A 72,089-nucleotide genomic window follows, 5' to 3' on the forward strand; every position below is an offset into this window, starting at 1 on the left:
CTTTTTGCGAGAAAATGAATAAACATATCTGCTTGGGAAAAGGACAAAATACAAATGACTAATTGCCAGTGCCTTGAGATATTAGAAATTAGCAAATATTACTATTTCACAGTCATTATTCTCGAACCGAGATGCTTCTGCTGAAGAATTATAATTGCACGGCACAATTTTTGGTGCGGCAGAACTAAATGCTCTCTATTCAGGGCGTTTGTATTTAGGCAGAAAAAAAATTCCTACACATAAGACGTGCGCCTGTCGAGAGCTTCTAAAAGACTTTAAATAATGAACCTCGTGGCAATCTATTAATGCGCACCTGTGCCTGAAATTCTTTCATGCGGTAAAATTTGTGACTTCGACGCTGGCGGAACAAAATTTGTCTTCTTTATGAATACTAGTTAACTAATAATTTAGTAGTCTTAATCAGAAATATCCTCCTTACAATAAATCAGACATTACAGTATCGAAGATAAATGTATTTTAGATATATTTTGTACATTGGTTCTAGGTATTGTTTTCCAAAAATGAAAGTACCAGAGTATCGGCATCGAAAATACACCTTTAAGGCACTGTGTATTTTAACAATACCCGATACTAAAAAAAGTGTGGGAGATTTAGAGGCTGCTACGAGACAGAGTTTGGGCCGACGGCGCTCGCTCAGGTGGTCCAATCTCAACACGAGTACTCGGATATGGAAATAATAAGGAACTACGCTGCCCTCTTAGCGAACTCCCTTCTGTAAAAGGGTGTGCTTTAAAGGACAGCTTACTCCTTTTTATACTGCTTTCTGCTTAGAGTGTAGCACGCTGAAAACGAGGAATGCAGCACGATTAGAAATCCACGATGCCAGTGCCGTTTCCGCCATTAGTCTAAAATTCTTCCTACCTTGATTGTTTAGCAGACGGACGTCGTATACCTTGCGCTTTTGGACACTCGGTGACAGAATGAATAAGGAGACATGCTCGCCGTCATTGTACGAACGACATTCATTCGCCCCCTGCTTGACATTGCGTTAGCTGCCGACAAAAAATATACGACTGTCGCCGATTTGCTCAGGCGCTTGAGAACACTTGTTCTTTACTTTGTCAGCCAGGCAGACGCCATGAGTTCTAGAACTCACAATCGAGTCAGTGTGGTCATTAGAGCCGACAGTGTCAAATTCAATCAGCTGAAGCATTCCTTTCCTTCGCAGAAGCAAGCGCTACCAAAAAACCATAGTTGTCAAGAGGCAATCGTGAAAATTGAGCTTCTTCACTATATCGACAGAATCCTTCAGTAGTCTTGGCTGTATGTTCCCCTCGTCTGCCTTGATAAAAGATACCTTCATAAAATTCACCTCGGCGTCTGTTCCTGCAGAGAGTCTTTTTTTTTCATTTGTTTCGCTTTACCATGGCCGCATCGCGGGGATCTTTCGGACCGGCAGTTTGAGCGAATTCTTTTACATAATAGCGTTGACTAAATGTAACATCTAAATAACAGATCAGGAATATATTTTTTGCGAAATAAAAAGTTTCAGACACTTTTTTTTCCTTCTATCTTGAAACGTCTCTTAAATACAGCGCTGAGGGGGAAAAACCTTTCGGTTTTCCCAAAGCATAAAAAAGAGTCTGATATTTCTTCGCATGTAGTACGTCAAGTGTTCAATGACAGGATCGCATGAAGAACTTTAGCGTAAAAAAAATGTTTTGCTGAGTTGCTCATGGAAGTGATCGTTTCAACGTAAGTGTGGATGCCGTCCAATGCTATAAGTATTAAAGAAACTAGCCGCGCCGAGAGTGGAGCTTGAAGAAATTTGCACTGCGGGATTTATTCAAACTCTTTCAAAAAAAAACAGTGCGCTACACTGAATCTACCAAAGATTCCAGGAATAACTCAGATTTTTTTCTTTTTAACTCAGCAATTCTACTACAAGTTTTATTAATACTGGCCATTTTTAGTTCTGTAAGGAAGTTATTGACGATACAGCATTTAATATCTCTTTTCTAATATGTGGTGAACAAACAGTGCTGAAGAAAGACAAAGTAATTTACAATCGAGTAACATGAGCTCCTAGTCAAGCTATGTGCTCTGTTCATTTACTCGAGCTTTAATGTGAGCCTGCGAAGAATAATAATAGTGATCTGGAAATTCTTATCAGTTAGTTCAAAGTGTGGGATAAAAATATCATTTAATTCTGCGAGTAAATTTGCATTTTCTCACGGTTAATTGAAAAAAAAATGTTAAGACAACTATTGTTTTTTACGCGTGCAAGGTTTTCAACCATAAATTGTAAATTGTGGTGTTTAACTTTCCAAAGCAACGCAAGACCTAGGAGGAACACCGTATTGAAAGGCTCCGAAGTAATGCAGAGCACCTGAGTTTCTTCAAAGTGCACTGGCATTACGCTGACATAGCCCATTGCTCGCTTCACGGCCTTAGAAAATCAGGCGCCGCGGGCGACTGCATCATTAAACATGGATAGACAACTGCCACATGCATGCAACATTGCATCGCTTAAAAGTAGAAAATGGTGACTTTCTAGAGCATAAAGCTGTGCTGCTCAAAATGAGGCTAGGACGGTGTTGTTAGTAGCTAAAAAAAATTGACGGTGGTTTAGCTCTGGCTAAACCTGGAGTGACGCGACAGCTACAGCTGGCCGGGTGGAACTTGTTCAGTTCAATTGCAAAGTCAGTCTTTCGCCGCTCCGTTTCGCTGGGCGTTCCTTCTTCATCTTCGTGCCACTTGACACGGCGCATGCGCACAGCTGTTGCAGCTCGGTTTCGCCGGCACGCGGCGCCGCCAGCAGCAGCAGCTGCTCGGCACCATGTGGCTGGTCATGTGAGCAACCACGTGACGAACCACGTGATCAGCCTCGGCGCCGCGCCACCGGAAGCTGCTCCGCACCACGTGACCAACCACGTGACAGCGTGGCGGCGCCGCCACGATGAAGGCTCGAAATGCTACCGTAATGTAGCTGTCGCTACAAAAAAAAAAAGGGCCGTTACGCAAAAATATTTTTTGCTAATTAAATTTTACAGTGGGCTTCGCCGCAAACACATTTAATTTGTAAGGTTCAAAAACAAACTGTCACACTGATAACGGTGTTGTGTAAAACATGAACCACGCAATCATGTTCTTCAATCAACGTCGCACAGCAAGTGTGCACTAAGTGTAAGTGCAGATTGCACAGTGTAATAATATGTGTTGTGCTTGGCTTATGAAAGCCTTAGCTGCATATGTGCCATTAAACCCAAAACAACACATATGTAATAAATCAAGCCCTTACCAAGACCCTCTTAATAACGCCTCTGATTTTAATATGTATCCGCAAACGAATATTCCGGTTGCCACTCGATCTGGTGTATTTTTTAGACTTTTGAGCGTTACACTCACCGATGAAATAGAATCCGTGTTTGATCATGAATTAAGTTCCACACGTGTTAAAAGGATTGCTAGATTTACGCACCTTATGCAAACTTCTAGTGCGCATGAACAACTTGGGATGAGGTGTTCATATCACTGATGGAAGCCTTTTGCAGCGCGTGGCTCCGTGGACATTCACAGTTCTCAGAAGTTTTCTTAGCCAGGCTCTTTCGTCCTAAGTGCTCCGAAAGGAAGAAGCAAACTTCGCCAAAACCGCGAGCGGCAGGAGATGGCGGTGTTCTTCGAAGTGATCCTGTTTCTCCCTCGCCATGCCTAACCTGATTGGCCTTTCCAGTCACATCTAATTTCAGCAATCGAAACCTGTTACGCACAACCGACACCGAGACTTAAGCAACGCGGATCCTAATTACGATAATGGAACGCCACTGTAGCACGAACCCACTTAATGGCGGTTAAGCATTTTTATCGTTTTCTTCAACTTCGTCTTTCTCTTCGGATATCACCCCAAGTTTGCGAAGCGTCGCATCGACTCGTGTTTGCTTTCGCACCCTGATGTTGACACATCGCTTGTCGCCTCGACAGCAACGATCGAACGACGAGCTTAGGAAAACGGCCGCCGCGTCACCTGCGGGTCGTGAGCGCCTACACTGGAGAAACAGAGACAGGAAAAGTCAAGATAAGCAGGGCATCTCGTTCTACCATGGTGCTACAATGTATTTAATCTATGCTCCCTAGTGTGTGATGAGCACTTTCATTGTTGGAATAATCCAGTGCATTTAAGAAACGACGTTGTGTCGAGCAGATAATTGTGAGAGGGACAGGACGGGTCCCTTTATCTATTCTTAAGATTGTTATACAAGAGGTGGCAAGAATTTTCGCAATGTAAAACGCAAACTTCACTGCGGTAGCTCCCTGGTGTCCATGAAAAGTTTCTTGACAAAAAGGCGCTGAACGCTCTCTTGAAGGCCTTCACAATACGTTTTAATACCGTTCGTGCAGGCTCCTCGATATACACAACCTTGCAAATCTGCATAGCCTGCCTGTCGTTCGTTATGGCCCGCCGAACTGTAGATGGCCAGCGAAAAACGCAGCTAATACTGCCACTGAGAGACGCATGCGGAGCTCTGGTGTTGTTTCCGCCATTAAAGACGTAGTCCGGTGTTTAGCTCTCTTGTTAGGTAGGCCGCAGTCGCGGAGTTAATGGACGTCGTCATCGTCACCGTCAGCATGACTACGCCCACTGCAGAGCAAAGGCCTTTCCCGTGTTTCTCTAATAACCACGTCCTGTGCGAGACGCGACTGCCTTATCCCCGCGAACTTCTTAATCTAAACCGCACACATAACTTCCTGCCGCCCTCAGCTACGCTTCTGTTCTCTTCTAATACAGTTTGCTACCCTTAAGAGCCATCGGTTATCTTGCATTTGCATTACGTGCCATGCCCAAGGCCATTTCTTCTTTCTGCGAAAATTTGAGAAGACCAATGCATGCGGCGTGCAGCTGGTTACGTGTCAGAAAAAAAAGCTCCCGATGGCATTGTACACGTGATGGCGTGGAATATTTTCTTAGCAGATCCCTCGGCAGCATTTGTGCTCAGTCCGTTTGCCTGACGCCCCGGACATCGAGGAGCTCTGGGCGTTTCATGATAACGACCAAAGCAAACTCCTTTCATTCCATGCCACGTCTACCGGATGTGTCAACAAAGGCAGAGATCGGCCGGAGGCAGCTTTCAGAGGTATCACGCCAGTGCGGGCACCTTCTTTCTCTATTGGCTACCACACCAGTATTCTTTGTTTTTACTTCTACAAATCCTTGTATGCTCTTTGCCTCCATGTTGTTCCCGGATGAGGGTAAAGAGCGTCTGTCTGTCTGTCTGTCTGTTGTTGCCAGGAAGAAAGAAAAGGAAAGTGCTCAGGCCTGCCCACTGGCTCAAGCCGAGCCACAGTCGCTACCACGTGCAGATAGTAGGAGAGTTGAAAGAGGGGATAGAAATACAGGATAAAAGAGACACGCTAAAGACAAGGCCGATCCCGGAGGCAGTGCAATACTGAGGCAACCGGTGGCGGAAGTGAAGCGTCCTTCAAGCTCCCCGCCACATTTCCAAAAATAAGTCCAATTGGACCCGTAACAGATACTCTACGGGGTCCGGACATTCGCCATAGGGTAAAGAGCGATCATGCCAGTGCGGGCACCTTCTTTCTCTATTGGCTACCACACCAGCATTTTTGTTTTTACTTCTACAAATCCTTGTATGCTATTTGCTTCCATGTTGTTCCGTAATGAGGGTGAAGAGCGATCACGCCAGTGCGGGCACCTTCTTTCTCTATTGGCTACCACACCAGTTCTCTTTGTTTTTACTTCTACAAAGCCTTGTATGCCTTTGCCTCTGTTTTTCCCGGATGAGGTTAGGAGCGATCGCATCGAGTCTACCTGGTTTTGTCCCTGCTCATTTGAAGCCTATTTCTCTTTCGTCGTTTGATCTTTGATCCCTGAGCATGCTAAGGTTACTGCTGCAATGATATCCATTAACGGCTTACTTTCTAGACATGAATCATGACAGCAATTCTCGCTGGGTGCCGAGCACTTGATGGAAACACGAACTAGTGTGGAAGTCCCAAAGGCCTAGTATTACGTTTTATAGAAGAATAGGCATCTGGGCAAGTTGGTACAGTAGCGAAAAAAAAAATATTAGCACAGTGACCTCACCGGAGTGATGAAAATCGCGCCGCGCGGCTGGCGCGGCGCCGTGCTTTGCGAATACACCTGGTACTTTTGTTATCGGCGTGTTCTTAGCAGCGCCGAGCGTTGCTATGTGCCGCTCCTGTTTCACGTCGCTGATGCTAATCTTTTTTACTCGCCGCTGTACGAGGTCACTTAAAACTTACCAGCGCGAAATACTAAGAGCATGTCCAACATTTTTGGACAAAATTTTAAAAAATTCGAAAACTAAGGCACTGGTGTATACCCGCCGTGGTGGCTCAGTGGTTAGTGCGCTCGGCTACTGATTGGAGTTCCTGGGGTCGAACCCGCCCGCGGCGGCCGCGTTTCGATGGAGGCGAAACGCTAAGGCACCCGTGTGCTGTGCGAAGTCAGTACACGTTAAAGATCGCCAGGTGGTCGAAATTATTCCGGAGCCCTCCACTACGGCACCTCTTTGTGCCTTTCCTCTTTCACTCCCTCCTTTACGCCATCCCTTGAGGCGCGGTTCAGGTGTCCGCCGATATGTGAGACCGATACTGCGCCATTTCCTTTCCCTAAAAACCAATTTATTTATTTATAAAACACTAGTATAAATATAATGAACGTAATGTCCGTTCTATCCATGTGTGATGATCATCATCCACAGATTGAAGACAGCTACAGCAGGGCAAAGGCCTCTCCCATGTCTCTCGAATTAACCCTGTCCGTTGCCGCGGCTGCGGCCACCGTATCCCGCACACTTCTTAATCTCATCCGCCCACCTAACCTTCTGCCGCCCCCAGCTACGGTTGCCTTCTTCTCTTGGAATCCACTTCGTTACCCTTAATGAGCAGCGGTTATCTTGCCTTCCCATTACAGGCTCTGCCCAAGCCCATTTCTTCCTCTTGATTTCGACTAGGATATCATTAACCCGTGTTTGTTTTCTCATCCACTCTACCAGCTCCCGGTCGCGTAACGTTACACTTATCATTTTTCTTTCCATGGCTCGCTGCGTTGCCCTTACGTTAAGCTTAACCCTTTTCGTTACCCTCCACGTTTCTGCCCCGTAGCTGAACAAATTTTTTTATAATGTTTCCATCACTCCCATAGAACAGTTAAGACCGCCATAGAAAGCAAATAGCGAACGCTTTTTGGCGATAGCTAAAAAGTTAATAGCAATAAGATGCACACCTGCGACGGGATTTTTCCACATATATTGATTTTGATAGTGAAATCTTGTAAGCAAAAATTGCGCTCACAAACTCTTTCCCGTTCGAAAATGTTTTTATCTAGAATTGTTCGGCATGATGTAGTAGACGTGAGGAGCGCTGACTCGCAACTGAAGTTTATGTTTTGTCTAGGTTCATTTGCAATTTGTCGCAGACATCCGAAAATTTTGACATTCTGCATGGAAGTCAACCTATATGCAGTGCTATTTCCTGTCTAAATTTCAGGCAAAACTAGAGTTGTTTTTTTTCTAACTCTCCAAATGAAAACATAGTGCTAATCAAAACATTTCATGTTTTTTTTGTTTTTTTTTTAAATTCGGCCTAAAAAGAATACACTACTCTTTGAACCAGTTCTGTTCTGAGAAAGGACGCAATTTTCGCAAAACAAACTCTCAGCGAAAACTGCTTAAAACTTTTCTTAATTAATTCTTGTGTGTAAGCGGTTTACCGACACGACGTAAATATAAACCTTATACTCACTCTCCCATCTCGCACACACTTCTGTACAAGCCGCCACGGTGGCTGAGTGGTTATGGTGTTCGGCCGCTGGCCCGATAGACGCGGGTTTGATCCGAGTCGCGGCGGTCGAATTTAGATGGAGGCAAAATTTCTAGTGGTCCGTGTATTGTGCTGTGTCAGTGCACGCTTATAGAACCCCAGGTGGTCGAAATTTCTCAAGCCCTTCACTACGGCGTCCATCATCGCCGGAGTCGCTTTGGGAGATTAAACCCCCATAAACCAAACCAAACCATTCCTTTACATCCGGTGTTGAGATAAAGTAAATATTAGGTTTTCAAAATTAATGTGAACTAACCCACGCCGTCCGGTGCAAAATGGCCACAGTGTTGTTTCGGCTTGTAAATGCCCATTCACTTGTTTCTGTGAAAAGCTCGAGTCTTAGGTGCAGTAGAATCTGACTGATTTTCGGCATCTTGAGTGGCCATGTTACTCTCCTACCATGATTATTTCACAGCCACCGTCAGGTCGACCACAGTAAAGAATTTTGATTTAGTGAATACCACATGTATTATTTCGTTCCCTGGTTAAAGAATTCTCAACAGCACTCCAATTCTTTTGATTCACATCTGTCCGCATTTCAGGAATGGTATGCCTATGCCCTACTGGTGTGACTGACAACCTGAAGTTTCATTTTATTGATTCGTCTCTTCAACCAGTGTAAACGTTACTTATGTTGAAGCGTAAAATTTTAACACCCATTCTCTGCGCATTGCAGGTGTCCACTTCACCGTCCATAATAGCAAGATCTCAAATCATTATACGCACCAGAAACAGTATCCATAGTCGGCCCTCCTTTTTCCCCTCTTTTAAGAATTAAGATAAATCCGGCAGCGGGAAAGGTAATTAGTGACAGGTGTCGACTTCATCTTAGCATTCTGCTATAATATATCAGCTGCACCTAAAGCCCAAAAACCAATATTTAATTTCCCATTTATTCATATTACCTACGCATAACGCCTAAAACAGAAAGAGTTTATTTAAGGTGAGGTAAATAGGCAAATAAAATTTCAAACTAAAATAATTCAGAACATTTGACCTTCAGCCAAACTTTTATGTTCTAAGCTTGCATCTTTAGATTTTGTTGACATCTGTTGCTTCCCTTTACGCTGCTATTACATTTTTTTAAGGAAGTAGTTGTATTCTTCCTTTATGTATTTTTTTTTACCCGAAATGCATAAAAGAGCGGTTTTAATAGGTTTGACAAGATGAAAAATCTAAAAAACGATCGCAATTTCATCCTTCTTAATAAACAAAATGAAGCTATCTATGGTGTTGTATATAATGTATCCGCCAAGTAAGGTCTCATTACTATTTACTTATTGGGTTTGAATTTAGCTAACCTTAATTTTGTTACTTTAACAGGCTTACATAGCAAATGTGTTAACCACGAAAGTAGGCGCCTTGATATCGCGCAAACCGTGATTCATCTGTGATAACTTCTACACCTTCCTCATTAGATTCAAGATTAGTGCATCGGCTTGGCTGCCCGAAATGCATTCAGCACCAAACATATTAAGCGGAAACGAATCAAAGAGCGTGTTTTCTTTTATAGGCCATGTGTAATAGAGTGTCGTATTCTGTTATTCCCTTGTACTGCAAGATAAGTAAGGAACGGGCCTTCGCTAGCCACAGTTCTTGGCCCTGCACTTCTTGAGAAAATGGGTGCACCCATTTTGTAAAATGAAACAAAACAAAAACAATGCATTTCCTTTCCACTGGGCTGCATTTTCAAATTTGCGATATGTAATACCGCTGCTGTACCAAATCCAAATAATAAACAGTAGAAAGAAACGGTTTGAAACTTATTCGTACGCCTTCGCCAGTGCGACAGTCCGCTTGTGGGACGACATGGTTCCTTAGTGAAAGACCACTTCCATTTGCTCCTGCCCTGCCGCTTTTCCGTTTGCTCAGCAACCACTTCATACAGTCGCGTAACACTCTGCAACGCCTTTCTTCAATTATTTCAGTGCACTGCGAACAGTCAACATGGGGCAAATCCTTGGCAATTGCGACATACAGTGGCCATCATTCTTCCAGCGCAAGTTCTCTCGTGCTGTGAAAGCTGCTCCGATTCGAATGCATAGGGGTGTAAGCCTACTTAGTACGTTCAACATTTGACGCATAAATCCCTGGGGGTGCCTATTAAATGTTATGAAACAAGGCATGGGGGTACTGTTCGGCGTGCGCCCTTGGTCAAGAGCTAATAATCGTGGTCGCAATAGGGCATTCTTTATGTGCTCCATTCTTTGCGCAGGGATCTCCGCACTCTTTGAGTTAGGCTGATAACAACATCAAAACTATTGGGCCATTTTATTCAGCCGTCCCCTATACAAATACCGTGACCTTCTGTTCTATTGTCCACAATTATGTGACCTCAACTGGGCGCTCTGAATGCGTTTCTTGTTGAATGCGTGAACTTTGCATTCTATTTCGTTCACTAAAACGCAGTTAAATGCAGTCTTCGACTCCCGCGCCCAGTTCCCATCAAACATCTCCCCACTTAATCATTTGCCTGGTGTGCCGAACTCTTCAGTATGTATAAATACTTTATCACTGTGTGCCACATATCTATTTTTTTTTTCATGGCGCGCTTGCTTTAAATTGCGCCTGTGAGTAACCGAAGGGGTATGGACAACGCTGTTCATCGCGATGATAGTTGCCCTGTGCTAGATAACTGTTCGGTCAGCGTCAAATGAAACCTGAGCAATACAATTGAAAGATGAACAGTAGTGCAAGAAGAGCTTACTTCATCGAGAGGAAATAGTGAAGATGGCTCCACTCCATAAATTCGGCACTAGACATTGTTCATTAAACTATCCACCCATCTGGGTTACATCCATACTATGGAAGTTGTTCGAGCATGTCACTTGTTACCAGGTCTCTCAATTTCTTGCGTCTAACACTTTCTTTCGCTTTTGTGCAGCACGTCTTCCGAAAACCATATTGAAAAGTGACGCACTTACTCTTTTACACATTCTTAGCGCGTAATTTTTGCCTACAGCTTGCAGGCTGATTCAGTTTTTCTTCATTTCGAGAAAGCATATTACAAAACTAACCGCCACGTCTTAATAATCAAGCTTGAAAATCTGAACATTCACCATACGTTATTAACGCCCCTAGCAAACATCGTGTGAGATATGTTAACAAGGCAAGAGCGGGGCTAGTAGGAGCGGCGAAAGGTTGTTTTTAAGTACCTCGTTGCCACTTCCTTAGTTTGAGCAATAGCTAATCTCAAGTTTGGTATTTTGTCACCAACGGCCATGTACACCTAGCACCGGTGCGAAATAAATGTATGGACAGAGAATCGTCCACCCAGCACCGTGAAGTACGCATGCATGTGTTAATTTCTTCATTCCGATTCCAAATGCCTCAATACGCTCGTTAGCATGCGATCATCCCGTTTACTATATCTGGCCGCTTCTTTTCCTTTCTGCCGAAAGAGTGGGAGCTTAGGTCTCGTGCATTTGAACCGCTTTTAGACTACGTGAAGAGAGGTAAGGGTATTGAAGACAATTAAAGCATGACCAGAGTTCATTTCATAATGCGGGACTGGGGGTAATTATGTCTGAGGGTTACCTCGCTTCCGAATATTTTTGACGCCAAGGAAAAACTGTAAGTTGAGGTGGGAGCGGAGTTCCATCTTTTAGCTGTAGTATTACCTAGGTGTCGACATTATACAGAATGACAGAAGTCTTGAGGAATTTAGCTTTCTTTCTGCTGTATTTTGTTGGACTTCTTCGTCCAAGAAGCCGTCTACGCGACATCTTACACGAAACCTTTGAAGTTGTTTGAGGTGCCGCCGTTCAGTAGTAGCTTTCCGAAATCCCGGTCTGTCCACGATGGAGCCATTGTTTCCCTGCCATATGACCACAAGACGACGAAATCGCAGTCGGCATTAAGGTTGCAGAAAATGCGGTATGTAACAAGTGTAAGCAGAGATGCTAAAGTATTCTTTTATTTATGCAATAGCATTAACATATTCATCGAGAAAAAATGTGTCATCGTCATAAAATTCGCCCATTGGCTCGATGCAAGGAACGTCACCATAGTGGATAGTTCCCATTGTCTGGAGGAAAGGGAAGTCATCAGTCTGGACGTGACGTTGCTTCTAGTAGAACCTTCAGCACCTTCTAATGCTATGATATGGCCAAGACATATTGTAAGTAGGTGCCCTTGTGAATTTTTCCTTCTGCCTTCTACAATTTTCTCTCATGTGGTAATTAATTTTTCCTTCGTGAAAACAGTGGCACTTACGTTAACCCTTACTTCAGACTAACAGAGACATTTTTCATCATCTTCCATACTCAGCAAGTAATTGCCATTTTAACCGAATTTCTTTCCATATTTCAACAGCGGTTGTTTACAGCAGAACTACACACGACGAATCTAAGAATACGGTCAATAACGGGTGAATACGTGTTCTTCATTGCCTTCAACAATACATAATCTCAAATAATTGTGAAAATAACCCACACCCTACATTCCGCTTGGTTGGTACATAAGAGGAATGAAGATTTTCTTTATTGCGACAGTGTACCTCTCTTTGCATATGAATGCAGTCTTAGAGGTGCTGAAATTTATGAAACTGCAACACTTTAATATCTCCTTACAGGTGCCTTGAGTAGGTAGGCGAATTTCGACACCTATTCGTGGGCGTGCTGTGAGCAATAGTTCTGATAATTATTGAGAGACTTAAAGTAACCTGAGGGTGGTGTGCATTAGTTTATTAACGCATTATAACTAAAACGAGGCTACACTCAGTGAAAAATTCAGATTTAGTAAACTAAAAAATTAAAATAAAGCTGAGGCCTCCAGCATATCTATTGAATGCGTAAAAGAAACGAACATCTTTAACTGTAGCGTGAACGATGACGTCGTCGTCTGCATTCCTGCATGCAAGAAGCAGCCCGCGCTAAACAAAGCCGTCTGCTACTTCCCTGGTGCCGCCATTTCTGCTTAGCGGAAATATAATAACGATCGCATGCGCCCTCTGTGTGAACAACATGACTCCTTTGAAGCGGCATCGACAACGATACCAGGGCCAGGTAAAATAACACTTCATGGCTTTTGCCGCAGCATTTACCTGGTCTGTTTTCAAACAAAAGCCAGCATTTCAAGCGAACTATAACTGCGGTCACACATTTAGCTCCTTCCAGCCTTGAAAAAATGAACCATGCAATAAGCATTTCGCTCGAGCAAAATGGTCGAGCCTTTTTCCGGTAGTTGTTTGCTTTCCTTTTAACCCGGCTCACACGGGAGGAAGCTATGTTGTTGTTTTGCGATGCCTCAAAAAGAGCAACGTAACTGGTTTCTTTTTCGGTGCGGCGAGCAATTTAATAGGAGAGCCTTACTTGTTTCAAAGACTCCATCCTCTTTTTTTCCTCCACTCTCTGCATGCCTCTGTCATCGAGGAAGACGGCGATTATCCGAACGGGAGCAGGAAGCTTCTGGCTAACAACAACAATTGTGCAGCAGGATACAGCCGGAGCCGGATCCCCCGAAAAGCTTCCCCATGGCTCCAGGTATTTAGCTCGCTTTCACTTCATGCATGTCCCACAATCAAGCTTACCCCCTACGAAGTTCTGGCAGTGAAGTTTTTTCTGTGTGGAGCTTGAGTTTTCGGCAGTACAGCAAGGTGTAGACAGCACAGGTAGAGACCAGCCCGTAACGCTTTACTTATCCTGTTTTCTGGCTCATATTTGGAATCCGAAGGGTTTTTATGCAAACAGAATGCAGCGCAGCGCTATTGGCATGTGAACCTTAATTTTTGGCAGCCAGATCTGAGCCAAGCAAACGCAGCCATTTTTTGTAACGACGCTTAAGTTCTTCGCACAGCTCTGCTGTTTCCAAGCTGGTTTTAAAGCGAAAGCCTTTCTTGGCTCACGAGTGGCGTGGACTGAAGTTGTAGACAGAAGTTGTCCGCATGAAGCGTCAGTCATAAGTTGTGTGGTAAATGAAACAAAAATGCAACAGTTGATGAAACAACATGTATGTACTGAAATAGAAGAACCAGATATTAGAAATTGAAACAAAAATTAAAAACTAATAAAGAAATTATAAAAATAAAAGAAAATAAACAGAAATCAACAAGATAAAAATAATAAAAACAAAAACAACGAGAAAGTGCAGCAAATAAAAGAAAATCAAAAATGAAGGCAAAAAGAGGACAAGGAAAGACACGCATTTGCGCTAAAAAGCAGACTTCAGTGCAATCGTGAAATTTTTTATTACCCACTTCAATTCTTCTACTTTACTCTCACCTTTTGGGCCCCAAGCGTAGGCTGAATGATGCGACAAGACGACAATTGTTTGACGCAATATTTCTTCATGAAGGTTGGCGTGCACGTATGACACAGAATTAAATGACACCTTCGCATGCGTTTGGTTTTCTGCGGTGAGCACGATATGGCGCTATCAATTAAATCTCCGTAAATGGAAATGAAACAAATGAGATTAGAAGCAGGCCAGACACTTCGAAAAACCTCGGGTTTGACGACAACCAGTTAAGTCTTTAAAGACGGCTCCTAAGCAGTAAAACGCCATTGTTCATCACGAAAATTGGTGCCAGGCCTAAAGACACGCAGTCTCCTTTGTTGCTAATTCAGGTGCTGTAAGTACTCAGAGAAAACTCAATTCCACATACTTATATACAAAAAAAACTGAACACATTGCAAATATCAGCTCCGAACGGTAACCTATAGCTCTCGAAACTCGTAACCTAATTAAGAACGACTTCAGTAGAAGAACTGAAGTAAGAATATGGCCGCCATCTTGTCGTATTAGGTCATCACGTTCTCAACGCTTGCAGCCAGTAACGGCAGGCAGGCCGGTCTTCCCTAGCGTGGCGTTGATATTAAATACAAACGCTACGTATTGTAAAAAACGCGGTCTCTTTCAGGTACCACTAGTAGCATCGCTCAAAGGAATGAATTTGAGAGTGGTCGAAGGCAAAAACAAATTTGCGCAACTCACATGCATGGGAACACATCTAACCCGCGAATATATCAAAGCAACAAAGAATATGTTGATTCGTTCAGTGTTGTGAATATTTTTGGCTGGTCGATGGTCCGCTGTAGTGTTCGAATAGTTCACTTCAATTCGCGATGACGTCCTTTTTGAGAATTCCGCTTTTCTAGCATGGTTAGGCTGTGTAGCACTATTTCGAACAGAAGCGTATGAGAGAACGAAAGGAGAGTTGCTCTTTTTAATGTCCTTACGTTTATGTTGTTTTTTCGTGTATACGGCGGGCGAATTAATTTTCTCCAAGACCTAATTTTGGAATTTTTGTTCCATCACAGAGATCTAGAGAAAAGTTTGGTGCAATGGAGCGCTAAAGGGTCTACCCATTAGTGCTCGCGAAATTTAGTGCTCGTAGATAATTTCTAAACACGACTTCGACCGAATTCGTGAAATACTGAGCTCGCCATACATGAGCCGCTTATAGTATTCTGCCTGAAATAAAAAAAAATATCTCATTGAAGCACTGTAACGCCCAGATTATGCGCTATTATCTGACATAGACGTCGGATGTTATAGCTGCACAGTACAGAGAGCGAAGCTACAGTTTATGCCAGCGGGAACTGAACCGCCTTACTGAAGGGAGCTGTTCCTCAACAAACTGCACTTTGAGTCTCATCTCTTACTGCATATAACGCGCCTAACCAGTGCGGGGAATGCTCCCAACTATTCAAACTGAAAAAATGATCTGTCAGGATTCGACGTTCCTATATTTATCCCGAAAAAGCGCATGTGCATGATTGACCCTTGTCTACGGTCAACGAAACTTCGAAGCCTAACCAGGCCTTGCAGAGAGTTAGTTCTAACGCAGGATTGCACCGAAACAGTCAACCCGCCAAGGGCTTAACGTCATAGTCGCTGGCTCTTAGGAGCGCAGTGAGAGGCAGACGTAGCATTTGACCTATCATCGAACTGGACCATCACGCTCGCCTTCTGTATCCCGGTAAACTCCTCACCGTTGGGTGCGCTTCCTTTAGCCAAACTCTTTGATTAATTAATGCGAAGATTAATGCGAAGGAAATGCGAGAGCATTTTTCTTTACCTTCGCTTCCTTTGTGCTATCGGTCTGCAGCCTGGAGCATGAACTTGAACACTACAACCACGACTACTGCTAGTTTAACTTCAGTAGACCAATATCATCACTAGAATCCAATTACTATCACCTGTCACTGAAGTTTCCTTAACAAGTTGCTACGGCCGGTAATCCATTTGAGTCGGCGTTTATTATATCCAGTGATTCATTATAGCTGGAGGTCCACTAGTGCCGATGTTTTGTTATAGCCGGTGTTATAGCAGGTGGAGAGCTGAAACTGCTCCTTTGCGCCACCTGCTACCTGCTTTAACACCGGCTATAGTAACACACCAGCAATAGTGAAACACCGATTATAATTAAATATTGACACCAGCAACTTGGTAAAGATACTTCACTGACAAGTGATACTGAGTTGGTTTTAACTTATGATAGTAGTTAAATGACGTTACAAGCAGCGGCAGTGGTCGTAGTGTTATAGTTCGTGCTCCAGGGTTTAGACGGATAGCAGAAAGGAAGTGTAGTAGAAAAGAATGCTATCGCATTTCCTTCGCATCAATCCAATTGAGCGCTCCTGTTTCCACCCTTATGTTCAAGCCTTTATAATCACCCAATCATAACATTCACGCGCTATTAGAAAATTTCTCTCCTTCAGTCACCCTTACGTGCGCTGAAATAGGTCACACAGCTGTTTTCAAAGCTTTTCTGGAATACGAGAAGTTGCAGTTGCGTTTGGCTTTAGATTTGAAATGCGAATTCATTTTTAAAATACCCTTTTTAAAAGCTGGGCTATATTCTAGACAATCTGAAACCTCTTTCTTAAAAAGTCTCTTTTGCAGCTTACCGTAATGAACAGCGTCCACCAACGACCTCAAAGCATTAATGGTGAAGCGACAGTGCTCAAGTAAAAAGAAGACAAAGTTTAAAGTACTAATAAATGTGCACACCCTTTATTGTTTTCTTAACAATTATAATCGTTTTTTTCCTGCCAGGCGTCACACTCAAAGAACAAATCAGGCAGCGAAAATGCTAAGCAATGGCACACCACCAGAAATAAGTAAATAAGTGTGAGCAGTCTGAACAAGGTCATTTTGGGCAAAAAGAAAACAAAAGCTCTAACTGAACACGGACTTCATATTAAGGAGCGTGGACTGTTTCACCGTGCTTCACGAGAACCTCCTGGCATGTCCACAAACCCAGCGTTCATAATAAAATACTTGCCGCAGACAGCTGTCATTAGCGTGTCAAAAACTTATGCAATGCCTGTTAAAGAATAAATTGGCATATTTGCCACGTGCATAGAACACCTGCGTACGTACTTAAGTGAACATTTATGCAAGGCCTGTTAAAGAATAAACGGGCCCAATTCCCTAATACATAGAACAGTTGCGTAGTTAACTGAACGCCTCAGTTAAGTTTCGTTCTGCGGAATAACTTGACCGGAAATTCTGCGCGCCGCTTTGTACGGCATGACGCTGAAAACAGGTTATGGAAAGCATTAATGCGCGTTGCGCGCAAACTAATTTCTCGAACACGCGGTTGTGGTGAAATATGACTGCTTCAGATACAAGCGGCTGTATATCATTTCGTGCAAACTGAGGCTCAGAAAGGAAAGATAACGCAAATGATAAGGACGTGGCATACTTCTGAACGGCGTGGGTGAGGATCTCATTTGGCTCCAAAACGACGGTGCCGATGGCAACATCGCCACCAGTGAAACTTCGCGACAAGTTGTGGGAAACTGCAGAAATTTGACACTTCGGCAGCGCACTGCTTAAGATGTGGTTGCGGCTCAAATTTTTAATGCGAACAGGTCCTGCCGTTATCTCAGAAAAGGCAGAGAACAATGTGCTCGCGTTTTCTACGATTTCTGTGTTGGAGTAAGCATGTCGCAAGTTCAGTGATGGAAACACTGAGCTGCATAAAAAAGAATCACAGAGAAAAGGGAGGACCCGTGTGGCGATGAGTTCCATTTATGCAGCTTAATGAGCACGTTAATTCTAGAAAGAATTTTCAGCTATCTGTGTGACTGTTCAAACTAATAAATTGTTCCTTGTCTTGGTTTGGGCGTGCCCGCACCTTCTTAAAGTCACTGAAAGGATTTTATGGCAAGGCTAAGGTTTATGCGAGATGTCACGCCAACCAGCCTTGCTTGAAGCTCTGCTAACAAGTGAAAATGAATGATGCAAGCGTACATGTGAACCAATTTCAGATGCAAATGCATCAGCAGTTACGAACACAGGGCGGCGGCTTTCACAAGCGCGATGTTCGCCTCCGCTCACAATCTAATGACTCATAAGGACACATAACGACACATGTCCGACACAAGGGCAGCAGCGTTTGTCCGTATCTTGAGTTTTATCCCTAAGTGTTTTTTTTTTGGCACTGCAGTTATCTCCAAGCGCTTATAGCTTCTCCAGTGCTACAGAAGGCTGTGCCCAAGTATGCAAAGTAGGAGAGTGCAGGTACGTATTGCCACTGTCGCCATGGTTGACAGCGGTTGCTGCTGTACGAGTTGCAGGTTTATTTTTGGAAGCATGCTGTTGGCGGCCAGAATGGAGCGGCCGTTAAATCAAGGTTCAATTTTCTGGCCTACATTATTCAGTGCATGGCTTCTAATACTTTTTGCGCTTTTGAACAATTGGTCCTGCCAAATAGACTCTAAAACAAAACTAGACGAGAGATACTGCATCGTACATCTCGGCCGATGGCTCTCTAAGTATTGTTCACGTGTCTTATCAGCGTATAGACCGTGACTGTCGACGCGACTGTCCACTTACAGATCGAAGGAATACTAAAGTGAGCACCTAATCAGCATATGGGGCAATCGAATACTTTTTAGTCAGGGAGGAGCGGCTGATTGACTCAATGCTAGAAGGCAGACTGGTGCGATAAACCTGGGTTTCAAAGCTGCTATTAAGGTCCTGTGCTAAAGGCCCAGTCTCGATCGAACCAGCATCTTTTTAATCAAATAAAGTTTATTCTCTTACTCATTTCCATAGAATGCGTGATAAACATAGTTTATTTTTCCTCCACAGTTATAGTTGCGGAGTGCGATCTTTGTTGTCTTTTTCGAGTTTGGTGTCTTAGTTTTTTTTTTTCAGAGCTAATCATAAAACTTTAGTGAAATGAAGAGGTGGTCGTAATCATAGACGCGAATTGAGAAACTACACAACAAAAACAGAATAACAGTCACTCAGTAAGAAAGCTACAGGTGCAGGTTGAGCACAATAGTTAGCTAGAGCTTTAAAATTTGAAGCTTCTCCCGTGTACTATGTTGACAGGCTCTATTAACCTAAGCTAAGCTAAGCTGGAAAAGCATAATTCCTTTTTAACTAGCATGCCCCTTCGTAGTGAAGGGTGCGAATGATAGCAATAAGATATAGTGAGGAAAAGGTGTCGCTAATATTTTCTGCATTCTTCGTACTCGCATGATGCGTTTAATGATGGTTGAAGGAAAAAAAAAAGTCCTGATATTTAAAAACTGCATAGCGCCAAATATAGGGAGTTTGCTGCTGCATACCTGTAACGTTGCACATTCCAGTTCATTTCACATCGGCGGCAGGCATAGCGCGTTACTAACGGTTCCCCATCAGTCTGAAGTACTCTGATCGTTCATCATAATTATGAACTGCGCGCCTTAAATATTACAAGCGGGAAGCCAGGCAAATCGTCGCCTTATAGCACTAACAAGCAAATCAAGACTTCACTACTACCAGAGCACGTGTTCGGAGCTTTACCTGTTGCTTTCTTATCGACTGACTGTTATTCTGTTTTCCTTGTGTAATCCATCATTTTGCGTCCATGAAAACAAGTGTTCTGGGCCATTCATCATTTCAGCTACCATTTACAGGCTATAAAAATAATACTCCTGCGTAGTCTTCACGTAGCCGGCTTTGATCTCTTCGTTTTTTAATGTGCTTGCCCGTGGCTTCCATTACCCTGTTTTTATATTTTCTATTGTTGCGACACAGCAAATTTCTGGGCAGGTAGTACTGCTGTAAACGAGTACTGGCACACCTAAGTACGGTTTAGTACGTGTGAATGACACCAATGTGCAGAGCGCGCATGAATACTTGTTGCTGATAGCGCCTATGCCGCGTGTCATGTGTATGCTTTATCAGGCACTCTCGCCCTGATGCCTGAAACGTTGTCTGTCCGTGACGTCACTTGTCATATAAGTGATTTCTGTAGAGATGTACTGCTTGCGTAAAATAAAGGTTGTTGTTATCGTGCCCGGCCTCGCAGTCAAACTCAGTTCCTGCGCTCGTCGTCCGGCAAGGGCCGCAACACCACATGGTGTCAAAAGTGGGATTCTGTGGCATTTGAGGGGCGTTGCCTTAACTTCGTCAACTGGCGTCATGTCAGAAGACAACGCAGTCAAGCCCTTTCACAGCATGTTCGCGGTTTCAGCTCCGCCAAGGTTTGACTTCGACCGGACGTCCGAATGACCTTCTTGGATCCAACTCTTTGAGGACTACCACTTCGCCTTGGGCCTAAATGAGGGCAGTGAAGAAGCGCAGGTCCGGACTCTACATTATACGAGGGGCAGGCAAGCAACAGAAATCTTCTCGACTTTTGCATTTCCCGAAGAACAGAAGCAATACGAAGTCGTCACAAAGAAGTTCGACAATCACTTCGTCGCCGCAAGGAACCTTGTTTATCAGAGCGCATGCTTTCACCGTCGCATTCAAGAACCTGGAGAGTCAGTCGGCCAATTCGTTACCGTGTTGCACATGCTGGCGGATGGGTGCGACTACAAGACATAAGAGCGCATGATTCGCGACAGGTTCGTAGTCGGCCTCAGCGATGCTAAGCTCTCTGAGTCGCCTCAAACGGATGCGAATTTGACTCTCGCCTGCGCTTTGGCAAAAGCGCTTAAAGGACACCGTCCAACGACAGCAGCAGCAACTGCGAGAAACCGGCGACGAACCCTTGGCAGCGGCGACCAGCAACCTTGACGCGGTCAGCAAGCAAGGGCGGCCTGGAAACAATTTTTCAGGACAGCACTCGGGCAGCTCGTCAAAGAACTGTTACCTGGAATACAAGCTCGGCACCCCAGAGCACAGTCCTACTGATCAGGCACCCCCGGGTCATACCCAAACTGCGGTCAAGGAGCTTACTCGAGCCTCGTGCCATGCAAAAGCAGCGAAATGCAAGTACTGTGGTTGTTGCGGACAATTTGCAGCTGTATGTCGGAAAAGGGCTGCACGTGATGGAAAGAAGGCACAACTTTCATCTCTCCACATGGACAAGGGGGCGTATTTCGTTGGCGCGGTGAACGAGGTGAACTCTCTAATTCTCGGTATGTACGTATAGGTCGTCATTAACGGCACTCCGGTGTTCGCTAATGTAGATTACGGTGCCGAAGTTTCTGTTGTGCCCTCAACGTTTCCCGGTTTGCCTTCCAAGCTAGGAAAGTGCGACCTAATCCTAACCGGTTCGTCTAATGAGCCACTGAATGTTCTGGGAAATTTTCATGCCATTATCCAGTGGAAACGAAACACTGTACAGCAAATCGTGTACGTGGAATCACCATTACGCTCCTTACTTTTGGGTCTCCCAGCGCTTGAGGCTCTGGAAGTTAAGTTCGCAAACTCGGTCAGTAGCGCAACAGCCGTCGAAGCTTCTTACCCGCAGCTTTTCAGTGGTCTAGGAGCGATAAAAGGAGTATACAAAATTAGACTAAAGCCGAACTCGATACCTATTGCAATTCATGTTGCGCGTCGCATAGCCTTACCCTTGCGTGACCGAGTTAAGCAGGAGCTCGAGCGTATGGAGCGAGATGATGTGATCCGCAAAGTAGATGAACCAACAGAATGGAGTGCAGGAATTGTGCTAGTACTCAAACCATCTGGAGTGGTTCGTATTTGCGTTGACTTGACGCAATTAAACAAAAGTGTACTTCGGGAGCGCTATGTCATGCCGACAGTTGATAGCCTCGGTCTTTCAAGTGGGGCTTCTGTGTTTTCGAAGTTATACGCCAACTCTGGCTTCTTTCAAATTAAGTTGTCGCCCGAAAGCCAGTTGTTAACTACGTTCATAACGCCAGTTGGGCGATACTGTTTTCAAGGACTGCCATTTAGAATAACGTCAGCACACAAGTTCTTTCGGAAGAAAATGTCGCAGATACTTGAAGGAATTCCAGGCGTGACAGACATAATGGATGATGGGCTCGTTTCTGGCAGCGACAAGGCTCAACACGACGAGCGCCTGCGTCTAACTATAGATCGTCTCGAAAGTACCGGCGTTACGCTAAAGAAAGAAAAGTTCTTTTGGGGTAACCGAGAAAAAATTTCTTGGCTGTGTGCTTAATCGAGATGGCATCAAGCCGGATCCTGAAAAAGTTCGTCCTATCAAAGAACTGGCGACGCCAGCTAACGTGCCTGACGTTCGACGGCTGCTCGGCATGGCTAATCACCTGAAAAGATTCATACGAGATTTGGCTTCGAAAACGGCGCCTTTACGTCACTTTATTTTGAAGGGTTCCGAATGGACGTGGGGACCAGCCCAAGAGCAAGCGCTGTCGTACGTGAAAGGCGTTATCTCTTCGACGCGTGTCATGGCTAACTATGATGCAAAGTACCCCACGGTTTTTTGCGCTGACGCGTCATCATTCGGTTTGGGAGCCGTACTGATGCAAGTTCAACCAAACAATGAAAAAGGCACTTGCATTTGCGTCACGCTAGTTGATGCCTGCCGAAACCAGATACTCTCAAATTAAGAAGGAAGCATTCGCGATGACTTGGGCGGCAGAACGATTCGAAGGGTACATCAAAGGTCTTGATATATTGTTTGAAACCGGCCACAAACCATATGTAACGCTGTTGGGAAAATCGCCTTCAGATGTTTTGCCAACTCGTATTCAGCTCTTTGGCATGAGGCTCATGCGGTTCAACTTTGCGGTTGTGCATGTCCCGGGTAAGAGCCTCATTACTGCAGATGTGTTTTCTAGAGTCCCGATTAAGGAAAAACAAATTGATGCTCATGCGCTGAATGTTGGCGAAGTCGCCAAGTTTGTTTCTGGCTCTTTGACAATTGCCATCGAGGCTAGCCTTTTTGAACAAGTCAGAGCTGAACAAGCAGCCGATGCAGTCTGTCAAGCTCTCGTAAAATTCAGCCGGGAAGGCTGGCCTAAGTTCACGTCGCTGTCGATGGTCTTGCGTCCATACTGGTAGGAAAGAGCAACGCTGACAGTCGCTGAAGTCGTGCTACTCAAAGGTGGGCGGCTGGTGATCCCACAAAATTTACGTGCAGAAGTCTTGATGCTTTTGCACAAGAGTCACCAAGGAATTGAAAAAAGCAGAGCTTGGGCCAGAGAGTCCGTATAGTGGCATGGTTTGAGCTGCCAGCTGAGAGCTTTGGTGACCGGTTGCTCAGTGTGCGCGGAGCACTGGGAACAAGAGTCGGAACCAATGATTCCGACAAACCACTCCACAGTGTCCTTGGCAAAAGCTAGGCGTTAGTCTCTGCCATATTGAAAGAAAGTGGTATTTGGTGGTCGTAGATTATTTTTCTAGATAACCAGAGATAGCCTTGCTATCTTCGACAAAAAGTGTTCCTGTCATTATGCACCTCAAAAGTTTCTTTGCAAGGTAAGGCATACCAGAGGTTGTCATGTCGGATAGTGGAACACAATTTGTATCTCAGGAACTTGTCGTTTGCTCGTGACTATGGCTTTCGCGCTGTGACGAAGAGCCCCAGGTACCCCCAGGCAAATGGGGGAAGTAGAAAGGATGGTCCAAACAATTAAACGGCTGGTTAAAAAATCAAACGACCCCTTTATCTCGCTCCTACAGTAGGGGAACACCCCCGGGCCACATGGAAAAGGCCCTGCAGAGCTTCTAATGGGCAGACGGCTACGCACAACAGTTCCCGTCCCTACCAAGAGCCTTCTACCCAGAGGGTGAGCCTGTCAGAAATCGCGATATAACCATCGGGCAGCGGCAGCGTAGGTACTTCAATAGTCGTCATAGGGCTCTTCCGCTGCCAGTCCTCAAACCAGGAGCGTAAGTATGGGTGACTGCAAAGTGAAAGCGCGAGTCTTGCGTCTTGCGCAGCCTCCGAGGTCGTATGTAGTTAGAACTTCTACTGATGTAATTCTTTAAAGAAACGGGAAATTCCTGGTTCGCTTTGTTACCCAGCAGAATGACTGCGAGGAAAGGAAGTAAGGAAAAGAACACACACACACACACACACACACACACACACACACACACACACACACACACACACGCACGCACGCACGCACGCACGCACGCACGCACGCACGCACGCACGCACGCACGCACGCACACACGCACACACGCACACACACACACACACACACACACACACACACACACACACACACACACACACACACACACACACACACACACACACACACACACACACACACACACACACACACACACACACACACACACACACACACACACACACACACACACACACACACACACACACACACACACACACACACACACACACACACACACACACACACACACACACACACACACACACACACACACACACACACACACACACACACACACACACACACACACACACACACACACACACACACACACACACACACACACACACACACACACACACACACACACACACACACACACACACACACACACACACACACACACACACACACACACACACACACACACACACACACACACACACACACACGCGCACACGCGCACACGCGCACACGCGCACACGCGCACACGCGCACACGCGCACACGCGCACACACACACACACACACACACACACACACACACACACGCGCGCGCGCACACAAAAAAAAATTGTCAAAGAATGTCCATCAAGCCCGTGTCTCTTAAAAGCACTAAAAATGCTTTTGTCCCGCGCACACCCGAAGCCGCGTTCCTCCAGGGTCCAAGGACATGCTCGATGAGCACGGAGCCATCCTGTCGGAGTCCTAAGGCACTTAAAATCGTCTTGCGGTGATTGTTGAAGCGTTTGCAGCGGGAGATCAAATGTGGCAGATCCTCGGGCACACCGCATGTGGGGCGCAGAGGGCTACTTATTGCACCAATTTTATGTAAATTGAATTTAGTGAATGCAACGTCCAGGCGAATTCGGTGGAGGCAATTTTTATCACGTCTAGTTATATTGCGTGGCATACGGAAGACACAAGTGGGGTCAATACGAAGACGGGGTCTGTATTGATGTCCCGGATCGCACCACAAAGAGCGTTGCGTGCGCCAGGATTTTGTAGATAGAAGTCTCGCGCCATCACTGTGAGAAAACGGCATATGTAGGAGCAAAGTGGTGTCGCCATGCGCCGACCTCGCTGAACCGTCAGCGTGATCGTTGCCTTCAAGGCCACAGTGAGCGGGTAACCACTGCAACACAACGCGATGGCCAAGCTCACAGGCCTCGGAGTGGAATCTGCTTAAGTTATCGATAATCAACTCTTGAAGGCTTCTTATGACTTTATGGATTGTAATGTAGCCCCAGAGTCACTGTTGAAGAATGTAAGTGAATGCTGCTCGCAGAGCAGCCAGCTCGGTAGCAGTAGTCGAGGTGCGATGACTGAGTAACGCCGAAATTTTGGTGCGCGTTGACGGAATCCAGACGCCAATCGCTGCTGAGACGGATGTGACAGAGCCATCAGTGTAGATGTGACGGTACGAACTGTAGCATCCATAAATGTGTTCAAGCAAAAATATTTAAGTGCAGGACCGGGGTTGGTTTTTTTTCTTTTGATGCAAGGAACCGTTGTCTTGATTTGTCATGCTGTGTACCTCCAAGGTGGGGAGGAGGTCTTGACAGGGCGCTGGTACTGTAGTGGGAGAATGTCAGGAACTTCCTCTATGCAGTGCGCTGCGAGTGGATGCTGAGGTACACGAGCCACGAACCGCATCTGTGCACGAAACAACTCCTGGGTTAGCAGTACTGATGCAGATAGACGTCTGTTCTCTGCTAGAGTACCCACCGTGGGGGTGGTCTTGGGCAGACCGAGGCAGATTTTCAAGGCCTTAGCTTGCATAGCTTCAAGGAGTTTGATATTTGCTTGTGAGATACCCTGAAGAGCTGGGAGACTAGCGTAGGAGGCCTTCACACAGCGCACCATACAGCCGTAGTAATCATTGTGCAGAGCAGCCTTTTTTGGTGGTGGAGGGCATACGAAAGATAGAGGCGTAAGAGCGGAGCTTGGTTTTTAGCTGTTGTACATGTGGGGACCATGAGAGTGACCTGTCAAATGTCACCCCTAGGAATTTATGGCTTGTAGCGTATGGTATTGGGGTACCAGAAACTTTCAGCACGCAGCGTGAAAGATCGCGCCTCGAAAATGCAATTGCTGAGCTTTTATCTGGCGACATGCCGAGACCGCGCTTACTTAAAAACGATTCTATGCAGCCTATTGCCTTCTGTAATCGGGCATGCACAATGCGCCTGTTGCGTGCGGAACACCATATACCGATGTCATAGGCGTAAAGGGAGATTTCAGCTGTAGGAGGCAAGCATTTTTCCAAGCCAACAAGTGAGATATTGAAAAGGGTGGGACTTATAATCCCCCCCTGAGGGACTCCGCGAGATATTTGATGCAGAGCTGTGTCACCTTAACTTGTTGACATTAACATCGATCTTTCGTGCAGATAATCGCAAAGCCAGTTATACATCCGTCCACCAATGCCAATTGACTGTAAGGCTGGAAGAATTGCTTCATGTGTGACGTTGTCAAAAGCTGCCTTCACGTCAAGAAACACAGCAATCATCCATAGACCACTCTGTTTTGCTGCGTTTAGCAAAATTTGTGAATGTAATAAGGTTGTCAATGCTGCTGCGTCCTTTTCTGAAACCGGACATGGCCGAAGGGTAAATATATCTGTCAGGTCCCAGGTAAGGCGGGAGTGTACCATTTTCTCCATCAGTTTTCTGACGCAGCTTAGAAGCGCAATGGGGCGGAAAGCGTTTAAGTCAATTGATGGTTTTCCAGGCTTGAGGATAGGTATCCCACGCGCACGCTTCCAACACTTTTCAAGGCGGCCGGTCTCCCAGGAGGTGTTATAACCTGCGAGCAGCTGAACCTTGGCCTTACTTCTCAGATGAGAAAGGGCAGTGTAGCTTACACCGTCCGGTCCTGGGCACGATTTTTTATTGGTAGCTGCCAAAGCCACAAGAAGTTCTTCCACGGTGAACGGATCATCAAGGAGGGCAGTATTAGGTAAAGGGGTAATGCCTTGGAGAGGCAATGGCACCGATGTGACCCTTAATCGAGCAGTGACCTTAAAACAGAAAGCCTTCGCTGCATCGAGACGAGAAATATTCGCATTTGCAGCTACGCAGTCAAAAGGATTTATTGGAGCGGGCTGACTACTGAGGCTGCGTACAATGCTCCACATCTTAGAAAGAGGCTTTCTGGGATCAAGCTTCGCACAAAAGGATCGCCATTCCCGTCTTTCCAGCTTGTCCAAATGACGTTGAACATGTTTCTGTGCGCGCCTAGTAACCCTGATGTCTTCTCTATAATTTGTTCTGCGTGCTCGTCTCTCTGCTCTGCAGCGAATTGCTCGAAGTCGCTCAATTCAGCATTTGCAGTTCAGTGACCTTTTGATAGCGTTGTAACCTTAGTGCTGGACGTTTTAGCACGTGCTACAGTATCCATGAATCTTTCAAAATTGAGGTTTGAGAGGTCCACTATTCAACTGTGTCAGTGAAAAGTTCCCAATTCGTGTAGCGTGCTACACGCCGCTGTGAACTTAAGGAAGCACCACCAACCTCTATATACGTAGGAAGATGATCGCTGCCATGAGATTCTATGTCAACACTCCAGGTTGTTGAAGACGACAGATGATTATAAATCATCGAAATGTCAAGGGCACTGGATCTTGTACCTTGAAAAAAGGTTACCTGGCCGTTGTTGAGGAAAGGGAAATTGTTGTACAGTGCGAAATCAAATAACTGTCGTCCTCTGGCTGTTAATCTGATGCCTCCCCATGCAGGATGATGTGCGTTGAAATCACCCGTAATGATGTGCGGCGCAGGGGTACTGCATACGAGAGCCTGAAGGCGGTCGACGTCAGAGTTCACACCAGAGGGGTATATACCCGACGATCACTGTGAAGGACAGGTTCATGATCTTGACGGTGGCCACAACATATTCATTCCGTGCGTCGGCAGATATTGGTTGTGGAATGGAGGTTATATCTTTCCGAACAGCTAAAAGAACTTTGCTGATGTCAGCACCTGTCATCGAGTTCAGAGCGGTATATCCTGAAAGACGGATAGTAGTACGCAGACGGGATTCTGAGATGGCAATGATCGGAAAACGGCGCTTCGAAACAAATTGTCGGAAATCCGACAGTCGTGGACGAATGCTTCAGGCATTCCTTTGGAAGATGGTGGCCTTGCTACGGATGGTTTGCACGCTAGGGAGAGCGAGGAGTGTGGTGTTAGGAAGCGCGGACAGCCGCAACAATCGAGCACAGTAGGGAACTGGTACTATCGGAGTTTTGGCGAATAGATCCTTCACGTCGGTGGTTCCAGGCTCCATACTGCGGCTGCCGTGGGGTGTTCACTTTTGTACTCGCTACAGAAGGTGGATCAATATTTTGGCGCGGTGGAAGAGGAGGAAATTCAACCTCGTCCTCAATGCTCAGGTGACTGGCTTTATCTTTGTCCGGCGATTGGGGAGCTTTCTTCGCCGACGATGATTTTTTTCCTGCGGCGACTTCCCCGGATTTCGTTTTGCTTAAGTAGAGCAGATTTTGCTGACTTATAGTCTGTATTATTTGATTTCTTGTACCTGTAGATAATTTCCTCCTTTTGGTAGGCAGTGCAGCGGAAAACGTCGCCTCATGCTGCTTACTACAGTTAGGACAAAGAGGGTTATCACTTGCACATTCATTGCGGTCATGGCTGCCACCGTAACGAGAGCAGCGCAAGGCAAGTCAGCAAGCGCTAGCCACATGGCCTAAGTGTTGACATCTAGTGCATTGCCGTGGTGTTTGAGTGTACTCGTACACACGGTACCTTCTATATCCGAGAATCACTTATTACGGAGCAGATTTTGTCGCAAGTACAATGCAAATATTTTGAGTTTTCAAGTTGGCGGACGGATTTAATCGGAGCTCTCTGTAGCAGCGCTGAGTAGATATCTGATTAAGAGATCCAGGGGGACACCCTTAATGACACCCACGTCACAGTTGCTGGGGCGAGGCTCGTAGGCTTGAACTGCAACTCCAGCTATGCTTGTTATTTGCAAGAGGCGTTCAGTTGCGTGCGCTGTACGAATGTCAACTGCCAGAAGGTTTAGGTGCTCGTTAGGACGAACTTGAAGAATGCCGTCTGGAGCCACAGATTCTAAACCTTGTCTTAATGATAGTGGATTAATGCAGGTAATGCGGTACCCAGAATCTAGTGGCTTGATGACAACCGTAAGGTTATGCTTAGGAGTTTGAGGTAAATGCGGAGTAACTGCACTCATAAGTGACTGCTTTGAGCCCCGACGGCGCTTTGAAGGCACTTGAATAAATCTCTGACCCTTCTCCGGACTTCGCAGTAGTGTCCATGTAGATGATAGTAGAAGAACCTGAAGAATCCGAAAAATCGTCCTGACCTGAAGATAGTGGGAGATCACGGCTTGAGTTGTAAGCATCAGGAGTTCTTTGTCCATGAGGATCTGGAAATCCTGATCCTGATGCAGCTGGAGCAGAAGAGTGGTTGCAAGACAGCAGGCTTGAGGCAGCACGTAGATCTTACACAGCAGGTATGGTCTGCTGAGTTAGACCTGACGGAATGCCAGGTGCACAGTCAGGTGTTGAGCCAGGGTTCGGCACCGGCGGAGCCGCACCCACCGCAGGAATCATACCAGGATGCAGCAGTGCAGCTTATCTAAACACAAATGTTCAGCACCGATGAGAAATCCTTCACAAAGAATGGCAGAGACGAGCAGGAAAAGCCCTACAGCTCTCTTCTTCCGAATGCCTGCGAGGAAGAAGGAGGTAGCTATGAGTTTTCGCGGGCATATGATAGTCTGGTAGAAATGGAACGGGAAAGTAATCCATCTACTAACAAGGCACCTGCCGATCCATCTAGTACTGCCTTGCCACGAACTGACCCTCCTGGATATAGAACGCGATCTGGCCGTCATGTCCGACCGCCAGACTGATATGGGTTCAGTAAGTGACTGATATTTTGTTTTGAGCATTGGTTGCTTCTACTAAAAATGTTCATCTTTTGTTGGCTGCAGTGCTAAGTTTCGTTGCAAATGCCGGTGTATCTTTTCAGAAAAGGGAGATGTGCTGATAGCGCCTATGCCGCATGTCATGTGTCTGCGTTATGGGGCGCTCTCGCCCTGATGATTGAAACGTTGTCTGTCCGTGACGTCACTTGTCACATGAGTGCTTTCTATATATGCATGCTGCTTGCGTGAAATAAAGGTTGTTGTTATCGTGCCTGGCATCGGAGTCAGGCTCAGTTCGTTGCTGCCCGGCTGCGCTCGGCGTCCGGCAAGGGCCGCAACACCACAACTTGAAGGGGGATATTTTCTCGTTACACGATATCTGGCACAATACATCTGCATGACGTGGCCTCCGCGCTGTACACACAAAAAAATCTGCATTGACTGCGCTCTTACAGAGGTTTCCGCTTCTGCCTGAGAAAATATAACCTTATGCGTGCACGCCACAGTACTTTAGTATCGATGGCACATGCCGGGGCTAGCAAAAATCTTTTCCTTCCTTTTTATTATTATTTTAATAAACCACTTACTACTACCCTTACTGCTTTAAACGTGAGTATCGCTTCGTACCTCGTCATCCTCATGCGAAACACCCTCTTCGTGATGTTACTCGGCAAACGTACAAAGGGCGCTGCCCACTCTTATACTATACAGGCTGTAAAGATATGAAGGAAAGTGTGTTAGGTCATCAATTTCTAGACTTACCAAGGCCTGTCCACGTCTAGCTCTCCACACTCACCACGTCACGCTATACTTCTCCGTGCTCCTGCCGGCACTCCCCAAGAGGGCCTGTCACCAACCGTCTTGACGGGTTCGCCCCTCGCTGTTACCTTCTCGTTAAGTTTGCATTGCCCAGTCTAAAAACACAACTGAAAAGTTTCTGTCGTCACAACAAATTTGCTGTAATTTTCTTGACCAAAAACTTCAAGAGACGTACTACAGAACTACACGCTACAGAAGTAACTACATTACTAGAAAAAAATACTAAAAAACAACAAAAATCTGTCATTACGACAAACCTACAACGCATTTTATCGTATTTTTGACACGATTCTGTAGTTTTCTCCGACCAGGAGCTATGCACTGCATTGACATCTCGTTTTCTGTTCTTGTTTCTTGTGGAGCAGCACGTGTTGAGGTCGTATTTTTTGTGTGTGCACAAATAAGTCAGAAGTAAAAGCGATACAAATATTCCGTGAAAGAGGGATGCCTCACGTGCGAAACTATTCAGTGCTACATGTGCGGATGGTGGGCTCTTGGGTTGTTGGCCATCTTCATCATCATCATCAACCTGACTACACCCACTGCAGGGCAAAGGGCTCTCCCATGTCTCTCCAATTAACCCTCTCCTTTGCCAGCTGTATCCACCCTTTGCCTGCAAACTTCTTAATCTCCTCCACCCACCTCCGCCCCCTGCTACGCTTACTTTCTCTTGGAATCCACTCCGTTACCCTTAAGGACCAACGGTTATCTTGCCTTCGACTTACATGCCCTGCCCAAGCCCATTTCTTTCTCTTGATTTCGACTACGATGTCATTAACCAACGTTTTTTTTTCCGCACCCACTCTGCCCACTTCCGGTGTCTCAACGTTACACCTATCATTTTTCTTTCCATAGCTCGCTGTTTGGTCCTTAACTTAAGCTGAACCCTTTTCGTTAGCCTCCACGTTTCTGCCTTGTAGGTGAGCACCGCTAAGACACAGCTGTTGTACACTTTTCTCTTGAGGGATATTAGTAAACTGCCATTCATGATCTCAGAGAACCTGTCATATGCGCTCCATCCCATTCTTATCCTTCTAGTTATTTCGCTCTCATGATCCGGATCAGCTGCCACTACCTGCCCTAAGGAGATTCCTTTTGCTACTTCCAGCCCCTCGCTGGCAATTGTGAACGGCTGTTCCCTTGCTAGACTATTGAGCATTACTTTGGTTTTCTGCATGTTAATTTTTAGACCCAGCGTTATGCTCTGCCTGTCTAACTTATTGATCATGATTTACAGTTCACCTCCTGAGTGACTCAGCAAGGCAATGTGATCAACGAATCGCAGATTATTTGGGTTTTCTTCATTAACACTTATCCCCAACTGTTCCCAACTCATTCCTCTGAATACTTCCTGTAAACAGGCGTTGAATAGCATTGGCGAGATCGTGTCTCCTTGCCTGACACCCTTCCGTATTAAATTTTTATTTCTGACTTTATGGAGGACTATGGTGGCTATGCAGTTGCTATGTATACCTTCCAGTAATTTGACATAAGGCTCTCCTATACCCTGATTACGCAATGTTTGTATGACTGCTGAGGTTTCCACTGAGTCGAATGCTTTCTCGTAATCAATGGTCATATATACAGGTTGGATATAATCTGCGCATTTCTCGATCACCTGATTGATAGCGTGAATATGATCTATTGTGGAATATTCGTTACGACAGTCTGCCTGATCATTTGGCTGATTAAAGTCTAAGGCTGCCGTGGCTCTATTAGCGATTACCTTAGTAAATGCCTTGTAGGCAACGGATAGTAAGCTGATTGGTCTGTAATTTTTCGAGTCCTTGGCGTCTTCTTTCTTATGGATTTATATAATGTTTGCACTCTTTCCAGCTTCTGGTACGGTCGAGGTCATAAGGATTGCGTGTACAGGGTGGCTAGTTTTTCTAGCACAATCTCCCCTCCGTCTTCCAAACAGATCGGTTACCTGATCCTCCCCAGCTGCTTTTCCCCTTTCCATTGCTCCTAAGGCTTTCTTTTCTTCCTCTTTCGTTACTGGCGGGATGACGCATTGCTCTGCGCTACTATCTCATTAACGTTCTGATTTCATTGGCTACTGTACAGATTTGTGTAGCATTCTTCGACTACTTTAACTATCCTATCCGTATTCCTAATGACATTGCCCTCATTCTCTGTTAACGTATACATCAGGTTTTTACATACGCCTAGTTTCCTCTTCGCCACATTTAGCCTACCTTCGTTCTGTAGAGCATGCACGATTCTCTCCATATTAAACCTTTTCATGTCGGCTAACTTGCGCTTATTTATTAAATTTGATAGCTGTGCCAGTTCTATTCTGTCGGTAGGGCTAGACGCCCTCATGCTTTGGCGTTTCATAATCAGATTTTTCATCACTTGTGATAGCTTGTCGGTATCCTGTCGAACCGTCCTACCACCTACTTCTACTGCGCACTCCGTAATGATCGCTGTCAGATTATCGTTCATTGTATGAACATCAAGGTCGTCTTCCTCAGTTAAAGCCGAATATCTGTTCTGCAGCGATATATTTAATTCCTGCATTTCCCTCTTACCGCTAACTCGCTAATGGACTTCCTCTTCACTAGCTTGTTCTGTTTTCTCTTCAAGTCTGAGCTAATTCGAGACCTTACCATTCTGTGGTCGCTACAGCGCACCTTTCTAAGGACGCCACATCCTGAACGATGCCAGGTTGAGCGCATAGTATGAAGTCCATTTCATTTTTAGTCTCGTCATTGGGCCTCTTCCAGGTCCACTTCCTGTTCTCTCATTTGCAGAAGATGGTATTCATTATCCGTAAATTATTTCTATCTGCGAATTCGACTAATAACTCTCTCCTGCTATTTCTAGAACCCATCCCATAGTCGCCTACCGCGTGGTCGCCAGCCTGCTTCTTGCCCACCTTGCATTGAAGTCGCCTTGGGGACAATGGCCAAAAAATGCATGGGTTCTAGTTTCTCACAGTGAAGCTCGCAAGCAGTCTCGGATGGAAGCCATTCCACTGTAGGATTTTACAGGAAGCACGTATTTCAAAATGAAGAGCCTAACTTTAAGCTTCCACGCGCTGCGCTCTAAAACAAATGAAGTTGCTTAATAACTTTTGCAAGTGATTAAGAATTTATTTCTGGCAGCGTTGTTCTGGCCTGCAGAGTAGCGTCGAGTCTGGCAGAGTAATTAATATTCTAGCAGGACAGTGAAGTAATATTCGAAAGAAATGGCTGATAGCATTATTCAGGTTCTATCAGGACAATGCAGGCACATTGGGAAAATGTTCAGCAAGCTGTCAAAACGGATAAAAGTAGGCTTTACGAAATAAGTTTTTCCTGTACCATCTGTGGTTTTCTTGTTTTCATGCACGTGGGCGAATTTTAATAATGCTCTCGAACTCATCGCGAAGCTTTGTCTCGCTTCAACGCAGCGCCAAGAAAGGCTCTGAATGTCGGCTGTGACACGGCATACCGATTGTGCCACATGCAATACCATCAATTTTTTCGTCCTACTCGGCTTTCAACTAGTCATGCCCAGCGATAATCAGCGGCGTCCAGTTGAGCTAAGATAGAAAGCGAGGCCCTGAGTGAGGCTTAAACAACCAGTGTAGAAGAATATACGAGTGCGATATTTTGAAATGAACAATTGGCAGCTGAACTGTCTGCGCCGTACTAAGAGCAACAAAAGTGCACCGGAAGCAATGAAAATGTTCGCAATGTTCATTTTACTGTTCTTCATGAACTCATTCTTTGCTTTCAGTTATGCTTCTGATGTTTGTCCGCTCTCACAAACTGCACAGCGCCATATAAGTCTTCTAAGATATGATAAACTTAATGAACAGAGTGTGTTATCTATACATATATTATAAATTGAAAAAAAAAAGAATATTGCGTTGCTAATGTGTACTTTTTGCGACGCGCTGGGAAAGAGGTGCCGTGTATACTTAGCAGTTATGGTGGCTGCATTCTTTCATATTCAATACAAATCGAAGCAGCAGAAGTTGTTTGTCAAGGGTAGTAATACAAACATAACAACAACGTAGCATGTGCATGCTAAACGCTCTGTGCCCTTTCGCCTACAAAGCAAAGAACGAATAAGCGAATACAATAAGGTGAACATGTATCGGGTGTACTTGCAACTATAAATGCCCTAGGTTATGCCAAAAAAAATGGCTGTGGTTAAGCTCTAGTTCAACCTGGAGTGACGCGATAGCCACATCTGGCCAAGTGGAACTCGGACAGACGATTTGGAGTCAGTGTTTTGCCACTTCGTTTCGCTGGGCGTTTATTTTTCATCTTCGTCCCACTTGACACGGCGCATACGCACAGCTATTGCAGCCGTTGCGCGCCGCACCGCCGGCAGCAGCAGCTGCTTCGCACTACGTGACCAACCCACGTGACCAACCACGTGACCAACGGCGCCGCCACGGAGCTCAAGCGGTGCCACGCTGAAGGGTCGAAGAGGTAGCGTAGTGTAGCTATCGCTACAGAATATATTTATCAGCTGATAACCTTCGCTGCTCAGATAGCCAACGAATGCATGGAAAACTCCCGGCTTGCCATTTGCACACACGCATTTGCGACTGTTTCAGTATGCTGTAGTAAAGTCTAAAAGCACCCTTAGGTATTCAAGGTGCATGCGTTGAAGCTCCATGAACCAATATTCTACTCTTGCGCTCTTATCTCGGTCGCCTAACAAAAGTCCGAATTGAGAAAACCGTCAAAAAAACTCGCCCCGGTTTTCTTTTTTTAAAAATGGCAATGGTTTAGCACTGGTTAATTCTGGAGTAACGCGATAGCCACATCTGGCCGAATGGAACCTGATAAGTTGAATTGCGAAGTCAGTCTTTCGCCACTCCGTTTCGCTGGGCGTTCCTTCATCTTCGTCCCTGGACGTGGACTCAGTCTCTCCCCCCTCTCACCGTCTCCGCTAGCCCCCCCCCCCCCCCCCCCCTCCCCTCCCTCTCTCGGTTTTGCCTGCACGCCGCGCCGCCGGAAGCTGCTCCGCACCACTTGACCGTGAGCAGCAAGGCATCGCCACGCAGCTCAAGGGGTGCCACGCTGAAGACTCGAAGTGCCAGCGTAGTGTAGCTGCCGCTACAAAAACGGCCGCGACAAATCATCCGTGAATAATTGGCGACAGCAAGAAGCAGCTGGGCTGACGACGGAACACAGTAGTGACATCACGGCCTCCGGGCATGAGCCTTTTCAAGTTGGCTTTGGTTACGTACGCTTCCCCCACAAAACGCGACCTCTCGCCACAGCAGACTGAGGGCACCGCGAGAATTCAGCACTCGCCAGCGCAATCGCCCCAAGGGAATAATGGTGGCATTAGTTAGGAGCACATGTGTATACTAAACATTAGGCTATATTCTGATAGAAAAATGGACCACTCTCTACACGTAATGCCTCAAGACCTCGACCGTACCGGAATCTTGGAAGTAAGCTTACATTCTCTAAATCCCTAAGAAAAGCGATATCGACGCAGACCGATCACTTACTGTCTTTTGCCAACAAAGTACTCACTAAGCTAATCGCTGATAAAATCAGGAGAGCCATAAATTCGATTTTCTGAAGGACCAGGCAGGCTTTCCTAGAAGCCATTCGAAGATCTCATTCGCAGTACTAACCAGGTGATAGAAAGTGCGCACGATCTAACCAACGGTTGTACATAGCTTTTATAGATTAGGGAAAGCATTTGACTCGGTCGAAACCTCAGCCATCGTGGAAATATTACAGAATAGGGTGTAAAAGAGCCATATGTAGAAATACGGGAAAATATCTTTAGCGTCCGCACAGCCACCATATATAGACCTCATAAAAAAGTAATAAAATCCCAATAAAGATTGTCAGGCAGAGAGAAACAACTCCCTAATATTATTCACCGCCTGTTTACAGGAGCCATTCAGAAACCTGATTTGGACACTGTTGGGGATAAGAGCCCCCTTGTTAAGGGGACAAACTGTTAAACACGATAATTGAATTACTCACGTAGGCAAAGTAAATGGTAGGCCTAAAAATTAATGCCAGAAAATTAGTCTTGTTCACCCGTTCAGGAACCGAACAGGAGGTTACGATGGGTAGACAGGCGGTGGAAATGGCAAGGGACATTATTTACTTAGTTCAGGTAGTGACTTCAGATCCAGTCCACGAGACCGTAACCAGTATGGTGATAGGAATTTGGTAGAGTGCATTATTCAAGTACTCACATCATGAATGGCAGTTTATCAGTAACCTTCATATGAAACGTACATAACAGCGGTGCCTTACTGAGACTCGCCGAAGGGTCCGAAACTTGCAGGTTAACTAAAAGGTTGAAATTTAAATTAAGGACGAAAAATTATAGATGTAACGATAAGAGAGAGGAATAAAGCCGAGCGGATCACTGACCAAACGCGAGTTAACGACATCCCAGCCGAAATCGAGAAGGTATAAACAACGGCAGGTCATGTATTGCGAAGGCAAGACAAACGGTGGTCGTGAAGAGTAACTGAGTGTCTCCAAGAGAAGACAGACGTGACTGGGGCGGCAGGAAGTTATGGTGCGCGGATAAGATTGAAAATTTGCGGTGATAAGGTGGCCGCCGCTATCACAGGACTGGGTGAGTAAGAGAGATGTGGCAGAGACCTTTGTCCTGCAGGGGTCCTAGGCAGGCTGATGTTGATGATGGCGATGACGCTGTATTTCAAAACACTGCAGTTCTCTCAGGTTTCCGCACGATGCACAGCCTTACCGCAGCACCCGAAAGTGGAGCCACGGAACCACGCGCGCAAAGCAAGGACTACGTACAAGCTCGCGGCCGAGCTAAGGCCGCTCTAGGACCCACTGCCATTGAAGGAATTAAATTGCGCAACACGCAACAAGCAAGGGTGGAGAATGCGCTGAGCGCATCTTGACGGCACAGGTCGCAGGTCTATGGCTCTTCACGCGTCGCCAGTGACTCGCCACCGTCAGTGGCCGGCAGAGACGGAGAACCAGCCAAACCGGGCTCTCCCGACTTTGGAGCGTCAGTACCGCACATGTGGGCGACAGCACACCTTTCGGAGGAAGCCAACTCGGATTCGAGCAAACGTAAAAGTTTGTGCGTTTCATCGCCCGCATTCTTGGTCCCCTCACAAAGTTCGCAGAGTCCGGAAGTAAACACTACGCACCTTGCTGCTGCCCGTACCGGTGAATGTCCATTTCCGGCTTTCTACCTCTCGCGAGAACAACGCCTCAAGCGCCACTCGGATTCACTGACTGGAGAAGCGAGGTAGAAAAGGGGAAAACGGAAGAAACGGTGATTTACAGTGCTTTTCAGGACTGCCCTTTGCTTGCAGACAGGTAGCGGGACTTCCCGCATCTCGCTCGCAGATGAGGTAGCAGCAGTAGAAGCGCCCTCCAGTTCGGGTCGCTCAAACTGCGCAATCCCCACAATGCGATGCGGCAAGATTTCTCCGCCTTCTTTGTTTTTAATAAGTTTTTCAATAAGTTTGTCTTGCCTTTCTGATCATCTTTTTGAGCGAGTCTTTTGACGCAATAAATCTGCGGGAGAGGCTTGCTTTATTTATTCATTTTAACGCCTCAATCAATACTATGTCCTCATTCAGGAGTGGAATTAGCAGGGCGATTTGGTTCATGACACACAAATAACAGCGCGACAGACGGGGCAATAAGGAAGAGACACAAACACCAGCACTCGTATTTGGGTCTCTTCCTTATTGCCCCGTCTGTCGCGCTGTTATTTATGTGTATGTCCTCATAACCACTTGCTTAAGTTTGATGTGTATGTGTAGGTTTATGCGTATGCCCGTATAACCGCTTGCTTAGGCTATCGTTCAGGCTGCCGCTTCGAACCTTGCGCCGCCATGCCGCGCATGTTATTTCTAGCCTTCTTGATTTCCATAACGTTGCACGACTACGCATGCGCCTGTAGCTTCCTAGCGTATATACAGAATGGTATTTTTCGTACTCTGTATAAATCACTGGGTAGATTATACCAACGTGCACTTATTGTACGCACTTGTGCACGGACAATTATGAGGCATTAGCAGCAGCACGTGAGAGCTTAGATGGCTACCACAATTTGTACGTTCAATGCAGGACAATGGCCTCTCCCGTATTCCTCCAATTAAATTCCTTCGTCGTCCAGCTACCGCCATTTTCGCTCTCAAAATTTCTAATCTCACCCCCAATTTGACTTTCTGACACCCCCGTTATACATACCTTCTTTTCGAATTTATTCCGTTACACTAAGGTACCATGGCTTATCTTAAGTTCGCATTGCATGGCATAGCCATGCCCATTTCTTCTTCTTAATTTCAACCCGTTTGTTCTCTCACCATTTCTTCTCTTAACACTCTTAATTAGAGAGGCCCTCTGACAAAAATCGAGCACGTGATGTTCAATAAGTGTATGCATAGTATGAGATATTCTGATGGTTGAACGCCCATGAAGATTCCCGAAATTGCGGTATTTACCAATTTAATCTGCTTCAGAAAATTGGTTTAGTGCCTATGGTATCGAAACGTGGAGGTGATTCTCGACAGCGGTAATTAAACTGCAACCAGATTGGCCGCTGCCTTTCGCGTTGGTTGGGCTTCCATTCTGAACTTGGTTTATTTACACTTGACAAAGCGATCCAAAGTATGGCGTCTCTGAGTATTGCAGTACAGTGGTTGTAGTAAATGATTCGTGTCGGAGAAAAAGTGCAAAAGAAGCCGAGTTTCGCGCAGGCGAGCCTTGCTGCTGAAAATGCCGATACCCAGAAGTCAGCAGGAAAAAAAAAGCTAGTAAATACACAATGGCCAAAAAGTGTAAAGAGAAAAGGAGGATTAGAAGCAGGATGCGAGGGAAATAAGGTTTAAGTTCCCAATCACACTAACGCCAGAGGGATACAAGGAAACTTGGATGAGCAGCTTTGATTGCGTTAGTCGTCGGCGCCTTGTCTGCGGCACATACCCGTAAAGCCAACGCCGTCAATATGCGCGGTTATGGGCTCTTTCGCCAGGCAACATTTGCATGCAATCTTCCGCTGGTTGTTTGGAAGTGGCGGTTCCCATTGTTGTGGCCAAACTCGGCACTTAGCGCTTAAATGGGCTAGTGAAATGAGACTCTGTTTTACCTTTTTTTTTTACTCTGTCAACATAAAATTATTATCATTTCCAGGCTCCGGTTTTATTTTCGTTTTTGCTCTCGTCTCCATAACGCATGAGGAATATCTTTAACTAAAATAATCATAGCTCGCTGCGCAGTTTTCAACCTAGATTCAAGAATTTTTGCTAGCCTACTGGTTTCGGCTCTTTAGAGGGGCACTGAAAAGATACAGATCTTGTATATTTTCTTCTTGAGAAGTATTCGAGTAAACTGACATTAATTGCCTGAAAGTATAAACCAAACGCACTCTACCATTCTTATTCTTATCGTTACTTCTACCTAATGAACCGGGTCAGCGTTTAGTAACTGCCTATAAGTGCAGCCTTTGTGAAAGTTTGGAGCCCAAAGGGTTTGCCTCATGGTCACACGGTTCATAATGCATCTCGGACGTTCCAACTTTCCTGAGCGTAAAAAGATTTTTGTTCCTGCCTCCTCCATTAAGTAGAACTACCACAAATGCTACAGGAGTCCCAGTAGAAGGCTTAAAAGCAAAAACCTCCTGGGCTCAAAACTTTATCAAAAGCTTTACATGCATTCTCTGACAACTTCCAATAATTTACCTCTATCGTAAATTGTTCTGTCTTACCTTGAGTATTGATCACTACTCTAGATTTCTTCATTTTAATTTTTATAGGCAACAGCAGTTCACCATAGGTAGTGAAGTGTTGGAAGTTGTAAAAGAATACTTTTACTCAGGACAAGTATTCTCAGATTATGAGAGTACTAGTACTCTCAAGAGAAAACCAGTATCCCTCGAGACACAGCTATATATGCCAGTACTCACCTATGAGGTTGAAAGGAAAAGGATAAGAATTGGGGTTCAACATAAATTAAGCACAAGACAGCAACTTACGGATAGGAGGATGACAGGAGTAACGTTAAGAGACAGTAAGATAGCGCAGTGAATAAGGGAAACAATGCTGGTCAGTGACATCCTAGTAGAAATCAAGAAGAAATGGGCTTGGGCAGTACATCTAATGTGAAGGCAAGAAACCGATGGTCGTTAAGGGTAACGGACTGGATTCCAAGAGAAGGCAATCGTAACAAGGCGCGGCTAAATGTTAGGTGGGCGAATGAGATTAGGGATTTGGAAGCATAAAGCGGCTGAAGCTGACACGAGACAGGGTTAATTGTCAAGACAGGAGAGAGGGCTTCGTCCTTCAGTTGGTGTATACACTGATGACTGGTACTTTATTTATAGTCTATATATAGAGTGCTTTATTTATAGAGCAGCAGTGTACTCCGCCCAGTTTGCCTAAGGGAAGCGCCCCCTTCGGCAACTGCCAGTGCACTCTCTCTACAGTCGGAAGGAGCTGGAGGATGTTTACTTTCTTCGCTTTTTTAATGCAGCGAAACGATATAGTCACCTGTTACCGGCATCGCACGCAAACTAGGTCCGTCCCTGATTCCGCTGAATGTCAATAAAGAGTTCTCGTTTTGAGCTGCAGGAAACAATCGACAAGTCTGAACCAAGGTTCTGAATAAGTACCATTCAGCGAAGGCATTCAGTCCCGTACACGCGTGTGAGAAGACACTGTCTAGTAACGTAACTGCCCCAATTTACCCGGCACATAACTGTATGGCTCAGTAGAAATATTTTACGCTTTCCGCAGCCGCCATTCACATTTTGCTAGATCTGCTTCAAAACAGTGATCTTCCGAGGAAAAACGCTTCGCAGAAACGAGCGATGCTTCGGTTCACGAAAAACACTTTTGACAGATCCCGTAAACCTTCTCGATTCGCCACAAAACAGCGGTCTAAATTCTTCATATTTCAGTATTACTGCGGTTTCTTGTTTCATGTCCCTTGTCTATTTGCGCGGTTTCAAAATGCATTGTAACACACAAGCATGGCTGCCCGGTCAGGGTAATCGTCTGGGAACAAGGCGGATGGCAGCATGACCGTGCACAACATGATTGCTAAATTGTGCAAAGAAGTCAACAGTTCTAGTCACAAGATGGACTGCCATAGGAAACATGAGACTTTTTCTGTGTAGTACTATGAGGGCGCAGTGTACGCGTCATTCCGGTCTCGTGTGATGGACTTCACGCTTGTCACACCTTTGCTTTTCAAATACAACAAGCTGAAGCGCGAACATAAACGTAGAAGAAAGAACACACAATGAAACGGACATGCTAAAAAAACGCTTTTCTGCGCCACTTGCCTCTTTCAAACACAACACAGTGACATGGAACTCAAATTATGGCATTATTAACGCTCTGCCTAACATCTAAAGCAATCACAAGCTAAACACCTGCTCAAAAATGCCGGGCGATTTTGCGTGGTTAGGACGAACGCGAATTAGGCGCGCTAGCACTTCGGTTTTCACTTTAATTTCGGCGTTCGGATGCAGTGCGTACGGATGTAAGTTTATGAAGACCACATACAAGGCACAGCGTGAGATACTGACAGTTAAACACGTGAGTTGTTCTGCTGCTGCGATAGATTAGTCCGCACTACAAGAGCAAGTAAGTAGCATACCTCTCCTCTATTAATTAAAATCTCTCTCTCTAATGCAGTGGCCATTAAAGACGACCTGTTCGCACCGCCGCGGGTTCGGAACCCATTCGCGGTCTTAGTCTCTCATTTTATGTCAGGTTTAGCAGACTTCGGACAGATATCGGTGAAATTGGTGAGTGCGGGCTTCAGTGCTAGCGCACGAAAAGGGCTCCTACATCAAAATCTACGCAAGTGCAAGCGTGACAAGTAGAAGTGTCATTATAAAACATGTAGAAGCGCTTTTCAGGACACGCATAGGAACTCTAGGCCTTTTTTCGCAGGAAGCACTAATCCACTTATTAACAACCAAGCGCGTTTGCCTTATTGACACCGTGCGCGTCGTTTTTGCAGACATGCACATTGCAAGGGACGTCCAGAATGCAAACGCGCAAACGGTCAAAGAGAACTTCAAACCAGATTATAAACTTTTGACTGCTTAGCACTAGCTTAACTAAAGCGGCAAATTAACAAAAGCAAGGAAATAGGGTTCAGTCTCAATTATCTCCGCGACCAACCTCTGTCACATGTTTCTCAAACAATAGAGCAAAAACATATTTTCGAGTTTCGCATACCCCAAAGCAACACACGACAAGAAAACTTACGCGACCGAAAGGGCAAACACAGCAGACGCGGTTGCATCTCGCCGCGTAGTTCAAAAGTATGCCGGAGGGGTTTCGAAGCCGCAACCACTACACAAAACTTACATCACAGTAAGTCGCCGATAAACTTTGTTTCGGACATTCCTGGTAAGTTACAGAGCCGACGTTTGCCAAGGCCTGTAAGTAGACGCCGGTGCGGGCAAGCTGTTTCTCTTCGCTATCAAATTCATACCCAACAATTTTGGATCGAAGAATTTTTGAACAGGAACCTGTTTATGAACGCAATTTTTTTACTATATTATAAAATTTCGCTATAAAAATAATTGTATTCGCAGATCTCCAGTCGACAGGTTTGCGTTTTTTTTTGCTATTAGCGCTTTTCCTGCCATCAGAAGAGTTCTTCGCTGGGTTTCTATGGCAGTATAAACTGCTGGACGCGAGCTATGGATACAATTTAAAAAAAATATTTTGCTACCCATCGGAAGAATGAACTATTGCCTTCAATAATTTGATAACAGTACATTACAATTTTTCAATAATCAAATTTTTTCCAAGAAAGTTGGACATAGGGATACCCCACGGATATTAGTTGCCTAGAAGGTGAAGTGCTCGTTTTCTCAGAAGAGAGGCGGATAGTGCATCAGACCACATATTCTAGTTCAATTCTTCGCTTTCATAACCACTCACTTCTGTGCAAAACAACACTGCTTTTCCTCGGCGTGAAAAAGGCCTAAAACGTATTCGTTTCGTCGCTTGCTGTCAGGAAGTGTGTGCCAAAATTTCAGAAAAGTCGGTCCCTAAAAGTGCACTGAGGCGAAATTCGTCGATAACAGCAAGCGCATTTTTGGTGGACAGGTCTTTCTGGCATAAAAAGCATAAAATATGACAGCTTAAGTAAACAAACGACGAAAGGGCTCTAAGCGGGACAGCTTCAAGAACAACATTCCAGCTGGAAGCAGCTCCTAATCCGGAAATGAATGCTGTCAGTAGAGGGCGTCGGAGCACCGCAAACGTTTTCTCTACTTTTTCTGCCTTTTTTTAGCTTATCACAGGACTTTAGCTCTCACCACTTCGCTCAGAAGCGGCGGCGTCTGGCCGAAGCACGGGCGACTCGTACCTTATAGAATATTTCACCTGGCCTGACCAATGACGACCCACGCTCCCGGACAGAGCCTGATATATATATATATATATATATATATATATATATATATATATATAGAACGTACGAACCGTGGAGGCCCGGGCTGATGGACGCCTGACATTTCGCGGAGTCTCCAAAAGACGTGACGCATCACTGTGTAAATAAATTCCGTCTAGCGCCCTCAGCTAGGCAGTGCCGTTGTTTGGTTTTTTCTAATAAAGCGCTGCCGCATGACTTCTGGGACCGACACCGCTGCCGTCCAGCCAATGAACGAGCGAGGGAGGGAGCGCGCCATTGCGCAAGACGGCCACTTCCGCGAACTTCCAGTCTTCGAATTGTCGCAGTTCCCCCGGTGAACAATGTATTTTTCTTTTGTTTGCCTCTCTCTTGTCTTAGTGCATTCTTGTAAGATCTCTCTCTTGTTATGGTTCACCTTGAAGTTCAGCTCTTTGCATGGGTTGTATGTAAAGTGTCATTCCTCTGTATAGCTTCTCTTCTGTCTAAAGTTTGTCTTTCTGTTAGCTTTTGGCTCAAACTCATTTAATGCCTTGCGACCGCAGAAAGCTGGGCACCAAACTGCCACCCTCTTCGTCACTTGGTAAATAGGTTCTGCGTGAGCTTGTCACGATGATAAGTCGATGGCATGTCCTTTCAGACAGGAACAACTGCCCTTCACGGTCTTAGGTTGTGTGGGTGTGCGCACCACCCGCATGTAGAAGACTCTGTTTCAAAAATAAGATCAACTTCTCCATTTTGACATTTCTTGTAAAGGCTGTCTGGCAGCAGTAGTTACTTATGCCTGGATGATCCTTTATTTTCCTTATAGTGTCGAATTCCATGAACAACAATAAAAATCTGGCACCTTTTTTTTTAAATTTCATCTTAGATAATTCTTTTCTCTCTTCCAGATAGTCAACACGTCTGTTACTGGATCTCGAAACAGATGCAGCGATTGCTGGCTTTCCGCCCTGCCGTGCGGCTGGTACAGATAGCTGAAACGGTAAGGAATACATAGGAAGTGGTATCTTAACCAAACAGACGGTCTCTTTTGTAGTTTCAATAAAAGCCATCTCGCTGAAACCGCTCAAGCCGTATAGTCATTCCATCTGCGCATGAGTGAGTTCCTAGGACATCAGTCTTTATAGTGAGAATGTTCCTAACGTCTTGAAAATAGGAAACAGCGCAAGTAAAACGAAGGACAAGGGAAAGGAAAGACACGTACAGACGCTGATGCAATACCAACTCGCCCACTATGCTATGTTGGTACAGTCACTAAAGAGATGTCCTTTCAATACTCCGGCTCTTCGTTAGTCTCTCAAGCTTCAAAGCAAGCATATTTAAGGCATAATTAAGCACAACCAGAGGTACAAGTTGATTTCATACGCGCCTACAGGCATACATCCACTCACAACAGCTAGATATCCGAAGTATGAAGACCCGGAATGGGCAGTGAGGGAGGTAAGAACGCTGCACACTGTGTTGATGGGTGAATTCAATGCAAAGGCAGGCAATAAGCAGGTAGGAACCAGTTTGCAGCGTAAGGTGTCCGCAGACAGCAGAGGAAAGGGTTGACTAAAGAGATATGGAAGAAGCATTGGTCTTGCAGTGGACGTAGTACGGCAAATAGTGATGGATGGACGGACGCACGGACGGACGGGTGGACGGATGGATGGATGGATGGATGGATGGATGGATGGATGGATGGATGGATGGATGGATGGATGGATGGATGGATGGATGGATGGATGGATGGATGGATGGATGGATGGATGGATGGATGGATGGATGGATGGATGGATGGATGGACGGACGGACGGACGGACGAGTGGACGGACGAGAGGATGGACGGACGGACGGACGAGAGGATGGACGGACGGACGGACGAGAGGATGGATGGACGGACGGACGGACGGACGGACGGACGGACGGACGGATGGATGGACGGATGGATGGATGGATGGATGGATGGATGGATGGACGGACGGACGGACGGACGGACGGACGGACGGACGGACGGATGGACGGATGGATGGATGGATGGATGGATGGATGGATGGATGGATGGATGGATGGACGGACGGATGGACCGAAAACAGCGAGTTGGTGCATCATTGAAGAAGTAAAAAACAGCGCAGCGACGGCGGACAAGGAAGAAGAAGGACAAGCGCTGACTAACAACTGCAGTTTATTGGAAAAAACACATGATTGATACTCTCCAAAAACAACCAGGACGCATGCGCCTCCGCAAATGCTTCTAATCATGAGAATCAAGATGATTTCACGGTCATGAAGAAGCATCGAAGCTATGCTTACGCAAATGTCGCCATTCACATAGTTGTTTTTGGAGAGTATCAATCGTGCGTTTTTTCCAATAAACCTGAGTTGTTGGTCGGCGCGTGTCCTTCTTATTTCTTGTCCGTCGTCGCTGTGCTGTTTTTTATGTATTCAAGGGTGTAGGGTACGCAGTTGGTCTAAGGTAAGGTAAGGTGGGTAATTACCAGGGTGGTTGTAATCATCACATAGCCGATGTAAAAATGGACAGTGGCATCACTTGGCGCTCCGAGAACTAAGCGAGCCATGTATGCTCGGTTGTTCGGTCGAGAAAACGAAACCGGTGTCTGACGTTCAGCTAAGACGGCTGTGCTTCGTGTTGAATGAGAAATGCCGATGCACTGTTGTACTACTGTACAGGTGGCGTGCAAATCAAAGGCCGCTGCCGCTGATGTTTGGTTTGTCAAAGGGACAGTGAGAACTCCCTGATAGAGGTGCTACACTTTATCTACTTACACGCGAATATCGGCACCTTTCTTCACACCTTTCTTATCTCGAGAATTCGCCATCCGCAAAGGAAATGTGGGATTCTTTCGGCAACATCGTGGTGTACCAGAAGGCTCCGTGCTAGCTGCACTACTCTTCAACATTTGTCTGCTAGCCTTGGAATGACGCTTGGGCGATATTGCTGCCCTTCACGCACTCATTTATGCGGATGATATTACAGTCGGGTCTGTTCACCTACCTCTGTGTCAATTTTGCTGTCCCTTATTTTCTCCTCTCTGCGTTTGCCTTTATAGGCTCTTGGACCTAAAGTAGTTCTTTTTTCCTTTACATGCAGAATGTACTGCGTACTGAACGTACATGTGTCGTTCTATGTACTGAACATACGTGTTTTTTTTCCTTAAATTTTGTTTGATGTCCTTTTCTGCCGCCGTCAATGCTGCACTGTAAGAGGAAGCCAGGACCTTTCAAGCTGTCTATACAGTTTTTTTCCTGGGTGTCCTCGCAACACCTAGTTGCGGAAATAAACCTTCAAACCTTCAAACCTTCAAACCACTCCAAACTCAGGCCACAAGGTCACAACTCGCACTGACTATAACAGATAAATGATGTTTTTGGCAGGACTCACGTTGTCGCCCCAAAAGACGGCTCTACTTTCCATCGCGAATGCACGTGGCCGCCGTGCGTTTAACAGCACCCCTATAAGCCTTTATCTGAACGGAAATAGAATTCCAGTGGTCACCTTACTCGAGTCCTCGGCCTTGACCTGCATGATTCCGGTGACTGCAAGCCCCTGGTTTCGCGCAGCCCGCCAGAAGGCGTCCCAAATGCTGCAGCTCCTCCGTATTTCACAGAAGAGAGGTGGCGCCACGTCCACCATCACCCGTCTCCTCATACGTTCTGTGCTGCAGCCAATATTGATTTACCGAGCCCAATTCCAGCACACGCGCAGAGTGGGATTGCTTAGAATCGATCAATCAAGCAGCAATCAATGCGTGTAATTGCGAGCCTCCAACAAATTACTTCAATTTACGCGCTCCAGGCCAAGGCGCAAATAAACTAGCTTGACGAACTAATTCACCAGCGTCGCCAAGCACGTTGCGCAAAAGGCCGCAACATCCCTGACGCCGCAGCTCTCGCAATGTATATGAAAGATGCCTCTGTGTTGCCTACCGTTTCCTGCCCGTCGCGACCACCGTGCCTTTATCAGTACGTTACAGACAATCGGCCTATGACTCCAATACACTCACGATCAGTTGGCCACCTGAGTGAGCCTAGTACGGGGACGAAAGGCAACTCGTCAACGATTGAAACTTCACTACAGCGGCACGTGGCATAAGTCGACGCTAGTGCGAGGGCATATCACGTGACCACGGCTACTGCTTTCCTTGCATAGTTACCACAAATTGAAACATGCCGATACGCTTGCTCCCCTGCCTGGGAATCGACACATGCACAGTTGTTGCCCATTCGGGACGCATTAATCATCTTCTGTCCACTGTTACCATCAAGAAGCTACCTTGACTTCCTCTCAGACTCCTCAGGCGCGTCCGTAGTCGGCGACGTGTTCTGAACACCGACTAATTGGCACGGCTAATTCAGGACATACTCGAAAATTCTCCCTCACGGTGTGTGTACTATGGATTCGTCGCTATGCTCACCCCACACAAGCTTTGATGTATGGAGCAAGTCACGAATCAGCTCCTCCACGTCACCTTCAAGCGGCCCCAACCTTTCCGGAGAAAATACTCCTTCAAGAAAAAGAAGACTTTCGGCGCGCTACACGAGTACTTTTCCTACCGTGTGGCACCGACCTCCCTAGCGGCCTTGCATGCTGGGAAGGAGACTTGCTTCGAAGGCTAGACCTCCGTGTCGCCCTCACTCCAGCGGCAACTAGGTCGTGGCCGGCACAGTGCCATGCCCCTTTCGGTGACTCCTGCCCCTTCTCTCCCGCTCCTCTCTGAGAGGTGGACACAAAACACTTGGTTTGCCCCTCTTTGAGTGCTTATGTGGCAGAAAGACCTGCTCCAGTGCCGACCGCCCCCAGGCTGTCCACCAGATGTGGCAAATGGTTTTTTGTGCCGCACCACCGGATGTTACAAGACTTTTTGCGAGAGGCCATCGTGTATCTAATTTGTAAATACCTTATGCCAGCAGGCATACTGTAATGTGGCAGTTAACTAACAGTAACGATTGGTCACGAGGAGGACTTGGAACAACTTTATTTAAAAAGAACAAAAGGTCCTCAAGGGTGGGCTCTCACTTGCCCAGGAGTCCACGAGCCTGGGCTTCACGGAGAGCTCTGCCCACAAGCCTTGTTTGGCCAGCTGGATGAGCAGCCCGCAGAGCGGCTTCCCATGAGGAGGGAGATGTGTTGAGTACGGGGGGAATTGCCATGGGTTGGCGACATTCCCATAGGTATTGCATAAGGGTTCCCTTGGCCTTCCCATATGTTCAAAAGAGTGGCACGGTCAAGGCAGGGTTATAGCGATGAACGAGGTAAGGATAGTGTAGAAGTTTGCCTGCAGTTGCCGCCAGACCGCACTGTATTTTGAATCTAGTGTACTGTGGGGTGATGGGAGGGTGAAGCGGTTGTTTTTGTAATGAGTACTGATTTCGTGGTATGCGAGTAGAGCCCACGAGGTTTCATGCGTGGGTTTAGGTGTCCGATCTTCCGGGGCGCGGAGGGATAGTTCTCTAGCCAGCGCATACCGGGAAGTTGCTCGGGAAGAACAACCTACGTAGAACAATCCCCGAAGGTGGAAGCACCTGTCATCGCAGAGCAATGGCGCACCGCTCAACCACTGCACCACTGCACCACTGCACCACTGCACCACTAAGACTCCCAGGGATCTATGAATGTAACCTTCAGAATGACCTATTTCGTATATATGGGTATTAACCCATTAACTCTATTGCACCCTACCCTTCAGGCGGAGCTTAAGTGACCCCTGCAATTTTTCTCGTTTTTTTCTAGCTTCTCGAACTCGGCTTTCGATGAGGGTGGACTTTTCGTTTTTAGAACGCATTACCGTAATGATACAAGCCAGCTTCAATTGGTCCTCAGTACCCCTTAAGTGTACTCAGGAGTGGGCGGCGTTCGTGCTGGTCGTTCGACGCACGTTTCTGCATTGTTCACTCATCTTGGACTCGATTTCATACTCCCGTTGCGTCCTGATATAAGCAACATTCGTGACCGATGTAGTATGACGCCAACTTCTGGGCATGTTCAGTAACAAGTCAGGAATTTTCACAAAGTGCACCACAGACACACTAAATGTCTCCTCGGTTGTGCCGGCCACACGACCGGGAGCGCAGTTTGATCGCATTTAGCTTAAATATTGCGCTTTTGACACGAAGGTATTGTTTTTAAGGTGTCAGAAAGTAATTCAAGCAATCGTTGTGTCATCATTATTGATAAGACGTTCGGTGCCAGCCAAGCTTAGGCCAGTAAATAAACTCGTTACTAACAACTTATCGAAGTTATAACTTCGCTTATGTAGTAAAATCCTGCGTTTTTGTGGCGCTTTTACTAAAGAGCCTTTTTTATTAGCCTGCAGTGCACATGAAAGATGCGCTGTATCGCCTTCTGGTAAAGATATCCAAATAATGGAACGCAATGTTCCAAGCACACTATATCTGTATAACACTGTATGACGCTTGTTTAGAGTGTTTTCACTCTTTTATTTTCCCTGCCTTGAAAAGAAATTACATTTTATCAAGCATACAAGGTACCGAGGCCCACGCAGTGGCTTATGGCGTTTAATCCTTTTACGGCTGTGCATACGCGTAATGTATCACCGGCACAAATGCATTTGGTCGTATACCGAAGTGGCTAATTATCTCGCAGTCTTTTTGTCAGAAATACTCAGTTGAGAAGAAAAGTTGGACAAATTGTACTTTGGGAGCAGTATAAAAGGCATGCGTCATTGCATGATGCTTTGGCGAAGGCCACAGTTCTTATCACGGACTGGAGAGGCAACCTTTGGTGCCCATGAAAGACGCTTGCGATGGGGAGAGGCAGCTCCGTGAAAAAGGAAAAAAAAGAGCCGGTAGCTGACTTTCCTAGTAAAAGAGTCAGTCCCTGAAGCAAACCCAGCGTAGCTGGAGTCCACGTCGCAGCTCACAATTCAGCGCTAGCCTGCGGGTGAGGGGGGGTGGGGGGGAGGGAATACGTGGCAATAGTATGGTTCGGGTTCCTCCTGATGGTTTCACAGTCATGAGCGAGCTTACGTTTTGAGAACGAGGCACATTTCTGCGGCATTCGACCGCGGCTGAAGAAATTGTAAAAAAGCAGGGGACACAAAAGAAAAATTCCAGCTGCCAACGCCTTAAGAATGAATTGACCAAGGCAACTGCGACCCAGAGCGTACATTAGAAAGAGACCTCTAGACAGCTTTCCGTGGCGCCTCAGTGGCGGCGCTGGTTCCAGTGGCACGCCGTGTATGCATTCTGAAGGTATAATAAGGCGTGTGTGTGGTCCTGGCACAGGCGTGAATATACAAGTTGACCATAAGTGACCCACCGGTGCGACAAAATCCCACTGCGCCGCTGGCACAGCGCTGAACTCGGCTAGCACGCCTGGAACTGTTGCTACTGGCGTGTTCGCAACCGCCGGGCCGTGCGTTGTTATCTGCAGCTCCGGTGGCACGTCACTTGTGGCAACCTTTTTTTTTTCTTTTATTGGCGCGTGTACGTTCACCACTTGCGTTTGTTATTCCTTCTTGCTATACGGGATCGTTTTAATAATTCCAAATGCAGTGCTATGTATCACCTGTAAGTGGACCGGCCCATCTACAGCTTTCGCTCTCGGAGCTAATTCTTCCTAAAGCATTAAATGTGAATTTTGTTCAAATAACGACAAGGACCACACTGTTTGTTGTCTGTGATGTAAACAACGAGCTACTTTTGTAATTTATTCAATATGTGGTAACGAATATACGTCCGGACGTAAATGTATCGACACGTATACTTGAGCGCCGCTGTAGATGAGGCAGTGTTTTTCAGCGGCCGTACGAAGGTGCTGCCCTTCGGGACGTATTTCCAGGTTACGAAGTATGAAAGCGTGGTGAATTCGCTTCAAGCCGTCCAGTTTTATTGTCTCTGTGTGCAAGCGGCAACGCCATTTCGTCATCTGGCAGCCTTGGGACCCTGACATTTATGTATGAAAAGCCACCAACGCATGCGACCCTCACATTTGCACTCACGGCACACTCAGCGCCAGTCCTGTTCTGTTGTGTTCGTCTTTGTCTATTTGCGCTGATTCTTAATATTTTCAGCTTATCAAGTCTGCTCTCCAGCTTCTGACTCTTTCTCTAGTCAAGCGCGTTTTTCATGGCAGCAATAAACGTTGCTACAATATCGGAAGCAAAAAATTAAACAGAAACTAAATTTTTGTTTCCAATATATTAAACAGCATACGCCTGTATTTTTTTTTAACATCGACTGCTCGTGGTCCAATATCTCCTCCACACGTGTCTAATACCGTGTCTCCAACGCAATATGTGCCTTGCTCATGCTGTTAGCCGGACTGAAAGAAATCCGTGGCAGCTTTCGTCGTATTCCTTACTGTTATGGCTGGATGTGGATGGCAGCGTGCGTAGGATTAACAACCCACCTCCTTAAGGGACACGAGGCTTCTTAGGCCGATGAGGGATTTACCGCTAAGCGCTTCGGCGAACATTCTGTCTGGGTAGCGGCAAATCCTGCGAATTGCGCTCTGGTCACGGCGAATCATGGCTACACGTGCCGTCCTGCGGGCCAGTTTGGCATCGGCGGGATAATATTTTTGTTCTCTTGTAAAGAGCTGTGGGTGATATATGAGGAACACTTCTCTCTTGCTACGCCCCAAGTACCGCATTTCAGAACTATTTAAGCAAGGACGAGCATCTGCGCACCACACACAAAAAAAGAAACCTAACTTTATACTCTCGATCATGGCCGTTCCCAGCGCTTTCAAGATTTAAAAAATTGGCGCGTACGCAGTAGGCCGCTTTTTGATTTCATTATTTCCATTTTCGTTTTATACCAAGTTTCAATCGGCTTGGCTGACCTACAGAAAAGGGAATCATGTATTCGCTCTTTTCATGACCCCTCATATCACTGAGTGCACCAGAATCCCAAGTCTACAAACACATTCTTCATGGATACCCTTTCATGCAGCACACAGCTTTTGCAATTGAAGATGTAGTTCATTGTTCACACAGTGACGCAACAGCAGTGCGCGCTGCTGTGAGGCTACACACAACTGCAGCCTCACGTCACTTTTTTCCATTTCACTTGGCGACTAGTTCACGAAATATGTTTTTTTTGTGTGTGTGTGGACGAAAAGCTTCTGATCGATATCCTTCATCCAAGCGAGCTTCAGACGTGTGACCTTGTTTCCTATATAACAAGCAACGCCCTCCTGGCGACTCTTAAATTGAGGTTGACTTCCACGCAGGTAAGGTGCCATCCGCTAGTGCTTCATTATCCCTCATATCACACAGTGCGCACCAGAATTTTTTTTATCCCCTCACCCCTTTCCTTTGTGCAGGACACTAAACCGGTTATTCTTCCAGTTGTTGTCGTTATTGTTGTTGCTTCCGGTTAACCTATTTGCCTTTCCTCTTCCTCCTCCTCCTAGTGCTTCAGAATGTAGTCGTTAAGTGTAGTGTATAAGCGATATCCGGTATGGAGTTGTTTCGCTCGGTTTTCATTTTTATAATCAAGCAAGCGTGCATATGATGGACAAATACATTGGTCAGACCAAATACGGTCAGGAGCCAGGCCTGAAGACAATTTGTAGTGCATTCTGTGTAAAAAGCAAAATACAAACTGCGGGTTTTAGTTCGGAAAATAAATAAGCAACACTGACAAAGGCTGTATCGTCAGTATTTTAGCGAAATTATGGGTTCTTAGATCTTATTTTCACAAGTCGGTGAATGTTTTCTTCGGATAACCGAATTAGCAAACGGTGCAAAAAATTTATAGCAAATTTGCTGTCTTCAACGCAAAGAAGGTATATTCCTAGTGCTGATGAAACGATAAAAAGACTGCTTTAATACAGGTCCCTATAGGTTTCGCGGTTTATTGAGTAATATTCAATGGGACAGATGATTGGCTTCAAAAGACTGCTTGAGGTGGCCTCGAAAGTCAGCCTCTTCCCTTCGTGGAAACTCTTATAAAGTGTGTTGGGAAGCGATTAGCTTTTCGAATGCCGGCTTTTAAAACCAGCTTAGTTTCCTCAAATATATCTCAACGAAAATACCATAAAAAAGGTACAAATTTACCGGCGCTTTGCGTAGTTACACGTATAACATCACTTTTCGGAAAAACAGTTTATTTTTTCTTTCTTTTTTGAAGACATGCCCTGCAGTTTTCGAAATTTCTGTTGAGACTTTAGCGCTGTCGTTTTCAAACAGAAAATAGGCCAAGAAAGGGTTCTTTTTTTTTTACAAAAATGAAGTGAAAAGTCCTACCACCGTAAAACAATGGCTCCAAAGTATTCCTACACCTGGAGTTTCCACTCCTCTAGTGTACTCTTTCCCGCACCTTCATGTTCGTTTTCCGAGTTTTCAAAGCAAGCACTCAGAAGCCTTGCTATAAACAACAGTGTGAAAAAGAGGGCCCATAACAGATAATGGAGGCTATTATGTACACAGCTCAAGCGATCTTAAACAGTGTTAATTAACTTTTTGCTACAACACTACTCACCAATACACCTTCTACAGTACCCTAATAAATTCCTTTAGTGACATAGGTGCCTCATAGTACAAGGGCTTCATGCATTCTTAGCGAGGCTTTTAAAAAATCCCATAACTCGCATTTCACGGCAAATCCCCAACAACGACAGCGCACTTGTAATGGAATTTCATTACCGCAGTAGCGGCAACAGTGGTTCTGCGCAATTAATCACCTTTTCTGATTTTTTTCTTTTCTCGGCCCTCGCCTCTCTTTTTTTGTTCCTTGTACTCGTATCAAAAAAAAATATTCCTCTTCTATACATGCACCACAGGGGCCCATTGCATCTCTGCTCAAAGCATATCATTCAAAAATCTCAGGTGACCTCTTCACATGCTGCTAAATAATAATTAGCACTTCTCTCCAGTTTTCTAGATGTTGTCTTTGTAGGAATCAATTATGAGATGTAGTACGCACCGAAGATAAACAATACAGTATAAGGGTGTCTCTTTGCTGCACTTTTCCGCAGCTTTGGAGGATTGATTCCCTCACTCTATGGTACGGCAGCAGTTTGCCTTGTGACAGCTTCCATACGAGGTGCAGCGCTGCAGACAAGCATGTAAATATATTTACGGTCATCTTGTAACATACAGCAACAAAAATTATAAATATTTATTCATCAAAGTATTTGAATCTATTAAGCCTTTCGCGCTGTCTCTTTCAAAAGCTCAAAAGTTCAAGCCCAAGACGATGTGCCAGCATAAGGCAGAAGCAAATTAGGCTTTTAACACGTTTTCTGCAATCGTGCCGCAGTCGTCATCCAGGTGAAGGTCTACACCTGGCAGGCCTTCACCTGGGTGAAGGGTAAACCTGACTGAAAGTCTTCAAGGTGCCTTCAGGGTTAAGGCATTTAATTGAAAGGCCTTCAGGGTAAAGGCCTTATAATGAAGGTCTTTAAAATGAAGGCCTTCATGATAAATGCCTTTCGGGTAAAGGCCTTTAGGATAAAATGTGAAGTGCATCCTGGCAAATGCCTGCCGGCTAACCATCTTTAATTCAAAGGTCTTTATGGTGAAGGCCTTTAATGTAAACGCCTTTAGGTGAAAGGACGCTTTCGTATTCACAACAGGTGGGGACCTTAAGAGCCCACTGTAACTGGCGTTACTGCACGATATTCCGCGCTTAGGCACGCTAAGCTCTCCTCATTTTTTTCTCGAAGAGAAGTATTACTCCCTTCCGCTAGCGGCAGAGCAGAACGCTCTATATCTTCCGCAGGGAACATTTATTTTTTTTTTATTTTTTGAGGGTTCTGCTGCATTCTAAGTTATTTAAAAAAAAGGAACAAAAATTCAACCTTTCATTACAGCTAGCTTCAGTCGATTGTGTCGTTGTTGTTGGAACACCGACATAATTATCATATCACTATTATAAACCCAACTAAGTCGACTGAAGGGCATCGGCCTCTTCGTTTTGTAGCGCTGGGTCCAGCTCATCTCCGCCAACATCCAGCCCTTATCTGACTGTGTAGATCCCCCCCACGTAATCTGTATCTTGGAATCCACCCCGCTACATTAAGGGGCCATCAGTTATCTCCTCTCAGCTTTACATGTCATAGCCATATACATTTCTTTCTCGAGATTTCAGCTGTAAGACGAGGTGGCGAGGCAAGAGCAGAGCGAGAAATTTTTTCTGTGATTACAATAATAATAATAGTAATAATAAAATATGGCTGCCGGTTTAGCATTGCTATGCACGAAATATTGTGCGAAAGCACAGTCTTTCTGCAGGGCGACTGAAGTGTCCACTAACCCAGGGAGCCAGTTAGGCGCGACTTGAACTTTTTCATCCTTCATGCAAATTTACCCAATGCACGACGGCGGGCTATGCTCCAGAGCCACGTTTCTGCAACAGTTTTGTCGACGCCAACGCGAATTGCTCTTGTGCCGGGTTTCTGCCATAACGTTGTCCACGCCAACGCATACAGCGCACATCTCTCTGTCACAACCACACATAGCTCAGAGCATGAATATTAGTTTGATAGTAGCATAAGTTGATGAAGAATATGATGCGCAATGCACAGCGCGAGAGTTTGTTGCAGTATAACACGAGACGTGCGCTGCTGCGGAGGTACAGTCGGCGCATAGTCCATCCTCGATGGGAGCTGTGGAATTTGAATAGCTGTCTGCTCTGAGATGAAATCTCCAAGCGTGCTGTATCAACCTGCTTGAAGAACACATGATCACGCGGTGATCATTCAGTTTTGCAAAAAATGGGGCTTCTTTAAACAAGAAACAAGAACATTGCTATTGAAGCCTCAGCATGAATCGTGTTTTTGAAGAGACATTACCTTCGAGAGCGCTGCCGTACTTTGGTTGAGCTACATGAGTTCGAGACGATTAGCCCCGGTGACGAAGTCGACGATGTCACTACCGTAAAAGCAGAGCTTCATCAGTTTGGAAGCGAAAGATACATGGGGCCTTGAAAAGGTCTAGGTACCTTAGGTTTCTGGATGAGCAATGTCTCTTCAAGGCCTGAGTGATGAAAAGGAGACTGCACACAAAAACACGTTTTTTTTTGTTGGCTTTATAGCCAGCTTTGCCTTATTTTACTTCTGTTGCCAAATGTAGGTAGCTTAACGACAGCGCTCTTCACTATTTCCAGATGCCTCATGAGGGCGATGTCCCGGATGCCTGGGCACGGGTAATCTTGCTGTGAGTTTCTTTTTTTGGTTTATTTTTTGGGCACTGGCAGCTTAGCTCAAGGAAATTCAATGCAGCTATCAAAATACATACCCAGTGGTCTCTTTTGAAGGCATAGCAAAGGTTCTGCAAATTTTTGATCTGCAAATGGACACCGAGAGTCAACAATTAGCCATATACCTGCCTAATTTTCAATTCACCGTACTGTCAGCTATGCCTCTTACGACAGGTCGGCAAATTTTTCACTAAATCCGGTCTATAGTGAACATGGCGGAGGCCAGGAAAATACGCCAGTCGCTTCGTAACCGCAGCCACTCTAAGCAATTGGCTTACGGGACGCTGCTGAGACAAGCTTGTTTTCTCCGCACGTGTCGTTAACACTCGACAGCTGCTCGCATACCAGGAATATTTGTGTTCCTCGTTTTTGTGTTGTTGTTCTTGCATTTCCTCTTATTCATTAATGCAGTCCTCCTTACTAAAGCCCTTTGGAGCCTGTAAGGCAGAAATAATAAATTAAGTAACTAAAACAAACTACAAAGCAAAGCTGGAATAGGTTAGTGGCTGTGATTGAGAATCACCTGCAGAACAACGTAGAGGAGGAATAAAATTCACTACAATCGTAAACATTCTACTGAAAGTGAAACAGACTCCGAATATGAGCTGTCGGCATGAGCGGCATAAGCACTACTTAGCTTACAACTGCCCTTTCAAGAATCTAATCTCACCCTCCTGAAAGGCGATGGACAGTTTACCCATGCACTTGACACATGATTTAAAGATAAGAGACCAGAAGTAATTCAGACACGCTGTCATCTCTGGGTCGGGTGGTGAACTCGATGTTACGAACGACTTCTGCCAATACAGACACGATTTAAACGAAGCTACGTTTCCAGCAGTATTCTTGAGTTCCCGGAAGTAATTATTCAAATTCGCCCAGACTGCTCACTGTAGCAGCCACTGCGGGAGAAGAAAATGTAATGACGACTCTGACGAGACGTTAACCAGAGGTTACTTGGCTGTTCAGCTGATTCCGAAACCAGGTAGTAATATAAAGCAATGACGTCTTACGGTACACCGCAAGAAATAGTTTATAGCCTGAAAGAAGAGTAAAGAGCATTTCATTTCCGATTCTTGCAGGGGCTCAACCACTAGGCCGTCGAGACAATGTTTGGCTTGTGACCTCAGGTTATACGGGAATCTCTGAGGCACTTGCCGCCCTTAAACTGCAGCCTGCAATGCCGGAAGTGCGGATACGCGCAATCATTCTATAGTAGAAGCCGCACATGCGCTCCATCTATGGGCCCTAATCCTAGTAAAATAAGGGTAGCACCTGGCTGTCACTATGCAGTTGCCTCAGAGCTTTGACAATCTACAACTAATCAGGCGTTCTTCTCGTTGCTTCGACGATGCAGGTTCACTGTTGGCCAGCAGTGTTTGGAGTAGGGGCGTCGCAGTGCACCGGCACGATGAATTTACTGAAGCTACCGCAGCCACAACTGCTGTCCGGATGCACCGTAAAGAACTGGAGCCTGTTTAGGTAGAGGTTCGAGGTGTTTTTGCAGTGAACCGAGTCAAGTAAAGAGCACCATTCGGAGGCAACCAAGACAGCAGCCCTGCCCAATGTTGCCGGGGAGGTTGCTTTAGAGGTATTCAACGTTTTTTTTTTTTGCCTTCGGAGAACCAAAGAAAGGATGATAATGGATGTGGCACGAGGAAGTTTGAGGAATAGTTTCACCAGGAGTAGAAAGCAGCGTATGAACGGTATACCTGCTGCTCAAACACGCAAGACAATGGGGAACTTATCGATCTCTTCGCGCGGGACCTTAGGGAGCTAGCACGAAGCTGAAATTTCGGAAACGTGGATTACTTCATGGTCAGGGACTACGCGGTCGGCGGCACAATTGTTCTGATATTGCGCGAAAAAATTCAAGTCTACGAGCTCACACTACCCAAAGCGGAATAAATTGGCAAAGCGGAGCAAATATTTGCAGATCAAAGGAATGCGTGGGCGCAAGCGGAGAAGGAAGTGGCGGAGGTCAAAACGGGCAAGCAGTTTAAATTTTTAAGATCCAGCCAGTTCCAGCACCATTTGGCTCATCATTCGGCAAAGCTTGTTTATTATGGCGTAGCGCTGACCGCTTTTCGTTTGGTTGCGAGAAGAGGCTTCAAATTAGCGAAGTGCTACTTGACAAGCAATACAGCTTCAAGATCCTGCATTAGAGCATTGGCAGCAAAGCTGATTTTGTGATAACCGCAAATATAGCGCATTAACTGGTGTCTGTGAAGTTAGATGCAGGCTCATAAGCCAAATTGTTGCCTTACATTGTTTTTCAAAGGTTCAAAGAGAAGTCCTCTGGAGGAGCAAGCCCCTCCGTACTGAGCTTGTACAGGCACCACAAGCACATCGGCGGGTAGCTAAAAGTGGCTGTGAACGACAGGACCTCGTACTTCGAATTCTTTATCGTTAAAAAAGTAACCAGGCATGTGGTACTGCGGCAAGCGAAGCATTAGGGCTGGTGTCACGTTTCGTGGGGGTTAAAAAGCCGAACCGCCCCAACGCGAACCCGAGTGCGATGAGTGCCCATGGCGTTGATTGAGCCTCTTCGAGAAGGGCTGGCCTGCGTAGAACGTGAAGGCATCGTCAGCGAACTGACGGAATGAGTGGGCCTGTTTTTTGCGCTACCGTTTTCTGAGCTTTTCCGTCGGAATGGTTTTGGTGCTCGATGTTCTAACTATTAATGAGGTAGTTGATATGCTCTAGGTATGCCCATTTGAGGAAACACTAGGGAAAATTTCGATACATGCCTTCGTACTACCCTGCATTTACCCTAGGCCAGCCCAACGCTTAATGCTACGAAGGGAAAATTCACAGAGTCCGAAATTGACTATTTGGGCGACGTCATAAGCCAAGGCTTAATAATACTGTGCTCCGCATTGATCGGCCAGTTAAGCAAATGCCTCAGACAATGGAAGAAGTTCGCCTCTACAGAATGCTCGGTGTCGCCTATTACTTTTTATTTATTTATTTTATTTACATTTATATACATTACCCCTCAGGGCCAGTGGCATTACAGATGGGGGGTGGTAAATATACAAAAACAGTGAGAAAATACAGTTGGTTACAAGAATATTTATAAAGCATCTGAATATACAATGTTAGCTATTGCTACGCGGAACAGCTCATAATTTAATATTCCAGCAACTTCTGTGGGAAGGTGGTTTTAGTCACGTGAGGTTCGCAGCAGGAATGACTGCGAGAACCATTTCGTGTTGCATGACACAATTCCGACTTTGAGATTATGATCAATACGGCGGGATACATAAATTGGCTGGGGGATGAGGTGATCACGTAAAGCAGGATACAGCTTGTGAAACAGGGCGAGACGAAACACTTTTCTACGCGATGTTAGTGTAGGGAGGCAGAAATTAGGTTTCATAGCAGTTATACTCGTTGTGCGGTTGTAGTTAGCAAGGATGAAACGTAGAGAGTTATTTTGAAGCATCTCAAGATCATTAATTAGGTTACCATGGGCAGGGTCCCATACAGGTGTTGCATACTGAAGTTTAGATCGCATTAGTGTTTTATAAAGCAATAGTTTCAAATTCGAAGGGACATTAAAAATGTTACGACGTAAGTAGCCTAGCATGCGATTAGCATTTTTAATTATGTTCTCGGTATGAAGAGACCAATTAAGATTTGAAGAAATGTGAACGCCTAGGTATTTATATGACGAGACTGATTCCAATGAGATGTTATCAATGTAGTAGTGAGGCGGGGCGGAAGTTTTTATAGATACACGCATGTTTTTGCATTTGTTAATATTTAGCTGCATCAACCAATCTTTGCACCAGTTCCCTATTGTGTTCAGGTCTGACTGAAGTAATGTAACGTCGTTAGCGTTGTTATTTCTCTAAAAATGACGACGGAATCATCAGCGAATAGGTGAATATGAGAGTTAACAAGAGAGGGAAGATCATTAATGTAAATTAGAAACAGTAGGAGTCCAAGAACTGAACCTTGTGGAACAACGGAAGACACCTCGGTAAGACTAGAGTTGAAACCGTTAGCAAAAACAAATTGTGAGCGATTAAGTAGAAAACATTCAATCTATTTCAATAAGTTACAGTCAATATTCAGTTGTTTTAGTTTGTGAAGTAAAAGTTTGTGACATACCTTGTCGAAAACCTTTGAAAAGTCTAGAAATGTGCAGTCAGCTAGTGATGATAGGTCTAGAATATGATGCAATGCATGTGTCAACGATATTAACTGTGTTTCGCAAGAGTAAGGTTTTCGAAAACCGTGTTGCCCAAACGTAAAAAAAGGAGTTAGATTCGAGGAAGTTAACAAGGTTGGTGAATATTATATGTTCAAGCATTTTGCAACGAGTACTCGTAAGGGATATGGGACGATAATTATAAGGGGAAGCTTTGCTGCCGGATTTGTAGACTGGAACCACCTTTCCGATTTTCCACACGGTAGGCAGCGTTGATTGGTCAAGTGATTGCTGGAAAAGTTTGGTTAGTATAATGGAAGAATAAGCTGAAGTGCTTTTTAAGAACTTTGGGTTAATGCAGTCGTAACCGGGAGCGGAATGAACATTGAGTGCATCAATAAGTTTATCGACACCAGAAGTAGCAACAGCTATAGATGACATGGATACATAGTTGAAGTGCTGAGTTGGTAGCATATGTACATCAGACATGGCTGTAAAGTTTTCAGTGAATGCGTGGTTCAGAATCGTGGCACAAATATCGGAAGGTATGGGGTTGCCTGATGGGTCGTATAAAGCGATGCTATCATCTGTGGAAGGATTAATGACCCGCCAGAATTTTTTCACATTGGTCGTGAACATAGAGGGCAGAACATGCGAGTGGAAGTGCTTTTTAGCGTTTTGAGCGCCTGAACATACGTGTTGGAAGCTGCCGTATACGAAGCCCAACGCTCACTAGTTGGCGAGAGCTTTGCGATGCGATAGAGGCGTTTCTTTTTGTTAGATAAGCGCTTGATGTGATTATTGTACCAGGAAGCGTTTGAGTGGGTGGTAATAGTGCGCTGAGGAATGTATCGTTCAGTGAGTTGGAAGATTTTAGCTGTGAACATGCTCCAGTTAGTTTGAACACTACGGCTATCAAAGCATCAAGGAAAACATCGATGAAAAGAGACAGCTCATTATTTATCGCCTGAAAATTTGCTTTGTTGTAGTCTCGTATATTTTTTTTCTTTCTATTAGAATTCGGAAGGACTAGGTTAATGTCAAAGTGCATAAGCAAGTGGTCGCTGATGCCCGACAGGTATGTAATAGGTGAGGTTATGTCAGATCGATTTGTCAAGATTAAATCTAGTGTATTCGACGCGCTTTCTGTTATTCTAGTTGCTTTTGTGCACAATTGCACTAGCGAGAATACTGAGCACACATCTAAAAATTCGCGACCTTGAGAAGAGAACGGGGATATAAAACTGAGTCGGTATTCCATGTTATGTTCGAAAAATTGAAATCGCCGAATAAGAATAGTGGGGATGAAGGAAAGCGTGTTGCGACGATATTAATAGCATCGTAAAGTTCGTTACTAAACGTAGGCGACGAGGAAGGTGGACGCTAGCATACGCCTATTACTACCCTCAGGTGATTAAGAGTGAGCGCAGCCCATACTATTTCTAGATTAGTCTGGACAGGTATACATGATGATGGGATATCGTTTGAAATAGCGAGAAGCACCCCGCCGCCTCTGTGCGTGCCCCGATCACAGCGGAAGAACGAAAAGCGATGAGCATCGAAAAAGATATCAGTGCCGCGAATATGCACAGTGAGCCAAGTTTCTGTTAACGCGATGATTTTAGCGGAACAAGTGTCGATAGCTGATGACAGAGAGTTATACTTGTTAAGAACGCTTCTGATGTTAGTAAAAAGAACCGACACTGAAGCTGTGGATGCCTGACCACTACCCCATTCGCATGCCTAGGATGTGCGATCCGAGCAAGCGGTAGAGGCTGAACTGGCACGTGCGCTGCGTGTGTCAATGTTAATTACGGTGTTTGTGTTTGAATCGTGCATGTAACATTTCTTGTTCATAAGTAACTTGTTGTAGCGCATCTTATAGGTGGGAGAATCAAGTTGGCTTTTCGCAAAATCGAGAAGCTTTTTACGTGCGAGACGTGTTGCGACTGAATAATCTTCAGTAAGTGTGATCTTGCTTTATTTTAGGCGGTTGCGCTTGGAGAGGATCAATTCTTTCGCTTTAAAATTTACAAATTTCGCAATGACCGGACGACATTTGTCATTACTGAAGGTTCCTAAACGGTGCGCGCGTTCAATAGCATGAGGGGAAAGGGAGTCGGAAAAGCAGTCGGTAAGAATAGAAGTCAGTTCTTCTTCAGTGTCCTGCCAGCTAGCTTTCATCGGCATCTGGAATGCCGTAGAAAATTAAGTTATTACGCCGCGATCTGTCATCCAGCTCATCCTGTCGTGATTGTAATGACCTGACCTGCGTGGAAAGTTCATCTGTATGAGTTCGAATGGTTGAAATTTCGTCGCTGAGCTCTTCAATTTCTTTTACAGTTTTCCTCCAGGACCTCTGAACGGTTCTGAATATCATTGATATTTTTTTCAAAGGTATTCTGTCCGTTTTTGATATCTTTAACGTTAGCTGCTAATTCCGTTTGAGCTTTAGAGCTTTGCAGAGAACGAGTGTGAACGTCCTTTAGCAGCTGAAATATAACTTTCATCTGTTCCGCGGGATCAGAGGGTAGAGATTCAAGGACTTGGAGCGAATCCGAGCGTTTTGTAGGGGGCCAGAGTTGCTCTCCACATCACCCGCACGCAACAGCAAAAAGGTCATAGAAAATCATTCGCAGAAAACCTTGCACAACACTTGTGGACACGGCAACAGTACTAAGCCGACGTTATTACTTTTCTTAGCATATAAAGGAAGGGCAGTACACACCTGCATAGCAAAAGGGAAGCGGTTCAGAGCCAGAATGCAAGCACTGTCGTCGTGTCCACTGAAGCGAAAGTTTCCGTGCTGGCTTCTTATATACTTGGAAGAGGATGATTTTGCTGTCGATCCTAAAGGTGGTTTGCAGGCGAGTTGTACCGGGCCGGGTGCGCTCAGGAAGGGCGTGAAAGCAAGATGCGACGAAAGCACATCGTCAGACGCGCAGGCGCGGTGGGAATCCACTGTCGGTGGTGTCGAAGGATGCCATATCAGGCCGCACGAAGTTGCCGACAGCCACGGCAGAAAGACTGCAAGCAGGGCCTGCATAGCAAAAGGGAAGCGGTTCAGAGCCAGAATGCAAGCACTGTCGTCGTAATGCGGAGTAATGCGGAGAGCGAGGAGGGAATATATGAGTAGTAGTGCTCCCCTATACGCTCCCGCCGGGAGCATAGTTGCGCATCTGTTTAGCCCACACCGCTTGTAGCACAATTCGCGGAGCGGCGGTCACGTGATCCCGCTGACGTGTATTTTTACATTTCGTGTGGGCTCATACCCAGCATATGAACCGGAGGGGGCCAGCCGCTATGATTATGAGCACAGTCTGCTTTTTACTCGACTGGGGGGGTATTGGGAAGCCCCCACCGGGTTGAGAAGGGGTGCCTCTAAACTGTCTTCTCTTGGGGCTCCTGCCCCACGAGAAGCTTGGAACAAAATGACGGACCTTCGCGCCACTGTCCTCCCTGCGGAAGCATATACAGGAACACTAATGAGCAGAGGAGTGCAGCGCTGCGCCAATGGCAGCTTAAGTGATCTGTGGCGTCCTCTGTGTACAGCGGCGGGCGCTAGCGCTTACACTATTTGCCGCATCGCGGATTTGTGCCGCCATCTTTGCGCATCGGCTGCGCCTTTCTCACGGGGCGTGGTCTGACTGGTCGGGCAACGAATGCAGTAGGATACAACTCAAGAATGCCGCGGGTTTGCCCCATCAAACGACCCCCTTCCATCCAATTGCGTCAGCCGATTTTCACGACCCTGCTCGTGTGACATGTCAGGGAGTGGTAGATGAAACGGTATAATCCCTTCCCCCTATAGTAGGTGATCGACCCCTGTCTCTATTGTGGCGCCGTTCCCTGCAATGTGACGCTAGCAGGGTCATGAGAATCCGACGACGCCATTGGCTTAAAGGGGGGGGGGGGGCTGTCGGGGAAAAGCCCCTGCGTTCTTGAATTGTATCCGACTGCAGCGTCAATGAATCTGTTAGAGCCGGTAAAGCTTCAGGACGGAATAAAGCAATAAGAGCAAAAAGGAGGCACAAATAAAAAAATACAAATATATTTATCACCGCAAACAGCTGACGCAGAATATCGCCTTACACATGCGTGGTGACCAGCCGTAGAAATTTCCTTACGTTATTCACGGCTATTAAAAAGCAGGTGCATGGGTTTGTTGCGGCCCGGCTTGTGTCATAAGCTGATGCGGTTATGGTACATGGTGGTGGCTAATATTACATGTTTCAAAAGTGCTACTGCACAATAATTTCCACACAAAGGTGGATTTCAGAGTCTATAAATCAAACTTCGCACCCTCCAACAAGGGTCGAAAATATGGTTTTCACATACGTATAGGGGTGGTGTGAAAGTGGAATTTGCGTCCTTTTGCCGCCTGCTGTGCGATTTCATAACTTCTCACCACTTTAAAAGACGGTGGTAATTTTTTGCCGCCCTGCACTCTTGTAGAGAATCTGAACATTCCCTACGAAAAGCTTGTGACAACCTGTCTAAATTCGCACTGGAATTACGGCATTCCCAGCTATGATTATGATACCCTGACGTGCCTTTTATGGCGTGTCTGAACCTGTTTGCGGTGGATTCACATTCATGTCTGCGTGGTGTTCACGGAGCGTTTTTTTAGTCCATACGAAAGAGAAAACAGAGCCTGCTAAAAGAGACCAACATTCAGCAAACCCGCTCGGTGAGTAACACTGCTAGCAGAGCCACGTATTTATGCCAGATGAATGCAAACAGGTACCACCGTTACCAGAATGAGAGATACAAAGCTACTGTGTTTGATTTCAAAACAGAACACACCACGGCTGCGTGGAATACTTACTTGTCGATTGCGCATACTTTCTCCACTCCATTCTATCGAGCCGCCATTGGGCTCAGAGATGCTTAGCAGTTAAGCCGAAATAAGTTAGTTACCGTAGAGCACCCGTACATGATTTACACAGCTTTGCAGCCCACAGAGTCCTCTTCAAGAAGATATGAAAACTGTTATCCCCTTATGAGGGATGACCTCTGTGTAATCTGCCGCCAGGCATTATGCGAATGTTTCCTTCAAAAACGCACATTTTCGAGATAGCATTATGGGCAGAATAAAGAACCATATTTCTTTTGATCTGAATTTGTCAGGTTTTCAACTTTAGAATAGTGGTAACGTAAGTAGCCTATTTCAGCTTAGAAATCCCGGCAGCGACCTACTCGTGTATCAAAAAACGTCCGTGTACCTCCGTGTAGACCTAGAAGATGCTACAGCTCAACTCCTCTTTCGTAATGTCTCCCGCGATTACTTTGGCCGAGAGAGTATTCTATTCTCTGCTTCGAGTAGCTCTAGCTCGGTGCAGAGGCGAAAGCCTCGCGGCAATCTATCTCGGCCAAATCCAGCAGTAGTAGTCAGAAAAGGACAGATATCCATATGTCTTCCATGCCATGTATTGCTGACCCCTAATTGCCGGTTTTCTCTTTTTTATCGCGATAGAATTTTCTCCGCAGGTGAAGAGGTGTTTTTTTTTGCCTGGCAATGGCTTTATTCTATGACGAACATGCGCAGAACTTCCCTTTGTGGGAACAATTTCCCGTAGGGCGTGTCATCTTGTTCCCTGCGCGCCGGCGAAGAATGCGCCGTCCCTAACCTTGGCAGCTGTTCCTGCAGACGTTCGGAATGCGGGAGCTGAGGGGCACTGTGCAGACGTGACTTTCTCTTGGTGTGATTAAATGTGCGTTTGCCTTTGCCCAATGTGCCGTTACCTCAATGGGAGCTTCAGCTCGTAAAAAAAATATACCCCGGCAGCTGCTGTTGCCTGCTGCGCCTATTTGCTGTCGTGAGGCCACTTTGCCATGGCTCGCCCGGTGCAAACATAATCAGAAAGCCAGCCTGAGTGCTCTGACGAGAAAAACAATGATTGCTTTTGTTGCTCTGTGAGAGTTTCTTTTTCCATTTCCTGCGCCGCCGCGGTGGCTGAGTGGTTACGGCGCTCGGCTGCTGACCCGAAAAACGCGGGTTCGATCCCGGCCGCGGCGGTCGAATTTCGATGGAGGCGAAATTCTAGAGGCCCGCGTACTGTGCGATGACAGTGCAGGTTAAAGAACCCCAGGTGGTCGAAATTTCCGGAGCCCTTCTCTACGGCGTCCCTCATAGCCTGAGTCGCTTTGGGACGTTAAACCCCCATAAACCAAACCAAACCTCTTCCTGCGTGTAGCATTGCTATTCTCGTCGGTTCACACCAGTGCTTGTACCGGTAAATCACCAGTTCTTAACTTTCTTCAGGTGCATATATGCATATACCGGATGTTAGAAGAAAGGCATTAAGTATTTCCAAAAATAGGATTTCTAAGGTAAAAATATTGCACATCAGAAAACCGGTGAATCATCTTAACTAGTAAGGTGGCTAACTAATTTAAAAAATCACCTTTTTAACTGTTCGAGTTACGCGCCTGGTCTCAGAGATCTGTAGCCAGTCGTTAGTAGTTGCCATACCACTTTTTAGAATTTCGAAAAAGCGATTACCCTTGCCGCTGTGGCTCGACAAAATTTGGCTATTTCGACTAGTTACGTGCACTGGAGTGGTTGCTTTGCCTGGATGCTTTCGAAAGTGAATGCATTTTCGCGCGATGCAGCCAGATTGTGTCGGTCGAGCCACAGCAGCGAGGACAATTCTGTTTTAGAAATTTTAAAAACTGGATTAGCGCCTGCTATAGACTGGCCGCAGACCTCGAATTAAAACCAGGCGCCTAACTGTAACAGTTAAAAAGTTAATTTTTGGAAATTAATTAACCACCTTACTAGCTAAAATGATTCACTGTTTTCCGGTGTTCGCCAAGCCTGACAGTACCAAGCAGAAAAACTCATATTTTTACCTCAAAAATCCTATTTTTGAATACTACTTAGTCTTCCCTTTAACACGTACCCGTTATGGCTGGCGAGCAAAGAGATCCCTAAAAAGGTAGACGCCTCTCTTTGAAGTGCGGTCTAGGAAATATTTTTTTTCAATATGGCTATACACTTTAGGGATGAACACTTTCAAAAAGAAAGGGTGCGAGCATGCTCGTCACCTTAATATTTATTTAGGCGTCCTGAAGTATTCATTTTCAACCTTATTTTCAAGGTGCTTATCGAATGTCGCCTTTGGTTCATTCGGCCTTCAGCTGCGCATAATAGGAATAAAATTTCACATACCCTCAGTACTTATCCTAGCGCTAAACCACTATGTCTGCATTCATCGTTTCATTCTTGTCGTCAACTGCGTTTTTTAGACGATTAACTGCACCTACTGAGAAAGCGTATTTTTTCTGGAACGCGCTCGAACGGCGTGTTCGGCTGTTCATTTGTAACGTTAAAAAGAGTGCCAAAAGTTTTCCCGTCCCCTCCCTTCCTTTTCTGCGCCGCTTGAGCGGTTAGCTAGCACCGCTTTTTGCCTTTCAGTTTTCGCAAATTCTTTTACTTTCAGGTGGGCTTCTTCAGTAATGTGTGATATTTTTGTTTTGCGTCAGCACCTTGCCTTGCCTTCTGCAATGGGGTTCGTTAAGGTACACACGTCGAGTAGCAGCAGATAACTACAGAGCGGATAGATCTGCCTCTCAAGAGCTTCAATTTCAAGCCCAAATGCTGTAAAAAAAGTATGCAGATTTGCGCTGCTACTGTGCGGAAAATTTTAACACGTTCGGAAAGCGCTGCATGTTTTTGTTTTGCTCCTTAGACAATTATATGTTATGACTACATTGTGTTGCATACACGTTCGAACAGTGAAAGAATTAGTGGGTTTTTACGTGCCAAAACCAAAAAGTAATAGTAAAAAGGTAGTGGAGGGCTCCGATTATTTTCCCCCGCGTGGAGCTTTCACATGCATTGCAATCTCAGCAAACGAGAATTCCCTTTTCAAAGAAACACTCCCAAGAATTGCAGCTCATGAAGCATAGAAGTCTGACGAGGGCACCTTCCCAGCCAAACATGCACCGTAACAAATATACTTTCCTGGAAGAACACTTATATATATTCAGTTATTCATCCACGTACACAACAGCTTGACAAGCCCGCTAAAGCACCCATGGCTTCACTACTTTTCTTTCCCTTTCGTCTTCCTTTTGATTTCCTCAATTAAAAAAAAAAGTTTACCCGTGTTAAGCAGTAAAACTTGACTTGAAGCACGAAACCTCAGGGCTGGGTGTTTTTTTTTTTGTTCTTGTAGGTGTAATTCTCATAGCACGCCGCAGAAATAACGCATCCAGTGGTCCATGCACCTTAACCTTATGTGCTTCGGAAGTCAAAATTCAGCGTGAGCATTGCTCTCTTTCTGCGTGCAGTGCTCCGGTGGCTCGCTCTGACGGCGCCGATGTCTCCAGCGCCCCCACGCGGCATCGCTTTGTTTTGGGGGGCAGCTTCCGCCGGCCGCTTTAGACACCTTAAAAAGTGCTAGCAACCCTAGCCATGAAAGCTGAAATGTTTAGTCACATTCATGAAGGTCATTTCGGCACAAACAAGTTCCTAGCACGAGCCCTCCGCTGGATATGCTGTCCGGGACTGAACGCGGACATCTATAATATAAAGACAGTGCTGCTCGCCAAAACATACTAGCGGGCAGCAAAACGAACTGGTGTCAGACAAGCCGACTCCATATCATACCTGGTACAAGGTAACTGTTGACATCTTTATACGAGGGAGGAGCTTCTACTTATGCGCATTTGAGGAGTTTTCAAACCTTCGTGAAGTCGCTCCTGAATGACACAACGACAGCCATAGCGAGAGCTAAACTGAGTTCAGTTTTTCAAGATACAGAATTAGGTCTCCATCGAGAATGAATTCGCTTTTCGCATCCAGATATGATTTCACGCATGTCACGTCAAGTTCGAGATTTCCACTGTCCAGTTATCTCCGGGCACTGTTGTTTTTAATTCTTTTTATGGCCAACTCTACTATATGTCCAGTTATCTCGCAGAGAAAGAAGTCTACATTACCAAAAATTCACTGACGATTACTGTAGTTCCCAATGCGAGATTTGAGCGCAGCTGTGTAGGTGTTTTCATTTCGTGCGTGCTTCTCCGAAGCTAGAGCTGCGGTACGGGCTGATTGACGGCGCTAATCATCTTTCATATGTAGGGCGCGCCGCGTTTGTTCTTCACTTCGCGCCGAAAGAGGCGCACACACACACATAGCGTCCACAGTACAAACGCTCTCACCCTTAAGCCGTGGCTCGCGTCTCCATTGGTTAGGCGTGGAGTGAAGTTTCCGGAAGTTTCGAGTTTCTTCCCTCCGACCCGACGCCGTCGTGCATGAGAGAAGTGGAGAGGGCATCACACTACAAACATAATTACGCGCTCGCCATGGGTAAACAGCGGTTGTATCTCCAATGTGCCCGGTCCTTCTTCGGCTCGCGAGTGGTCTTTACTTCTATCGCCGCGCCGGCTTTTGGCGCGTACAACTGTGGCGCCGTCTCTGTGCCAGCGGCGACACTCTGGGACCACTCGGCACGCGAGGTCAATTTACACAGGTCGCGAAGACGGAGCTCGAATCCGGTCTAGAACCAAGAGTCAGCGACAACACTAAGGCTGAGGAACAAAAGCGCCAAAATGCAGTGTGCAGACGAACACGAGGAAAAATTAATTGGTTACGTGCTTGCAACATATAACGTTCTAAAACACAATTTTAAGTACTCCTATAAAAATGTTCTAATTGTGTGCATTTGGTTGAAAAGTAGTTCGTGTTTTTAAAATAAAATATGTCTGTTTTTTTTCCTTCACAGTAGCGGCCAGCGGCTCTTTTGCCATCCACTTTCACTACTCTGCGGCTTGCTCGACGCTAGCTGCCTGCTACTGCCGGCCTTGGCCGGCGTATCTCGTCATCTGGTGACTTCATTGCGGGCTTGCCTTTTATCAGAGTTTATTTCAAGCACTTGGTTTATTTTTGTTCTCAAGCTATGTTCTCATTGGGTACGTGTGGCAGCCTGTTTTTTGCCATACCAGCCACAGTTCTAACCGCAGAGTTTTGACGCTTCTGCCTCAAGGCAAAGAGCGCACAGCACGCAAAGAACTGGTGCTACGTAGGAAAGTATGAATGTGAGAACCGCTCTGCCGGTATCACATTGCAACGGTATGGTTTTGCAGTCGCTTTGTTACTGTTCTAGGCCTTTCCCAAGGGGTGCCTGTGCCATTCAAAAATGTCTGTCCTCCATATGTTCTAAAAGGCAGGCCTTATTTCACATGGAAAATGAGACGCCATTTACAGCACTCTTATGTCATTTATGCACAGAAGGCAACTAGCTCGTTCTCTGCTCGTTGAACTTGTCTCGTGGGTAAGCTCACCAACCCCTCTTGTGTCAGTATTAGGGAATAATAAACTGACTTCGGTTAAAAATTTTCACTCTTGCATCTTTTGATGTTAGCTAAACTCATTCCGGCAAATTCTCTCACAACCCATTGCTCGGAGACTCGGGTGCTCAAGAATGGTCCTCAAACGAGTAGCTGTAACTATACCTATAACTATACCTCTCCAGTATAAAAGACAAATAGTTGGGCTTGTTGGTACGTTAACGCATTAAACTTCAGCGCGACACACGAGGCAAAGACGAAT

The 72,089-nt window shown here is 45.7% G+C and overlaps 1 pseudogene; it reads left to right on the top strand.

Annotated features, from left to right (window-relative positions):
• The first annotated feature begins 20,193 nt into the window (after nucleotides 1-20,193).
• LOC144097795 (uncharacterized) lies at nucleotides 20,194-29,728 on the top strand (annotated as a pseudogene).
• Nucleotides 29,729-72,089: the final 42,361 nt, after the last annotated feature.

Source organism: Amblyomma americanum, chromosome 7 (genome assembly GCF_052857255.1).
Source record: "Amblyomma americanum isolate KBUSLIRL-KWMA chromosome 7, ASM5285725v1, whole genome shotgun sequence".
In the NCBI taxonomy this organism is placed as follows: domain Eukaryota; kingdom Metazoa; phylum Arthropoda; class Arachnida; order Ixodida; family Ixodidae; genus Amblyomma; species Amblyomma americanum.